The 72,089-nt window shown below is 38.3% G+C and overlaps 2 protein-coding genes, 1 long non-coding RNA gene and 1 pseudogene across 3 annotated transcripts in view; 2 read left to right on the top strand and 2 right to left on the bottom strand.

Annotated features, from left to right (window-relative positions):
- TRIM58 (tripartite motif containing 58) overlaps nucleotides 1-3,740 on the bottom strand; it is a 19,263-nt gene extending 15,523 nt beyond the window's left edge. The window contains exons 1-2 of the mRNA XM_077857423.1: nucleotides 3,097-3,740; nucleotides 7-102 (exon numbers count right to left, since the gene is read on the bottom strand). Of these exons, the coding sequence (XP_077713549.1) occupies nucleotides 7-102; nucleotides 3,097-3,519 (519 nt within the window). The 5' untranslated portion in view covers nucleotides 3,520-3,740. The remainder of the gene's footprint in view (nucleotides 1-6; nucleotides 103-3,096) is intronic.
- A 21,008-nt stretch (nucleotides 3,741-24,748) lies between these two features.
- LOC144288422 (olfactory receptor 11L1-like) lies at nucleotides 24,749-25,720 on the top strand. Its single transcript, XM_077855925.1, has one exon. It carries the CDS (start codon nucleotides 24,749-24,751, stop codon nucleotides 25,718-25,720), a length of 972 nt encoding a protein of 323 aa, XP_077712051.1.
- Nucleotides 25,721-46,354: 20,634 nt separating this feature from the next.
- On the top strand, nucleotides 46,355-51,307 carry LOC144289152 (uncharacterized). Its single transcript, XR_013357181.1, has 3 exons — nucleotides 46,355-46,601; nucleotides 48,613-48,782; nucleotides 50,345-51,307. It is a non-coding gene; the product is annotated as an uncharacterized LOC144289152 (long non-coding RNA).
- LOC144289150 (heterogeneous nuclear ribonucleoproteins C1/C2 pseudogene) lies at nucleotides 47,147-48,506 on the bottom strand (annotated as a pseudogene).
- Nucleotides 51,308-72,089: the final 20,782 nt, after the last annotated feature.

Below are 72,089 nucleotides of genomic sequence, written 5' to 3'. Positions count from 1 at the left end.
TTTTACCTTCCAAACGACAGTTTTCTTCCCCATGTTGGCCTCCTGAGTCAAGGTCTCCTCCATCTCCTTCCTTATTAGTTCCAGGGCCATCTGAAGCTTTGTCTGTTTGGAAAGATATAGATATAGATATATTAACCCATTATAGATGCCCCAGATCAGCACCTAATATCAAGCAGGCATGTTGGGAAATAAAAGATCAATTAAAACAGGTCCTACTAAGTACAGAAAAACTTTTAACCTCATTAATGATTAAGTAAAATATAAATATATTTTAAATGTTAATGCCAGTTATAATCAAAGATTTATCTAAAAGTATGTTCATTGCAGCATAATTTAAAATAGTAGAACAGTAACTTACCATATGTCAAAAACAGGAGAGTGAGGAAAATGTATTCTATATTAACATGATGGAATTAAAATAAGATGCTGCAGAATATTGAATGACAGGAAACATTCACAATTATAAAGTCAATTAAAATAAGTATATTTTATACGAATTGACACCAATTTTGAGAAAAAGTGCTTGTAATTAATATATAAAAAACTAAGTAGAGGGGCACCTGGGTGGCTCAGTCACTTGGGTGCCTGCCTTCAGCTCAGGTCATGATCCCAGGGTCCTGGGATTGAGTCCAGCATTGGGCTCCCTGCTAGGCAAGGAGTTTGCTTCTCCCTCTCCCTTCCCATACTCATGTTCTCTCTCTTTCTCGCTCTTTCAAATAAATAAAATCTTTTAAAAGAACAACTAGGTAACAACAAATGTTCAGTAGATGACACTGCATCTACTACTGCTTGGTTGGAAGTGATGTTATTCCTTATATCTATATATTTCAACGTTTAAAAATTATTTATTGCTTTATAATAAGAAAGTTGTTTATCATTATTTGGTCAAATGGAATCTTATAAGTTACTAATTTTCAAGTGAAAAGGAGATACAAAAAAAAGGAGATACAGAATATCATAAACCTTATGAGAAATTTATAAAATAATGAAATGAACTCCTTTCAACCCTACAAATCTGCTGGAGGTAAACATATGTATTTAATCTATAGAGAACCCTCAGAAAGATACATATGTACAGACATTTTTATATTCTTTGCTAAGTCATTCAGTAGATCTTAAGGAAAATTTGAGAAAAGAAAACCTTTTCCCAAAGTCATTTAATATGCCTTATACAGCAACTGGCTTTTATTTTATTTTATTTTATTTTATTTTATTTTATTTTATTTTCTAAATAATTTATTTTTTTCATGAGAGACACAGAGACATAGGCAGAGGCAGAAGCAGGCTCCCTGCTGGGACTCAAACAGGACCTGAGCCAAAGGCAGAGTCTCACCTGCTGAGCCACCTAGGCATCCCCAGCAACTGCCTTTAAAAGAGATTGCTATAATTTTATCTGTGATGCTGCATATAAAGTACCAGAAGGATTCATAGAAGTATTTGACAAGATGAGGGGAGTGACATTTGTTTTAGTGTTTGCAAGAAATAGAACTTTGATATTTATAGAAAAGATCCCTTACACAGAAAGAAAGACTGATCAAAAACAAGTAGGTGAGGGATGCCTGGGTGGCTCAGTGATTGAGCGCCTCCCTTAGGCCCTGGAGGTGATCCTGGAGTCCTGGGATCGAATTCCACATCGGACTCCCTGCATGGAGCCTGCTTCTCTCTCTGCTGTGTCTCTGCTTCTCTCTTTGTGTGTCTCTCATGAATAAATAAAATCTTAAAAGAAGGAGGTGAAAAAGATGTGGCATGTTTGGGGCCAACAGTGATTAGGCTAGTTTTGCCGGATCTCATAGTTGTTGACATAAGAACTGTGGAAACAGAACTTAGGACCCTAGGGAAGTTTGACTTATAGGCTAAAGAGTTTAACAAGTATTTATTTGGTATTTAAATCAGGACTATTAAAATATAAGGAACTTCTTTAGACATATTACATATAGCCAAGTTACAGTGAGTTAACTTCTGGATAAAAAGAAAGGAGGAACAGCATACTTTAAAAGTGTAACTAGAAAGGAGCTGGCACCTGAATTTCATAGATGACAATCAAAATAAAAAAGAAAAGCTAAGAGATATTTCCAGGCATGTCAGGAAGAAAGTTGAGGTGGAAAATACCCCAAAAACCTTTATTTAAAACAATCAAAGGTAAAAATATAATCACTATCATCGTCATCATCATCATCATCATCATTTTAGAAAGTCAATATTCGAAATTTATTTAATTGTGACAGTACTTCTGTTAAACATGTTCATAGACTGAAGACAAGTCCCACTCCCCTTGTGGTAGTAGCTGTTCCTAATGCTGGAAATTTAAATGTAATCAGAATATGTCAAAGAACTTCTGGAGAGCACCAACCAGTAGGGAAAATTCTATTAGAGTTTCACAGATGCCACTTTTGGGGGCTAAGTACCCCAATATTAGCCACCTTCCCCTTGAGGGTGCCCACATTATGTGAGCCCAAAGCTGTGTGGAATAGACCCGCCTGTGTGTGAAGCCACAGATTTTTACCTCAGGGTACACAAGCATCTGCAGGCTTTAAAGATGATGAGAGCCATGTGCCCAGCAGACTCTACTGTCCGAAGCCCAGGGTTGTTTTGGTGACAATATAAAGTAACACAGAGATAAGCACTTATTAAAAAGCAAGGTATCGTACAACTAGGAAGCATTTACAATCAAGACAGATACTTATCATGAAGAGCCCGTTGGATATCACAGCCTTCCACACCAGACCTCTAGCCCTCCCAGAACACCAGCATCAGGAAGAATGATGAAAGTAGGATGAAAGTAAAGGGCTAGGGAAGGCTTCTCAGAGGAGAAGAAAGACTAAAATAACGGAGCACTTGAGCTTTTGAACAGAGGTCTCAGAAGGGGCTTCCATACCACGAGGCAAGAAGACCAGACCAGGGCTGAGCGTGAGCTGTGAGGCAAGAGGGGGTGAGAAGGGCGCGGAGTCCTTCAGAGCAGGACTCTGCCCTTTGGCTTTGCCCCTGGGCACGCCACCAACACCGCGGGCTCAGGCCGCTCCTGTCTGGGCCGTGACCCCAGGCTCGCCCTCGAGCCTCTCCGCCTGCGCTCGCGGTGTCACGCACCCCGGCTCTCACCTGGTAACGCCTGGCTGCGTCCTGCAGCGGCGCTGTATGGTGGCTCCTGTGCTCCGGAGTGGTGTCGCAGACCCAGCAGAGCACGTCCTGGTCCTCCTCGCAGAACAGGCTCAGGTCCTCACCGTGCCGTGCACACTGGCGCACCCCCAGGGGCCCAGCGCCCAGCCCCAGCTGCCGCACGCTGTCCACCAGGCTGGCCAGCTGCCGATTGGGCCGGAAGCTCTCCAGCGCAAAGGGGCCGCGGCACTGCGGGCAAGCATAGAGGCCCCCCTGCGCGCTGGCCGACTTCTCGCAGAACTCGGAGATGCACCTAAGGCAGAAGCTGTGGCCGCAGGCCACGCTGACCGGGTCCTGCAGGAAATCCAGACACACGGGGCACCTGGCCTCCTCACGCAGCCGCTCCCCAGGCGCCCCCGAGGCCATGGCCGTAGGGCCGGAGGTCGCCTGGCCCGGGGTGATAGTTGCACTGTCCTCCCCAGCTGCCCGCACTATCTGCCCTTGAGGTCTGGCACAGGGCGGAACCCCACAGCCTCGGGAGAGGCAGATGCAGCCTGGGTTTTATCCGCTGGCTCTGCTTCAAGAGTCCAAATGAGCCACTCCTGGTGAAAAGTTGCAACGCAGTGACAAGGATAAAATTGACGTTTTAGTAATCATGGCCTCCTAGGAAACTGCGTATTTGTAACAGAATCCCTCACACTGTATCTTCATGGAGCCCCTACTCTCATGTTTCACTCTCAGTGCATTTGGAGAATTGCTGAGCTCTGGCCTTTCATTATTTTTCTCAACTACCCCATGGCTTTCTTATCCTTACATAGTATAACAATTTCTTAAAATCTTTTCCAAACTTTACTTTTTCTACCCACTCCATCCCATTAATTATAAAAGGAATGAGTAGATGAGCTGATCTGGGGATATAGAGGTAGATATACATAGAATAATGACAGGTGTATAGCTCAGCAAATATTTGGAACATACATATCTGGCATAGTTCAATGAGGGTCCTGTAAGGACTGTGTGCCTCTTATTATTGTTGAGAAGCATATCTTGGAGGTGACAAGGCTTTCCTCAGAAGGAATAATTCACGTGTAGCCCCTCAGAGCTGCTGCAACTCTGAAGTCTGAAGATTGAGAAAGATGCATAAGAAGCAAGATAATTTGAAGAGAGGAAGTGATACCTACTCAGGATGAGTGCGGTGAGGTCAGTAGGTCAACTGAAAAGTAACAAATGCAGGGAGTGTCTGTCACTGAACAAAATGTGATTTCCATTTTGAATTTGAAGTTATGGTAGCTATGCATGGACCAAATCATCCAGACCCAAGGGTAAGCAAAAGACAGAATGTTCCAGTTCTCAAAGAGCCTTACAATCCATCAAGAGAACTCAGGCAATTAGAAAGGAATCGTTCAGCAGTGCTACAAGATTATAATAGAGGACTCTGGACTAACCTGTAGGGTTGGGGCCAGGCCCACAGGGAGTCTCTGAGCTAACAACTGAAGGGCCAGTACAAGCAGTAAGCAGGAAGGGAAGCCATCAACAGAGCAGTAAGAGGCCACAGGGTACACAAGCCTGAACTGTGCTAGGAGGGAGCAGGACACAGCCTGGGACCAGAGCCCTCCAGGCAGGCTGTGTGTGGGGCCAGATGAGGGTGAGTGGCAGCAGATAAGGTCCCCATGACAGGCAAGGACAGATGACTCAGGTCTTTGGGGTTCCTGTGAAGTTTGCAGTCCTTTTTTTTTTAAAGATGTATTTATGTATTTGAGAGAGAGAGCATGAATGAGGAGAGGGGTAGAGGGAGAGGGAATCTCCAGCAGAATCCCCACTGAGCACAGGGCCCAAGAAGGGGTGGGGGTTTCAATCTAGTGACCCTGAGATCCTGACCTGAGCGCAAACCAAGAGTCTGATGCTTAACTTCCTGAGCCACTCAGGCACCCCGTGGGTCATTCATTATTCTAAGTATGAGGGCTTGCCTGAAGTTTTGGTGGTGGGCAGGTTTGAAAGGTTTGGACTCATCTGCCCAAAGGCTAGGGTGGAGAAATAAAATAGATTCTTTGAGAGCAAACAGATGCATGTATGATCCAAACAACAATATTAGAAAAGAAAGCAAGAGGGCACAGGCCTCCCCAGTGGAAAAGCAGACCCCGGCCGAGGAGGAAGACTGTGCCACTTCCTAGCTACATGGATTCAGATAAAGCCACGTCCATCTTCCTGTGCCAAACTTCCTCTGAATATGAGGACCTTGCTGGTGCCACTCCTACAGTGCTCTTCAGATGATGAGAAGAACTCATAGATCCCACACATTTGAAACAGGCTCTGGCATGTAGTAAGTATATTTAATTAAAGAAAAGTATCAAGACAAATGGAAGGACTGTGAGACAGAACTTAAGCTACATTAGGACAGGGGGATTTTTCTGTTTTGTTCAATGCTGCATCTCCCCCAATACCTTGAAGAATGACTGGACCCTCAGTAAATACTAGTTGAATGCATGATAAATGAATGAACAGAATCAGTACAGTTTATCCTAGAAGCTAATGGATGAGGGAATTTCAAAGATGACAATATCATGTCAAAGTGAGATCCATGTTTTTCTACATATATAGTTGGGTTTTTGTTTACATCCCTGAGGCTCTCAATGATGCTAATTCCTGGGAAGCTGAGGAGCTTGCTGGCTTCAGTGTGGGGGGCACAGTGGTCTTCAGGGGGGTGAGCTCAGTGTCTGAATGGACATCCGATGGCATTTCTTCCCAGCTGATTGTAATGTAGCTGAGTTTTGTTTTGTCTCCAGACTTGTTAGCCTGGGAATGAGGTCGATGACATCCTTGTTCTTAGAGAAACACAATTCCCTCCAGTCTGTCTGTGCAGGTAGGCACTGGGCCTGATTATAATTTGATTTCATTGTATTACAAATGCTGTGAAGTGACTGCCTGGGTACTTTTTTGTTTAATAGGGTTGGTCTCACATTTGTATTTTCTCATGCAGCTTCTTCTAAGGTGAAGAGAAAACCTCCGTAAGCCAATACACACATATTTCAGTGCACTCCCTCCCAGATTCCTCTGTCTGATTCAGGTTGCATCATTCCAAATCCACCCCAACCCTCACTAATGCTCCTTTTCTAGGTCTTTTCATCTGTGTCTTATCTTCTCTGACAACACAGGATCCTCCATCCTTGGACTATGCCTCCCTGCTCACCTTCCCTAACTTCTTGGGCATGGTGGCTTTGGGTCCTAAACTGCTGCCTTCAGGGCATCCATAGTTTTCTCCCTTTCAGCCTCTCGCTCTCCCTGGCACACTTTTGCCTCAGCCCTGGGGATTCACAATCTCCTAGACTCAAGCTCCTCCTCCTCCACAGGAAGAAAAAAAAAAGCAACAGTTACTGACACAGCACTTTCCTTCCTATTTGTGGTTTTCAAAAGGATCTTGGTTGGTTTTCATTCAGAAGTTACAGCCTGCATTATTGTTGTTCCTTTTTTTTATTCCCCAGAAGCTGCTTTTGTGACTCATTGAGCTAAACTTTTCAAACGTGCTCTGTGGACACAGCACTAGGGGACACAGTCTCCCTAGTTATAATAAAGGGCGGCTGCATCCAGGGCAGCTCTGTGTTTCTGAGGAAGGAATCTGGGAAGAGGAGTTGAAGCAGAGAAGGTCTTTCTGACTCTGAGGGAGAACTGAGGGTCTCTGAGACATTGGAAGGTGCAGGGGGATAAATGCCAGCCTTTGGCTGGCTTTGCACACGCATGAGCTCCATTCCTCACATATGCATGTTAGCAAATGTAGATTTATGTAGTAATGCTATATTTAAACAGTGATTTACATTAGAATTTTCTTTTAAGTAATTTGAGTGTTTTAAGGACAACACTCATATTTTTATTCCAAAATCCCTCACTCAGAGTCTGCACAGAGTAAGGGCCCAGTATAGTTTCTGGGGTAAATTAATAAATACAATGTCTCATGTGAGATTTGCAATAATTCTCTGAAAAAAAAAAACATGTTGCAAGCCCCGTACATATATTAGATATGAGACATGAGATAATGCAGGGAATAGAAAGAGACCCTGTCTTTATTGTATGTTTAGTGTTTGATGATGGTGTACTCTGCAAAGCAGGGCAGGAATGGCATTCCTCCTTCAGCAGATGGTTTTAGGAACAAGGCAGTGGATATGGGCATCAAATGCAGAGTTAATCAAGGTGAAGACCTCAGAGCTTATATGCAGCTGCAGGAGGGAGCTGGGACACGGGGAAAATAGTAAGGCAGTGGCACATATTACCAGGTGTACCCACTGGTGAACAACCAGTGGGCACATGGATGGCAAGACTGAATACAGTATACTTAAGCATGTGGAGAAATGGTTCACAATGGAACTACCGAGTGTCCAGGGAGATCTGGAACTGCCAGCCTGCCTCAGTAGTGTGAGTAGAATCTGGTCAGAATAAACACAAGCACAAAATCCAGTGAAGTATGCAAAGGATGTCCTGAGATGTCCAGTAGTTTGATGAGGTTCTTAGTCCAGCTGTGGATGGGGAAAGACCAACTGATGACCAGTTTTGCATGCTCTGCAAATGTGCTTAGATTTTTATTTGTGAGTAATGGGTACTGATGACCTATTTTCAGTGATCAACACTGAATGTGATACCCATTCCCTGTTGTCATCTTTTCTAGGGTTTTGGCCCTATGGCTCACTATGAATTAGAGGCTTTGCCTATCCTCAGGGATGTTCCAGTGTGGCTGCGAGCATGCAGTAAAATGGGTCATAGGTGTTTCTCCCAGCTTGTAGAGGCAGCCTGAACTCAACTGTATTTACATAGATTCTGTTACCATAAATTCAATAAATGTAAAAATAGACCTTATAGGCCTCCTGGGCCATACCTCCAGGAAAGACGTGTGAAAGACTTCAATGAAGGCAATTCCTCAACAACGTTTTCTATTTCCATTCTATTAAAGTACATAAGAAAAAACAAAGTCATTTCCCTATATAGAAAGACTTTGGGGATGCCTGGGTGACTCAGTGGTTGAGCACCTGCCCCTGGCTCAGGGCGTGATCCGCAGTCTCAGGATGGAGTCCCACATCAGGCTCTCTGCCTGGAGCCTTCTTCTCCCTCTGCCTATGTCTCTGCCTTTCTCTCTCTGTGACTTTCATGAATAAATAAATAAAATCTTAAGAAAAGAAAGACTTTCACAATTAATGGCCTAGTATGGAATCCAGTGTTTCATATAGAGCTATTGTAAACCGGTTTGACACAAAAATATGTATTGACACTTAGTACTTATAGGACATGCCCCATGCCAAGAATGTCTGTGAATTCAAGAGGCTGTACAAACACACTATCGCATTAGAAGGAAAAGCATGACTCATAAAGGAGAAGTTTTCCTGGTCTCTATAAAATTTAAAGAAACATAAGAGGGTATACACAATTGTTTTAAATGATGGGAGAGCTGGGAGAGAAATCAGGAAGAAATCACTGCGATATTTGGAAAGGATTTCCCAAGATTGGAATAACAGGATGCAAAACATTTAATTAAAATGAAAAAAAAGGGGGAGTAGATGATGAAGTCTAGCCTCATTTTTTTTACATAAATGAACACTTTATCAAAGTATAAAGAATTTACACATTCATCCCAGAAGTGGAGCATTCATATGAAATGTTTTGTGAACCAAAATAGCATAAAAAAGCAATCACCATTAACTTACCCAGAAAGATTTTTGAGCATTTCCAGACCCCCAAACAACCTCTCTTAGGCTTTTCCGTTACCTAGGAATGCATCTTGCTGACAAATGCAGAAACGAAATCAAGATAAAGCACATTATATCTCGTTGCTTGCTACATTCTCTACATAGTTATATGATGTGGTAGAGCCATTACCACCACTTTTTCAATAGTTATTGATAATATCGTGTTTTTTTTTTTAGAAATCCTTAATGTTCAAGGACAAAACTGGGCGATGTGTTATTTTATTTAATAACTTAAGACTATTTTCTAGTCTTAAGATTTTCTTTCCTTGGTCAAAAGGTGCAAAGGTATGGTGGCTTGCTTCTGAGTGTAATTCCTGGGGAGGAGCTTGATGGGGCTCCCCTTCCTGCTGAGAGAGCACACCACCTCTGTCACTACTCCCTGCAGAACAAACACTGAATGCTAATCTTGCTTTTCACTTCTTTTGTTAAAGCAAAAATCCTCTTGAAATTTCTTTTTTCTTTCATCCTTTCTTTCAGTAATACACTTCCTTTTTTTAACATAAATTTATTTTTTATTGGTGTTCAATTTGCGAACATACAGAATAACATCCAGTGCTCATCCCGTCAAGTGCCTCCCTCAGGGCCCATCAACCATTCACCCCCACCACCCACCCTCCTCCCCTTCCACCACCCCTAGTTCGTTTCCCAGAATTAGGAGTCTCTCATGTTCTGTCTCCCATTCTGATATATCCTACCCATTTCTTCTCCCATCCCTTCTATTCCTTTTCACTATTATTTATATTTCCCAAATGAATGAGAACATATGTTTGTCCTACTCCAATTGACTCATTTCACTCAGCATAATACCCTCCAGTTCCATCCACCTTGAGGCAAATGGTGGGTATTTGTATTTTCTAATAGCTGAGTAATATTCCATTGTATACATAAACCACATTTCTTTATCCATTCATCTTTCCATGGACACCGAGGCTCCTTCCACAGTTTGGCTATTGTGGACATTGCTGCTATAACACCAGGGTGCAGGTGTCCTGGCGTTTCACTGCATCTGTATCGTTGGGGTAAATGCCCAACAGTGCAATTGCTGGGTCGTAGGGCAGATCTATTTTTAACTCTTTGGGGAACCTCCACACAGTTTTCCAGAGTGGCTGCACCAGTTCACATTCCCACCAACAGTGTAAGAGGGTTCCCTTTTCTCTGCATCCTCTCCAACATTTGTAGTTTCCTGCCTTGTTAATTTTCCCCATTCTCACTGGTGTGAGGTGGTATCTCATTGTGGTTTTGATTTGTATTTCCCTGATGGCAAGTGATGCAGAGCATTTTCTCATGTGCATGTTGGCCATGTCTATGTCTTCCTCTGTGAGATTTCTGTTCATGTCTTTTGCCCATTTTATGATTGGATTGTTTGTTTCTTTGCTCTTGAGTTTGATAAGTTCTTTATAGATCTTGGAAACTAGCCCTTTATCTGATATGTCATTTGCAAATATCTTCTCCCATTCTGTAGGTTGTCTTTGAGTTTTGTTGACTGTATCCTTTGCTGTGCAGAAGCTTCTTATCTTGATGAAGTCCCAATAGTTCATTTTTGCTTTTGTTTCTTTTGCCTTCGGGGATGTATCTTGCAAGAAGTTACTGTGGCCAAGTTCAAAAAGGGTGTTGCCTGTGTTCTCCTCTAGGATTTTGATGGAATCTTGTCTCACATTTAGATCTTTCATCCATTTTGAGTTTATCTTTGTGTATGGTGAAAGAGAGTGGTCTAGTTTCATTCTTCTGCATGTGGATGTCCAATTTGCCCAGCATCATTTATTGAAGAGACTGTCTTTCTTCCAGTGGATAGTCTTTCCTCCTTTATCAAATATTAGTTGACCATAAAGTTAAGGGTCCACTTCTGGATTCTCTATTCTGCTCCATTGATCTATGTGTCTGTTTTTGTGCCAATACCACACTGTCTTGATGACCACAGCTTTGTAGTACAACCTGAAATCTGGCATTGTGATGCCCCGAGCTATGGTTTTCTTTTTTAAAATTCCCCTGGCTATTCGTGGTCTTTTCTAATTCCATACAAATTTTAAAATAATTTGAGGCCAGCATCACCTTAATTCCAAAACCAGACAAAGACCCCACCAAAAAGGAGAATTATAGACCAATATCCCTGATGAACATGGATGCAAAAATTCTCAACAAGATACTAGCCAATAGGATCCAACAGTACATTAAGAAAATTATTCACCATGACCAAGTAGGATTTATCCCTGGGACACAAGGCTGGTTCAACACTCATAAAACAATCCATGTGATTCATCATATCAGCAAGAGAAAAACCAAGAACCATATGATCCTCTCAATAGATGCAGATAAAGCATTTGACAAAATACAGCATCCATTCCTGATCAAATCTCTTCAGAGTGTAGGGATAGAGGGAACATTCCTCAACATCTTAAAAGCCATCTATGAAAAGCCCACAGCAAATATCATTCTCAATGGGGAAGCACTGGGAGCCTTTCCCCTAAGATCAGGAACAAGACAGGGATGTCCACTCTCACCCCTGCTATTCAACATAGTACTGGAAGTCATCACCTCATCAATCAGAAAACATAAAGAGTAAAGTTCTAAAAATAAAAAAAATTATTTTAGGGTAAAATTTCTCTGAAAAGCTGATTGTCTTAGGCAAATGCTTTGGTGTCAGCCCCAGGTGCTACATCTGAACCCTCTTCCTTGTCCCCTGAGGAGGGTTTTCCTAACCATGAATCCTCCTCAGACCCAAACTCACCATTCCTATGTTGGAAATTCTCTTTGATGCAGGTATAGTACATCTCTTCTCATTTTTCTCTCATGCTAGCTCCTGAACTACTCAGCAGAATAAAAAACCTTCAATCTTAATACAACTAAAATTTCCTCATTTCCTTTGGTGCCCTTTGAGCTTGATTCCACTGATATAACATGTACAATTCTCAGAATTCCCATAAAAGTAGAGCATTATAGTGAAAGATAGTGCATTTGAAGCTGAAATAGACCTGCATCCAAACACTGCTGTTCTGACCCTGGTGAGTGATATTATGTTACTCAAAAACCCCTCAGAACCCAGGTGAGTTATGTAAGCCTCTCTGTGTCTTTGTGGATGAAATGGGTCCTTTTATAAGACTTATATGGGTTTTTGTGCATTGAGAACATAGCATCTAATACATACTCAACAAACACTTGTCCAAGCCCCTCACTGTCCAGTCATATAATGTACCTGAGAAAAAGAAAGGAAAATGCAAATCTTAGGGGACACAATCAGTTCAATTGTATACAGTGGCTAATTGTTCTGAATTTCCTTATCTTCATAGTATATTCGACATGGAGATGTTCAAAAGGGAATATTGTCTTCATAATTATACTCCAAGAGGTTTAACAAGACAATAACAAATTATCTCCTAATTTTAAAACATGGCAGTCTTGAAAATAATAATTATTGACTACTACATTGGATATTTTCTTCTGCTGGTTGTTTCACTTATTTCATCAGCTCTTTTAGCTACTTGATTCTAGAAAATAGTCTTAAGTTATTAAATAAAATAATGCATTGCCCAATTTTGTCCTTGGACATTAAGGATTTCTAAAAAATACATTATTATCAATAACTCTATTGAAAAAGTAGCGGTAATGGCTCTACCACATCATATAAGTATGTAGAGAATGCAGCAAGCAATGAGATATAATGTTTGGATAATCCTCATCCTTACTTTACAAAAAAGTTAAGTAGTATTTGAATATAGCTCTGCAAATAATTTAAATTGATGGACTTATAATTCTGTCTCCGCCCATCTATATCAAGTCCCTAGAAGAGGTCAGCAATGTTAAGGTATTAGAATGGGATTTGAGGAAGGAGACTACTTTGAAAAAAAAGATCTGTGATGACTGCATTCCAGAAAATCCCCCTCATTTCTATAGTTATACAAAGGCAATATGATACTGACAAAGTTGAATTTACATGTCAGCAAACAGTGCCCTTAATTTAATTCAAAATATATTTTCAACGAGATCAAAGATTACAATTCTCAAAACACTTGAATGTCTATCCTATTTATTCAAATATTTATTTACAAAAACAGGGACTGAATAGGTATCATGATGACACTAAATTCATATCTTTCAATAGTAACTCTGAACATAAATGGGCTTAATGACCCATCAAAAGGCGCAGGGTTTCAGACTGGATGAAAAAGCAAGATCCATCTATTTGCTGTATACAAGAGACTATTTTAGATGTAAGGACACCTACAACCTGAAAATAAAAGCTTGGATAACCATGTACCATTCAAATGGTCTGCAAAAGAAAGCAGGGGTAGCCATCCTTATATCAGATAAATTAAAGTTTATCCTGAAGACTGTAGTAAGAGATGAAGAGGGACACTATATCCTAGTTAAAGGATCTATCCAACAAGAGGACCTAAAAATCATCAATATTTATGCCCCAAATGTGGGAGGTGCCAAGTATATCAATCAATTAATAACCAAAATTAAGACACACTTAGATAACAATACACTTATACTTGGTGACTTCAATCTAGCACTTTCTACAAATGACATATGTTCTAAGGACAATATCTCCAAAGAAATGAGATCTTTAAATGATACACTGGACCAGATGGATTTCACAGATATTTATAGAACTTTACATCCAAACTCAACTGAATACACATTCTTCTCAAGTGCACATGGAACTTTCTCCAGAATAGACCACATACTGTGTCACAAATCAGGTCTTTATTTTTATTTATTTTTTAGTTTTTATTTATTTTTTTTACAAATCAGGTCTTAACTGATACCAAAAGATTGGGATCGTCCCCTGCATATTCTCAGACCATAATGCCTTGAAATTAGAACTAAATCACAAGAAGTTTGGAAGGACTTCAAACACGTGGAGTTAAGGACCATCCTGCTAAAAGATGAAAGGGTCAACCAGGAAATTAAGGAAGAATTAAAAAGATTCATGGAAACTAATGAAAATGAAGATATAACCGTTCAAAATCCTTGGGATACAGCAAAAGCAGTCCTGAGGGGGAAATACATCGTATTACAAGGATCCATCCAAAACCTGAAAAGAACTCAAATACAAAAGCTTACCTTGCACCCAAAGGAGCTGGAGAAAAAACAGCAAATAGATCCTACACTCTGTAGAAGAAGAGAGTTAATAAAGATTCAAGAAGAACTCAATGAAATAGAGACCAGAAGAACTGTGGAACAGATCAACAAAACCAGGAGTTCGTTCTTTGAACGAATTAATAAGATCAATAAACCATTAGCCAGCCTTATTAAAAAGAAGAGAGAAAAAGATTCAAATTAATAAAATCATGAATGAGAAAGGAAAGATCACCTCAAATACCAAGGAACTACAAACGATTTGAAAAACTTATTATGAACAGCTATATGCCAATAAGTTAGGCAAACTAGAAGAAATGGATGCATTTCTTGGAAAACCACCAACTACAAAACCGGAACTGGAAGAAATAGAAAACCTGACCAGGCTAATAATCAGGGAGGAAATTGAAGCAGTCATCAAAAACCTCGCAAGACACAAAAGTCCAGGGACAGTTGGCTTCCCAGGGCAATTCTTTCAAACGTTTGAAGAAGAAACTATACCTATTCTACTAAAGCTGTTCCAAAACATAGAAAGAGATGGAATACTTCCAAACTCATTCTTTGAGGCCAGCATCACCTTAATTCCAGAACCAGACAAAGACCTCACCAAAAGAAGAATTATAGACCAATACCCCTGATGAACATGGGTTCAAAAATTCTACACGAGGTACTAGTCAATAGGATGCAACAATACATTAAGATTATTCATCATGACCAAGTGGGATTTCTCCCTGGGATGCCAGGCTCGTTCAACACTCATAAAGCAATCAATGTGATTCATCATATCAGCAAGAGAAAAACCAAGAACCATATGATCCTCTCAATAGATGAAGAGAAAGCATTTGACAAAATACAGTATCCATTCCTGATGAAAACTCTTCAGAGTGTAGGGATAGAGGGAACATTCCTTAGCATCTTAAAAGCCATCTACAAAAGGCCACAGCAAATATCGTTCTCACTGGGAAAACACCGGGAGCCTTTCCCCTAAGGTCAGGAACAAGACAGGAATGGCCACTCTCACCACTGCTATTCAACATAGTACTAGAAGTCCTAGCCTCCGCAATCAGGCAACAAAAAGAAATAAAAGGCCTTCAAATTGGCAAAGAAGAAGTCAAACTCTCCCTCTTCGCTGATGACATGATACTCTACATAGAAAACCCAAAACACTCCACCCCAAGATTGCTAGAACTCATATAGCCCTTCGGCAGTGTTGCAAGATACAAAATCAATGGCCAGAAGTCAGTGGCATTTCTATACACTAACAATGAGACTGAAGAAAGAGAAATTAAGGAGTCAATCCCATTTATAATTGCACCCAAAAGTATAAGATACCTAGGAATTAACCTAACCAGAGAGGTAAAAGATGTATACCCTAAAAACTAGAACACTCCTGAAAGAAATTGAGGAAGACACAAAGAGATGGAAAATTATTCCATGCTCATGGATTGGCAGAATTAATATTGTGAAAATGTCAGTGCTACCCAGGAAAATTTACACATTTATTGCAATCCCGATCAAAATACCATGGACTTTCTTCAGAGAGTTGGAACAAATCATCTTAAGATTTGCGTGGAATCAGAAAAGATCCTGAATAGCCAGGGGAATTTTAAAAAAGAAAACCATAGCCGGGAGCATCACAATGCTAGATTTCAGGTTGTACTACAAAGCTGTGGTCATCAAGACAGTGTGATACTGGCACAAAAAGAGACACATAGATCAGTGGAACAGAATAGAGAATCCAGAAGTGGACCCTGAACTTTATGGTCAACTAATATTCGACAAAGCAGGAAAGACTATCCACTGGAAAGACGACAGTGTTTTCAATAAATGGTGCTGGGAAAATTGGACATCCACATTCAGAAAAATGAAACTAGACCACTCTCTTGCACCATACACAAAGATAAACTCAAAATGGATGAAAGATCTAAATGTGAGACAAGATTCCATCAAAATCCTAGAGGAGGACACAGGCAACACCCTTTTGGAACTTGGCCACAGTAACTTCTTGCAAGATACATCCGTGAAGGCAAGAGAAACAAAAGCAAAAATGAACTATTGGGACTTCATCAAGATAAGAAGATTTTGCACAACAAAAGATAGAGTCAACAAAACTAAAAGAGAACCTACATATTAGGAGAAGATATTTGCAAATGACGTATGAGATCAAGGTTAGTTTCCAAGATCTATAAAGAACTTACTAAACTCAACAGCAAAGAAACAATCCAATCCTGAAGTGGGCAAAAGACATGAACAGAAATCTCACAGTGGAAGACATAGATATGGCCAACAAGCACATGAGGAAATGCTGGGCATCACTGGCCATCAGGGAAATACAAATCAATACCACAATGAGATACCACTCACACCATTGGGAATGGGGAAAATTAACAAAGCAGGAAACCACAAATGTTGTAGAGGATGTGGAGAAAGGGAAACCCTCTTGCACTGTTGGTGGGAATGTAAACTGGTGCATCCACTCTGGAAAACTGTGTGGAGGTTCCTCAAAGAGTTAAAAATAGATCTGCCCTATGTCCCATCAATTGCACTGTTGGGGATTTACCCCAAAGATACAGATGCAGTGAATCGCCGGGACACCTCACCCAATGTTTATAGCAGGAATGTCCAAAGGAAGGAGCCTCGTTGTCCATGGAAAGATGAACGGATAGAGAAGATGTGGTTTATGTATACAATGGAATATTACTCAGCCATTAGAAATGACAAATACCCACCATTTGCTTTGACGTGGATGGAATTGGAGGGTATTATGCTGAGCGAAATAAGTCAATTGGAGAAGGACAAACCTTATATGGTCTCATTCATTGGGGGAATATAAAAAAATAGTGAAAGGGAATAAAGGGGAAAGGAGAGAAAATGAGTGGGAAATATCAGGGAGGGAGACAGAACATGAGAGACTCCTAACTCTGGGAAACAAACAAGGGGTGGTGGAAAGGGAGGTGGGTGGGGGATGGGAACAACTGGGTGATGGGCTCTGAGTGGGGGCACTTGATGGGATGTGCACTGGGTGTTATGTTATATGTTGGCAAATTGAACTCCAATTAAAAAAAAGAGGGATCCCTGGGTGGCGCAGCGGTTTGGCGCCTGCCTTTGGCCCAGGGCGCGATCCTGGAGACCCGGGATCGAGTCCTACATCAGGCTCCCGGTGCATGGAGTCTGCTTCTCTGCCTATGTCTCTGCCTCTCTCTCTCTCTCTCTCTCTCTCTGGGACTATCATAAATAAATAAAAATTAAAAAAAAATTAAAAAAAAAGAAAGAAAAAAAGAACAGATAGTTATTTGCTCATATAATACCTAAGCGTGTGTTATTTCCTGTTTGAACAATTATCAAAGCTGAATGGCTTTCTTTTTATTAGAACAAAATATATTTCCTTAAAGGCACCATCTGTTAAAGATATCTGTACTTTTAGGATGCCTGGATGGCTCAGTGGTTGAGCTTCTGCTTTCAGCTTAGGGCGTGATCCCAGGGTCCTGCTGTCAACTTCTTCATCTGGTTCTCTGCAAGGGGCCTGCTTCCCCCTCTGCCTATGTCTTTGCCTCTCTCTCTACATCTCTCATTAATAAATAAATAAAATCTTCAAAAACAAAAGACATTTCTAGGATGAATTAGAAAAAAGATGAGATAGAGCAATTTTAATTTATCTTGTAAAACCATTTAATCTATAAAATCATCCATTTATGTTCTTCGAATCAGATGAGATACCTCCACTTCTTTTTCATTCCTTTCTTCTTGGCATAATTCTAAAGCAGCAGGACATCCTCCACTGAGCACATACCCTTTTAGCTAGAAAACTCTCAAGCACTGCCCTCAGAAGCAAAGACAGTGAAATCCAGGAAGAATGCAGATGAAGTTGTCTGTCTCCTTGCTCACTGTGTGAAACCTCTGTTGATTTCCATGCACTTACTTCCCCTCCATTATTTTGAGAACTAGTATATTTGGTAAGACAAGGCTGTACCACTTTTACCTAGAGAAGCAGGAAGGAAATCTGTGCCAACATGGCCTCCATATCCGGACAGTACTGGGGAACTAACGGCTCCATAGTGACCTTGAGCTCAGTGACCTTGAGTAAATCACTTACTTTCTAGGCCTTAGCTTTCTTACTTGCAGATCAGTACCCAGCATGTAAACCTATTGCCAATGTGATATGAAGAACTACATTTAATCACTGTGGCTCGAATTAAATAAATGCTCAAGAAATATTGGCTATATTATTATGAGTCTCATTATTTTACCTTTTATAATGAAAATAGGTTGTTATTGCAATGAAATATTATCAATTCTTTTAATTTAAAGTGACTTTCAGAAACATTTGATTAGGTTTAAGTTTACTATTAAATATCTATAATTTTTATATAATCGTTCATATCATAGTGATAAATAATTACCAAATTTCAAATTTCTCTGTGCAATTATAAATGAACTTATCATACAACAATGAAGAATACTTTAAAATATCAACTTTACTGTGAAATAAAAAAGAGGAATTTAAAAATATTATTTTTGGATGAAAATTTGAATATTTAAAATTATCTGTAAATTTGTTTTGATGTGATGAATTTATTTTTTTAATTTTTAAAAAGATTTTATTTATTTATTCATGAGAGACACACAGAGAGAGAAGCAGAGACATAGGCAGAATGAGAAGCAGGCTCTATGCAGGGAGCTGGATGCAGGACTTGATCCGGATCCCAGGATCACACCCTGAGCCAAAGGCAGACTTAGACCTGGCTGAACCACCCAGGGATTCTCGATGTGATGAATTTAAATGTATATTTATTTTAATGCAATAATAATTCTTCATTAATATGCAATAAGCTTTAGTAAAAATACGTTTATAATGTTTGAATTAGGAAATCAATAACAGGATTCTTGCTCCACTATGAAATAAAATGGCCATTATGTACATTCCTTATGATAGATTACATATTGCATCAGAAACCATGATTTTCATGGGATATAAAAATATATTGGAAAGAATACTCAAGCTAATTGATAGCCAGGAATAGTGAGGAAAAGATGACGCAGTGAAGGAGAGACACAGAAAGAAACCTTCAAAAATTATGTTCTATATATAGTACATATTTGTAGGTTTATGTCATTAATATCCTTTGAAACCTAGAAATGTGCACCATAACTTGCAATTTATATTTCATGATATGTTTTTATTTTATTTTTATTTATTTTTTAAAGATTTTATTTATTTATTCATGAGAGACACAAAGCACGAAAAAGAGAGAGACAGAGACACAGACAGAAGGAGAGCAGGCTCCATGCAGGGAGCCAGATGTAGGTAGGACTCTATCCTGGGTCTTCAGGACCACAACCTGGGCTGAAGGCAGCACTAAACCGCTGAGCCACCCGGGCTTCCCATATTTTTCATGATATGTTTTTAATCCGCATTATCCAGCTTAGTCTTAGATGTGATGTTTATCCACCTAGCTCTAATATCTTCTTTCCAGAGAAGAGACATCCACCCTTGTCACCACGTCCTTGAATATTAGAGGAAAGCTCCATGGCGCCCCCTACCTTCCATTGTTTGCTGTCTCACCAGGCAGCCAGGTTGATTTGTGAAGCTTGATTTCAGAGCATTGCTCATGTTCCATGTGCTCTCCAGCTGGCTGCCCCTCATGTGTAGACAGTGATGATCTTTGTAGGCATGGACACCCTCTCATCTCCATAAATAGAGCTGTGGCTAATGTGTACAAATGAAAGTGCCAGAGAAAATTGTCAAAGTACGTAGTCTGCTGTGAAGACCTTATCATGCCTTTCATTTTTTTTTTTTTCTGCAATGGAGGAATTACACGTCTAGATTTGAGATTAGATAGGAAAAGCACACCGCACACGAGAGTAATGTGCAGTCTATCCATGACACTTGATTTTGTTCCCCTAAATTTAATAGCCTGAGAAAAGACCTAAGGAGGAAAGTTAGTTATAAAAGTAGTTGCAACAAATGCCGAGATGATCCAGGTTACATAAAATTGGCTAAAAACAACCAAGATACAGGCTATATAGTAGCAGCCTAATTGCATTACCATATATGTAGAACTCACAAAAAAAGTTTGGAAGGTAAGACATCAGGTGCCTACCTCTGGGAGATAGTAATATGGATCCCACCCTCAAGTAACTTGGACCTTCTTCCCAACAGCCTTTATTACCTGTAAGCACCATGGCTTCTGATGGTGCAGTATATGACATATCCACAGTTGTGGCCATTTGCTGTATATTTTATTTCATCACAGTTTACTAACTTAAAAATTATTTTTACTAGAGTTTATTGCATATTAATTAAGAATTATGTTGTTGAGTTAAAAATAGACATCCATTTATGTATATCACATCAAAACAAATTTAGTGATATTTTTATCTACTTCTTTCCATGTTTTCTGAAAAGTATATACATGAATCATAGTATTTCAAAGAATTGTTATTAGTTAAAGCAAACATCAATGCATCAGATGATAATGACCTTTCATACACTTGGATTTGTTGTTTTTATTTTTTTTCTGTGTTTTTGTTTTGTTTTGTCTTTAATCTTGCTATACTACAAATGGTTTGAGGACCTTTTCTTTTCCAAATCATCTTCCAAAACTCAAACTAAAATAGCCTTGCAGACAAACTCAGATATTGCATTTCCTTTGATAAATTGACAGATTCACATTTAGAATGAGCTTGGATACAGATCACTTTCATTGCATACATTAATTTTTGGTCATAAATTGTTTTTTTCATTCAGTTATACTTGCAATTAAAATATGATGGCAGAATGCCATTCAACAAAAAGCTGCCATCATATATCCAGTTCTCAGGACAGGTGGTTCTTGTTGTATTTTAGAGAAACACTCATTTTGATTCGATTTTTATCTCAGCATTTTTAAGACTAATCCTAATTTTAAAAAAAAACACCACTCCAAAAGAATGTAAAAATTTGTCTATCTTGAATGTGTTATAGACATCTAAGCCCCAGTGGGCAGAAGTGAATCTCAGAAGATTGGTTCCATTGTTTACTAACTCAATTGACAAATTACAGAAAAATATCTGGGGACCAGGATTCTCAGAAGGGCTTTGTCCCCAAGAAACCCAGTTATTGAAAGGAGAGGCCTATTTCACCCAGGGTCAAACCCCAGCAGAGGAGATGGCAAATTTCTGCTTGCATGAGGAAAGCACAGCCCACATTTGGGTTCCAGGAAAGCAAGGCAGATCCTGGAGCAGGGACACTTTAGGGATCTCCATGCTCGGAAGAAAGACAGGTAGGAGAGGCTTATGTAGACAGGCAGAGAGGTTTTCAGAAAGAAATCAACATGGTGTATGTTTTAGTGTCAAGTGACATAAATTTTGTTGTATTGTTTGCTTTGGCTGTTGACATTGAATTCTAAAATTACATAGACTCCAATAAATTATTCCTCATTATCTAGGCAATTTGGCCTCTGCTGATGATGCTCTGTTTATGTGGAAACTAAGTAAATTTTCTTGCCTAGATTGTCTAGCACATAAATCTGTAGTAACTGAAAAGTAACCAAGAAGGAATTCTTAAGGAGCCAAGGTCCATTGGTTGACTCTAGGCAAGATTGCTACAACAACGTTTTTAATGTTTATTTTCATATAATTTCAAAGGAAGCTAAAACAAAAATAGAGCTGAGGTTATACTGGTGGCTCTAGTACTAAAATGAACTCAGCATTTTGGAAGGCAGATCTTCTCATTTTGATTTGATTTGTTTCCTGTTGTTTTTTTTAAGCTCAATATAATTAAGGCATTTCTAGCATTTGACTCTTGAATTGAGGTCCTAAGCTCCCAGAATGGCAGCAGAGTAGCCCATGAAGATATCATGAAGAAGCTTGTATCTGAGCAGACTAGGATATGAGCCACTTAGAAATATACAGAGATAATATCCCAGGTAACTGAATGTTTTGAATCAAAAAGAGTCAAGACCTATGTTTGAACAATACTAAGGGGGCTGGAGTGCTGGGAGCAGAATGGAATAGAAGAAAAGTGGATAAAGAAATTGTAGAGGAAGTGAAAAGAGAAGTAGAGCCTGCTATACCATGAAGGCTTTGGCTTTTCTTACTTAAGCTTTAAGAAATCACATACCATATAGTTCAATATGTATAAGACACATCCAATACTGTATCCTTGATAACAAGTGCATATATTTTGCTAAAATGTTGTTTTCATTTTATATGAATTTTTTGCAGTCGAATGAAGATAATATTCCCAATGATTTTGCTCAAATATGAGAGGAAGAAAAGAACACAGCAAAAATAGTGAACTAAAACAACAACAAATTAACAGGACAGTTGATTTCTAATGTGTCCATAAGCTGATCTGCCACATTGATTTACTCACTTATCAGGAATGATTCACAGTACCCTGTGCTGCCAGTAAACCCAGTAAGCTATGCACCATTGTGGACTTTGAGCAGAGGAGTGACACATGCTGTCCTCTGTTTGTTTGTTTATGTATTTATTTATTCTGTCCTCTGTTTTAAAAGTTTCATTCTGGCTGCTTTGTTGAGTATTTACTGAATACTCAGGGCACTGTCAAGGGCAGGTGGATGTGGATAGGGTACAAGGAGACTATTGAACAATCCAGGTGAGAGGAAGTGGCATTTCTGCAAATGTTTTCAGATGGAGCCAGATTATTTTGGTAAGAAATTAGATCCTAGGTATGAGAAAAACAAAAGTCAAGTTTTCTGGCCTGAACAAGTGGGAGGATGGAGTAGTCACTAATGAGATGGGAGAGAAATACAGGGGGAGACTCTTGGGTGAGAAAGAAATGCAGGTTAGTTAGTGCTAAGTTCCAGATTATTTAAAGCTTTTATTTATTTATTAATGAGAGACTCTGATAGAGAGAGGCAGAGACACAGGCAGAGGCAGAAGTAAGCTCCCTGCAAAGAGCCCAATGTGGGACTAGATCCTGGACCCCAGGATCATGCTCTGAGCTGAAGGCAGGAGTTCAACTGCTGAGCCACTCAGGCATCCCGAGTTCCATATTCTATTTTGACATGTCAATGTGCATTTCAAATAGGGAAATTATTTACATGAGACATATTCAAGCTTAATACACAAATTTTGCTGTGAGGACCAGGTGATAGAATTTACAGTCAAGAGCCTGCATCAAACCTCAAGGACAATGAGGATATATTGAGAGGTATTCAACCCTGATGTCCTACACTAACATGTTGGAAGATGAGGAAAGATACTAAACAAAAAAATAGATATGATGTGAGATACAGGTCTGTAGTTGAATTCAGATGGTGCATAGCTGGGCTTGTTCGAGGCAAGAGTAGATCCAGGAAGACAGTGGAATCATCTAGCCATTCTGACAACAGATTAAGACATTTGGAATGCTTGAAGAGCCACTGAAATGTGACATTACTACTTTGGTGGAGTGATGAGGGGAAAACCCTAATTGTAGTGGATTCAAGGCGGAGGGATGCAGGCAGTCCACAGAGACAACACCCTCAGGAAGTGGAGCAGTCTATGTGAGTAGACAGCTGCAGGCAGTAGGTTCTGGAGAACAGAATGACATCAAGACCTCATCTTTCCTGTTCTTTCTTTTTCAAGGGAGAAAAAAACCCAGCTTGCTTATATGCTAAGGAAATGATCTGGCAGACAGGGACCATTGTTAACTCAGGAGAGTAAGGAAGTGTCATGCCTGCTATGCCTCCCACCATGTAGGAGGGTGTAAGAACTAAAGCATGTGTGGAGGGAATTGCCCTAACCCAGGAATAGACCTTTAATTTGGAGAATTATTAGGAAGCAGATGCAGAGGACCTGAAGGTGTACTTGGGGAATTCAAGTGCCTGAGCATCTGGATATTCCCACTGGAGGATTTCAGTTTTCTTCAGAACAATAGGTCTTTTGTTGAAGGTATGTATAGACAGACAAGGAAATGTTGGAGATGTCCAAAAGAGAAAAACATATGAACTAGTCACTGGGGAAAATGGAAGAGTACGTGGATGAAGAAAAGGTGGAGTCATTGTTCCACAGGACTACAGACACACAGAATTACTGGTTATGAATTTTAAAATGACAACATTATGTTTTGCCCCTCATCTCCTTCATTTCAGGAAAGCTTAGGTACGGCAGGTGGATGTTGCCTTTACCCAGGACTAGCTTTGACAATGAAGGAAAGGAAAGCAAAGGAAAGGTGACATATTGAGTTTATACAGGATACATGCTCAGTGGCTCAGTATGGTATCCAACTGGGCAAGAAAAGGCACCAATGGACGTATGCATTAGCCCAGCACAAAGCTTCCCACCTCCCCCCACCATGTACACACACACACACACACACACACACACACACACACAGAGCAAGGTATCCATAAATACAGTTTGAAAGGAGAATAAGTAAACTTCCCCAAGGTGTCATAGGAGATATGCTCTGTCTGATTTCTATATCAGACAAAGTCTATCTGTGAGAAAACAAACTCATTGCTTCCGTATGTGCCTGTTTTAAAAATGCCATTATGTTTAGTTTCCATGTTGGCATTATATTAGAGATTTTTTGTTTTGTTCTGATTGTTTGTTTTGTTGTTTTTGTTTTTATTTTTAATTTTGGATCTGAGACTTCTAAATTTCAGAGAACACAAGAAATGGAATTTGCTGAGGTTCTTTCCAAGATCTAACATCCACATTCCACTTGTGATGTCAAAGTAATTTCTTATAAAAGCAAGATGAAATTTTTGCTATAAAGTGCTTGTCCTTGTAAAGTGTTATACATAGAGATTTAAGCTATTAAAAAATGGTCTCTCATCTACAAAACATCAATAAATACAGATATTTGTATGGCTTGTGTACAGTGCTTTTCCAAAATATTTTTCCTTCCACAGGCAATGAAGCCCCCAAATGTGTCCAGTGTCACTGAGTTTCAGCTCCTGGGGTTCCAGAACCTTCTTGAATGGCAGACGCTGCTCTTTCCCATTTTCTTGTTCATCTACTTTCTCACAGTCACAGGGAATGTTGTCATTATTGCAGTGGTGAGCGAGGACCAGCAACTACACTCACCCATGTACGTATTTCTCAAACATCTCTCCTTTCTGGAGATCTGGTATACATCCACCATTGTGCCCCTTCTCCTAGCCAACCTACTCTGCCATGGCCAAGCCATCTCCTTCCCTGCGTGTATAATGCAGCTTTACTTCTTTGTGTTCTTTGGGGCTACCGAATGCTTTCTTCTGGCTATGATGGCCTATGACCGATATCTGGCCATCTGCAACCCACTCTACTACTCTTTCCTGATGAGTCCTGAAATCTGCACCAAGTTGGTGGCAATCTCCTGGTTGACAGGTGTTGGAACAGGATTTCTGCCCTCGCTAATGATTTCCAAGTTGGATTTCTGTGGTCCTAACGAGATCAATCATTTCTTCTGTGACCTCCCACCCCTCATGCAGCTCTCATGTTCCAGTGTGTTTATCACCAGGATGGTCATCTTTATCCTGTCAATTGCAGTGCTGTGCATTTGCTTTTTTCTTACTCTCATATCCTATGTTTTCATTGTATCTACCATATTGAGAATTCCTTCAGCCTCTGGCCAGATGAAGACCTTTTCCACATGTGGCTCCCATTTGGCTGTTGTCACTATCTACTATGGGACCATGATCTCCATGTATGTTCGCCCCAATGACCACTTATCACCTGAAATTAGTAAGATCATTTCTGTCTTCTACACTGTGGTCACCCCATTGCTGAACCCTGTCATCTACAGCTTGAGGAACCAAGAATTCAAAGACGCTGTTAGAAGAGTCATAAGAAAAAAGTGTGGTATCTATGGAGTAAGATTGAAGGGGAGTTTCTGTGTTAGGTAAGAAAAATTAACAATAGATTAAGTTTGGGAATATGTGAGTGGCAGGTTTGGAGCCTTCAACCTGTAATGCCATCCTTGGCACTATGTTGAATTCCACAAGCCATAATAAAATAATTTCTTCATGACCCCTTACCAACAATCATTCAGAAGACAAGTCATCCTTATCAAATCATTTTCAGGGCAATTTTGTCCTTTGAAATTTTCTTTCACCTTCTGATGAGAATCTAACTGTGTGATTTCAGGGCATGATGATTTCACACATTACTTTCAGATTTTACAATAGGATTTATCCTGAGTTCATAAAGCATAGTGTAGAAAGTTATACATCTTTTAAGTACTGGTAGAAGACTAGCCTTATAGATTCAAATCCTGGTGCTTTTGGTGCCTATGAAATGTCTATGGAGTGAATGAAGATAGAGAAATTATTATTGACTTAATGACAAGAAAAAGAAGGTTTTTTTTAAATGCCAAAAATCTATCTATAGGAACTTAGAAATGTTAATGTTTTTAATAAAATCACAGGAAAGAAAAGAAGAGAAGGAAGATGACAGAGGGAAGGAGGCATAAGTGGAGGGAGAGGGATAGGTGGAGAGAGAGAAGAAGGAAGAAGAGGAGAGAAAGACAAAAGACACAGAGAGAAAGTAAAAAAGAAAAGAAAAGAAAGGAAAGGAAGCAGATGTGAGGGGAGGAAGTTGGGAAGAAAGGAGTCAAAGTTTCTTTTATCAGCAAATATCTAGAAGACCTCTATTAATCCTGCCTACTATCTCATTCATTAATTCCACAAATATTTTCAAGCGCTTTATATATGCCAGTCCTCTTGCTTCATTCTGGATTGCCCAGGGACATAATGGCAAAGCAATGCCCAAGGAAGGTTTTGGCTGAATGGAGCCTCTAGCCTTGAAGGAGAGAGAGAAATGTAATGACTTATGAATGGAATAATGGATTTATGTCTATTTGTGATGTTTGCTGTGAAACAATAAAGTATACTATGGTGCATTACATGGAAGGAGGGTCTGAATCAACATAGAGGGTTAGGAAAAACTTTCCATGTTAATGTTGTAGGTTAGCCAACCCTATACAGATGAGGAGAACGAGATTGAAAGCAGTAGTCTATTTAACTCAGCATAATACCCTCCAGTTCCATCCACATTGAAGCAAATGGTGGGTATTTGTCATTTCTAATGGCTGCTGGGGGTGGGGGTGAATGGGTGACAGGCACTTAGGGGGGCACTTGACGGGATGAGCACTGGGGGTTATTCTGTATGTTGGCAAATAGAACACCAATAAAAAATAAATTTATTATTAAAAAAAAGAAAGGAGTAGTCTAGGTAAAGGGCAGGAGATGAATGTTGGGGGAAGCCCGGGGAACCTGGAATGGAGGAAAGAGATGAGTTTGGAGAGAAAGGCAGGAGCTGGTCCCTGAAAGTGATTCAAAGCCCTATAAGCGGTTTTGGAATTTACACTAAGACAAATGATGGGGTTATTGAAGGGTATCAAATGGTAACTGACATGATATATTTTGCATTTGCAATTCTTCCTAGTGTTTAGAGAAAAGAGTGAAAGAAAGAAACAGTTGGAAAAAAGAAAGAAAGAAAAAGAAAGAAGAAAGAAAGAAAGAAAGAAAGAAAGAAAGAAAGAAAGAAAGAAAGAAAGAAAGAAAGAAAGAGTAGGTGGAATCATAGCAGTAACCCACATGAGAGAGGAGCTTGGCTTGATTTTAGTTTTTCTTTATAAATTTATTTTTATGCCATTGCCATTGTATACATAGACCACATCTTCTTTATCCATTCATCTTTGATGGACATCGAGGCTCCGGCCTAGGTTTGGCTATTGTGGACATTGCTGCTATAAACATCATGGTGCAGGTGTTCCTGCGTTTCATTGCATCTGTATCTTTGGGGTAAATCCCCAGCAGTTGCACTGCTGTCATAGGGCAGATCTATTTTTAACACTTTGAGGAACCTCCATACAGTTTTCCAGAGTGGCTGCACCAGTTCACATTCACACCAACAGTGCAGGAGGGTTCCCCTTTCTCCACATCCTCTCCAAAATTTGTGGTTTCCTGATTTGTTAATTTTCCCCATTCTCACTGGTGTGAGGTGGAATCTCATTGTGGTTTTGATTTGTATTTCCCTGATGGCACGTGATGTGGAGCATTTCCTCATGGGCTTGTTGGCCATGTCTATGTCTTCCTCTGTGAGATTTATGTTCATGTCTTTTGCCCATTTCATGATTGGATTCTTTGTTACTTTGCTGTTGAGTTTATTTTTATTTATTTTTATTTTTTAGAAGAGTTTTTTTTTTATTTTTATTTATTTATGATAGTCACAGAGAGAGAGAGAGAGAGGCAGAGACATAGGCAGAGGGAGAAGCAGGCTCCATGCACTGGGAGCCCCATGTGGGATTCGATCCCGGGTCTCCAGGATCGCGCCCTGGGCCAAAGGCAGGCGCCAAACTGCTGCGCCACCCAGGGATCCCTGCTGTTGAGTTTAATAAGTTCTTTATAGATCTTGGAAACTAGCTCTTTATATGATACGTCATTTGCAAATATCTTCTCCCATTCTGTAGGTTGTCTTTGAGTTTTGTTGCTTTGCAAAAGCTTCTTATCTTGATGAAGTGCAATAGTTCATTTTTGCTTTTGTTTCTCTTGCTTTCATGGTTAAATCTTGCAAGAAGTTACTGTGGCTGAGTTTAAAAAGGGTGTTGCCTGTGTCCTCCCCTAGGATTTTGATGGAATCTTGTCTCAATAAATATCTTTCAACCATTTTGAGTTTATCTTGTGTATGGTGCAAGAGAGTGGTCTACGTTCATTCTTTTGCACGTGGATGTCCAATTTTCTCAGCACCATTTATGAAAGAGACTGTCTTTTTTCCAGTGGATAGTCTTTCCTCCTTTGTCAAATATTAGTTCACCATAAAGTTGAGGGTCCACTTCTGGATTCTCTACTCTGTTCCATTGATCTATGTGTCTGTTTTTGTGCCAGTACCACACTGTCTTGATGACCACAGCTTTGTAGTACAACCTGAAACCTGGCATTGTGATGCCCCCAGATATGGTTTTCGTTTTTAAAATTCCCCTGGCTATTCGGGGTCTTTTCTGATTCCACACAAATCTTAAAATAATTTGTTCTAACTCACTGAAGAAAGGCCATGGTATTTTGATAGGGATTGCATTAAACATGTAAATTGCCCTGGGTAACATTGACATTTTCACTATATTAATTCTTCCAATCAATGAGCATGGAATATTTTTCCATCTCTTTGTGTCTTCCTCAATTTCTTTCAGAAGTGTTCTGTAGTTTTTAGGGTATAGATCCTTTCCCTCTTTGGTTAGGTTTATTCCGAGGTATCTTATGCTTTTGGGTGCAATTGTAAATGGGATTGACTCCTTAATTTCTCTTTCTTCAGTCTCATTGTTAGTGTATAGAAATGCCATGGATTTCTGGGCATTGATTTTGTATCCTGCCACGCTGCCAAATAGCTGTACGAGTTCTAGCAATCTGGGGGGGGGGAAGTGTTTTGGGTTTTCTATGTAGAGTATCATGTCATCAGCAAAGAGGGAGAGTTTGACTTCTTTGCCAATTTGAATGCCTTTTATTTCTCTTTTTATTCTTCAGTGCATTATTATTTTTTTAAAAAATTTATTTTTTATTGGTGTTCAATTTGCCAACATATAGAATAACACACAGTGCTCATCCCGTCAAATGCCCACCTCAGTGCCCGCCACCCAGTCACCCTCACCCCCCGCCCACCTCCACTTCCACCACCCCTCGTTTGTTTCCCAGAGTTAGGAGGCTTTCAAGTTCTGTCTCCATTTCTGATACTTCCTACTTATTTTTTCTCCTTTCCCCTTTATTCCTTTCATATTTCTTATATTCCCCAAACTAATGAGACCATATACTCTTCGGCCTTCTCCGATTGACTAATTTCACTCAGCATGACGCCCTCGAATTCCATCCATGTGGAAGCAAATGGTGGGTATTTGTCATTTCTAATGGCTGAGTAATATTCCATTGTATACATAAACCACATCTTCTTTATCCATTCATCTTTCGATGGACACCAATGCTCCTTCCATAGTTTGGCTATTGTGGACATTGCTGATATAAACATTGGGGTGCAGTTGCCCTGGCGTTTCATTGCATCTGTATTTGGGGTAAATCTCCAGCAGTGCAATTGCTGGGTCATAGGGCAGATCAGTTTTTAACTTTTGAGGAACCTCCACACAGTTTTCCAGAGTGGCTGCACCAGTTCACATTCCCACCAACAGTGTAAGAGGGTTCCGTTTTCTCCCCATCCTCTCCAACATTTGTGGTTTCCTGCCTTGTTAATTTTCCCCATTCTCACTGGTGTGAGGTGGTATCTCATTGTGGATTTGATTTGTATTTCCCTGATGGCAAGTGATGCCCAGCATTTTCTCATGTGCTTTTTGGCCATGTCTATGTCTTCCTCTGTGAGATTTCTGTTCATGTCTTTTGCCCAGTTCATGATTGGATTGTTTGTTTCTTTGATGCTGAGTTTAAGAAGTTCTTTATAGATCTTGGAAACAAGCCCTTTATCTGATACCTCATTTGCAAATATCTTCTCCCATTCTGTAGGTTGTCTTTGAGTTTTGTTGACGTTATTCTTTCCTGTGCAAAAGCTTCTTATCTTGATGAAGTCCCAATAGTTCATTTTTGCTTTTGTTTCTTTTGCCGTCATGGATGTATCTTGCAAGAAGTTACTGTGGCTGAGTTCAAGGGTGTTGCCTGTGTTCACCTCTAGGATTTTGATGGAATCTTGTCTCACATTTAGATCTTTCATCCATTTTGAGTTTATCTTTGTGTATGGTGAAACAGAGTGGTCTAGTTTCATTCTTCTGCATGTGGATGTCCAATTTTCCCAGCACCATTTATTTAAGACACTGTCTTTCTTCCAGTGGATAGTTTTTCCTCCTTTATCGAATATTAGTTCACCATAAACTTTAGGGTCTGTTTCTGGATTCTCCATTCTGTTCCATTGATCTATGTGCCTGTTTTTGTGCCAGTATCACACTGTCTTGATGACCACAGCTTTGTAGTACAACCTGAAATCTGGCATTGTGATGCCCCCAGCAATGGTTTTCTTTTTTAAAATTCCCCTGGCTATTTGTGGTCTTTTCTGATTCCACACAAACCTTAAAATAATTTGTCTTACGCTTTGAAGAAAGACCATGGTATTTTGATAGGGATTGCATTAAACGTGTAAATTGCCCTGGGTAACATTCACTTTTCACAATATTAATTCTGCCAATCCATGTGGAATATTTTTCCATCTCTTTGTGTCTTCCTCCATTTCTTTCAGAAGTCTTCTATAGTTTTTAGGGTATAGACCCTTTTTGTCTTTGGTTAGGTTTATTCCCAGGTATCTCGTGCTTTTGGGTGCACATGTAAATGGGATTGACTCCTTAATTTCTCTTTCTACAGTCTCATTGTTAGTGTCTAGAAATGCCACTGACTTCTGGGCATTGATTTTGTATCCTGCCACACTGCCAAATTGCTGTATGAGTTCTAGAAATCTTGGGGTGGAGTGTTTTGGGTTTTCTATGTATAGTATCATGTCATCGGTGAAGAGGGAGAGTTTGACTTCTTCTTTGCCAATTTGAATGCTTGTATTTCTTTTTGTTGTCTCATTGCTGAGGGTAGGACTTCCAGTACTATGTTGAATGGCAGTAGTGTGAGTGGACATCCCTGTCTTGTTCCTGATCTTAGGGGAAAGGCTCCCAGTGCTTCCCTATTGAGAATGATATTTGCTGTGGGCTTTTCATAGATGGCTTTTAAAATTTGAGGAATGTTCCCTCTATCCCTACACTCTGAAGAGTTTTTATCTCTTGAGGAATAGGTGCTGTATATTGACTAATGCTTTGTCTGCATCTATTGAGAGGATCATATGGTTCTTGGTTTTTGTCTTGCTGATATGATGAATCACATTGATCATTTTACGAGAGTTGAACCAGCCTTGCATCCCGGGGATAACTCCTACTTGGTCAGGGTGAATAATCTTAACGTACTGTTGTATCCTATTGGCTAGTATCTTGTTGAGAATTTTTGGATCCATGTTCATCAGGGATATTGGTCTCTAATTCTCCTTTTTGATGGGGTCTTTGTCTGGTTTTGGAATTAAGATGATGCTGGCCACATAGAACGAATTTGGAAGTACTCCATCTCTTTCTATCTTTCCAAACAGCTTTAGTAGAATAGGTATGGTTTCCTCTTTAAACGTTTGATAGAATTCCCCAGGGAAGCCATCTGGCCCTGGACTCTTGTGTCTTGGGAGGTTTTTGATGACTGCTTCAATTTCCTCCCTGGTTATTGGCCTGTTCAGGTTTTCTATTTCTTCCTGTTCCAGTTTTGGTAGTTTGTGGTTTTCCAGAAATGTATCCAATTCTTCTCATTTCCTAATTTATTGGCGTATAGCTGTTTATAATATGTTTTTAAAATTGTTTGTATTTTTGGTGTTGGTAGTGATCTCTCCTTTCTCATTCATGATTTTATTAATTTGAGGCTGTTCTCTCTTCTTTTTAATAAGTCTGGGTAATGGTTTTCCTATCTTATTAATTCTTTCAAAGAACCAACTTCTGGTTTTGTTGATCTGTTCCACAGTTCTTCTGGTCTCGATTTCATTGAGTTCTGCTCTAATCTTTATTAACTCCCTTCTTCTGCTGGGTGTTCAATCTATTTGCTGTTTTTTCTCTAGCTCCTTTAGGTGTAAGGTTAGCTTTTGTATTTGAGTTCTCTGCAGTTTTTGGATGGATGCTTGTATTGTGATGTATTTCCTCCTCAGGACCGCTTTTGCTGTTTCCCAAAGATTTTGAACGGTTGAATCTTCATTCTCACTAGTTTACATGAATCTTTTTAATTCTTCTTTAATTTCTTGGTTGACCCTTTCATCTTTTAGCAAGATGTTCCTTAACCTCCACGTGTTTGAAGTCCTTCCAAACTTCTTGTTGTAATTTAGTTCTAATTCAAGGCATTCTGGTCTGAGAATATGCAGGGGACAATCCCAATCTTTTGGTGTCACTTCAGACCTGATTTGTGACCCAGTATGTGGTCTATTCTGGAGAAAGTTCCATGTGCACTTGAGAAGAATGTGTATTCAGTTGAGTTTGGATGTAAAGTTCTGTAGATATCTGTGAAAACCAACTGGTCCAGTGTATCATTTAAAGCTCTTGTTTCTTTGGAGATGTTGTGCTTAGCATAACTATCGAGTGTATAAAGCGCTAGATTATAGTCATCAAGTTTCAGTGTATTATTATTGAAGTATGTCTTAACCTTGGTTATTAATTGATTGATATTAATATCAATTGATATCAATTGACGTGGGTGGCTCCCACATTCGGGGCATATATTAAGGATTGTTAAGTCCTCTTGTTGGATAGATCCTTTAATTATGATATAGTGTCCCTCTTCATTTCTCACCAGTCTTTGGGATAAATTTTATTTTATTTGATATAAGGATGGCTACCCCTGCTTTCTTTTGAGTACAATTTGAATGGTACTTTGTTCTCCAACCTTTTATTTTCAGGCTGTATGTGTCCTTACGTCTAAAATGAGTCTCTTGTAGACAACAAATAGTTGGGTCCTGCTTTTTTATCCAGTCTGAAACCCTGTGCCTTTTGATGGGGTCATTAAGCCCATTCCAGTTCAGAGTTACTATTGAAAGATATGAGTTTAGTGTCAGCATGATACCTATTCAGTCACCATTTTTGTGGATTGTTCCATTGGAGTTCCTCTTTAATACGAATTTTAAGAGTCCCCCTTAAAATTTATTGCAAGCCGATTTGGTGGTCACGTATTCTTTCAGTTCCTGCCTATCTTGGAAGCTCTTTATCTCTCCTTCTATTCTGAAAGAGAGCCTTGCTGGATAAAGTATTCTTGTCTGCATGTTCTTCTCACTTAGGACCCTGAATATATCCTTCCAGCCCTTTCTGGCCTGCCAGGTCTCTGTGGAGAGGTCTGCTGTTACCCTAATATTCCTCCCCATAAAAGTCAGGGATTTCTTGTTTCTTTGCTGCTTTAAGGATCTTCTCTTTATCTTTGGAATTTGCAATTTTCACTTTTAAATGTCAAGGTGTTCAACGGTTTCTATTAATTTTCTGGGGGTGGAGGATCTCTCTATCTCCTGAATCTGAATGCCTGTTTCCTTTCCCATGTTATGAAAGTTTTCAGCTATGATTTGTTCAAATACACTTTCTGGTCCTCTGTCCCTCTCAGTGTCCTCAGGAACCCAATTAAACGAAGATTTTTCCTTCTGAGGTTGTCATTTATTTCCCTTAACCTTTTTTCATTATCTTTTAATTGTTTTTCTCTGTTTTCCTCAGCTTCCTTCCTTGCCATCAACTTGCCTTCTATGTCACTCACTCATTCTTCTACCTCGTTAAACTTCGTCATTAAGACTGCCAATTTGGATTGCATCTCATTTAATTGATTTTTGATTTCCGCCTGATGAGATTAAATTCTCCAGTCATGAAGTCTCTTGAATCCTTTATGCTTTTTTTCTAGAGCTGCCAGTAGCTTTATACTTGCGCTTCTGAATTGGCTTTCTGGCATCAAATTGTAATCTAAATTCTGTAAATCTGTGGGATATAGGACTGTTTCTGATTCTTTCTTTTGTGGTGAGTTTTTCCTTCTAGTTGTTTTCCTCAGTGCAGAGGGGCTAAAAACAAGTTGTACTGGAAAACGGAAGGAAAAAGAGAAAAAAAAAGGGGTGGGGGAACAAACGAGAAACAAGGAGTGGTATCTTCTGATTCTATATTCTGTAAGTCCCTAGACTTCCCCTGGAACTTTCCTTCGCTGCTGGTCAAGAACTTGCTCTACCCCTGTCCTTCCAGCTGGTCTTCTGGAGTTGGGGCCTCTTGTGCTGATTCTCAGGTGTGTGTACCTGGGGGGAGTTGCCCTGCCCCCTGCCTGGTGCACGGTTCAGTGGGAGCTGTTTATCCTGCGAGGCCACTGCTCCCTGGTGTCTCTGCTCAGTCCCAGGCACAAGGTGACACTAGAGGAGAAACAACAGTGGTGGTGGCCAGCCATCCAGCTCTGGAGTCAGCTCCAACAACAACCACCACAGTCTCCCAGTCAGCAGGGGCCTGATGCTCTGGGGGCAGGAGGGGGGTGCACTGCTCTGCACAGCTTGGGGCTGCCAAGCAGCAAGAGATCCTCTGTCCTGTGTCCGCCTGGCCTCTGCCTGTCTTGGGGGGAGGGGAGCACTGGATCCTGGGCTGTGTCCACCTACTCCCTGGGCTCCTGGGCCTGCACCCCTGGAATCATGCTCTCGGGCCGTGTAGCCCCCTCCATGCAGAGCCACCACCTGAGCAGCCGTCTGAGCTGCTCCCGGCCTGCATGGCATGGGCTCAAGCCTTTTAGGGAGCTCAGCCAGTGGGTGTATGGCGTGCTCTCCCCCAGGGCACATATCCTCCATTAGTGACCCTGGGAGCCTGGGGGCATCCCTGCCCCTCCTGGGATCCTGCCTGAGTTCCCTGGGAGCACCTTTCCATCCAGGAAGGTTGGTAAAGTTCCTGCTTCTCCGGGCCTGGGCTTCCTGTCCTGGAGGCTCTTGCTGACCGTCCTTAGCCCGGCTCCTCGAGCGGGGGGGTGGTGGCGGGTGGGGGGGCCCACCCCCGTGGATGCTTATTTATGTTTTATTTGTTTGTTTGTTTATTTATTTTATTTATTTATGTCTTCCTACTTTTTAATATTTTTTTTTAATTTTTTTATTGGAGTTCCATTTGCCAACATATAGCATAATACCCAGTGCTCATCCTGCCAAGTGCCCCCCTGGGTTGCCATCACCCAGTCACCCCAACCCCACGCCCACCTCCCCTTCCACTACCCCTTGTTCATTCCCGAGAGTTAGGTGTGTCTCATGTTTTGTCACCCTCAATGATATTTTCACTCATTTTCTCTCCTTTCCCTTTATTTCCTTTTACTAATTTTTATATTCCCTAAATCAATGAGACCATATAATGTTTGTCCTTTTCCAATTGACTTATTTCAGTCAGCATAAGACCCTCCAGTTCCAACCACGTCGAAGCAAATGGTGGGTATTTCTCTTTTCTAATGGCTGAGTAATATTCCATTGTATACATCTACCACATCTTTTTTTTTTTAAATAATAAATTTATTTTTTATTGGTGTTCAATTTGCCAACATACAGAATAACACCCAGGGGATCCCTGGGTGACGCAGCAGTTTGGCGCCTGCCTTTGGCCCAGGGCGCGATCCTGGAGACCTGGGATCGAATCCCACATCGGGCTCCCGGTGCATGGAGCCTGCTTCTCCCTCTGCCTGTGTCTCTGCCTCTCTCTCTCTCACTGTGTGTCTATCATAAATAAATAAAAAAAATTTAAAAAAAAGAATAACACCCAGTGCTCATCCCGACAAGTACCCCCCTCAGTGCCCGTCACCCTTTCACCCCCACCCCCTGCCTCCCTCCCCTTCCACCACCCCTCATTCATTTCCCAGAGTTAGGATTCTTTATGTTCTGTCTCCCTTTCTGATATTTCCTACCCATTTCTTCTCCCTTCCCTTATATTCCCTTTCACTATTATTTATATTCCCCAAATGAATGAGAACATATATCTGTCCTTCTCCGATTGACTTATTTCACTCAGCATAATACCCTCCAGTTCCATCCACATTGAAGCAAATGGTGGGTATTTGTCGTTTCTAATGGCTGAGTAATATTCCATTGTATGCATAAACCACATCTTCTTTATCCATTCATCTTTCGATGGACACCGAAGCTCCTTCCACAGTTTGGCTATTGTGGACATTACTGCTAGAAACATTGGGGTGCAGATGTCCTGGTGTTTCATTGCATCTGTATCTTTGGGGTAAATCCCCAGCAGTGCAAATGCTGGGTCATAGGGCAGATCCATTTTTAACTCTTTGAGGAACCTCCACATGGTTTTATCCCTGGGTGGTTCAACACTCATAAAATAATCAATGCAATAGATCATATCAACAAGAGAAAAAACAAGAAACATATGATCGTCTTAGTAGATGCATACAATGCACTTGACAAAATACAGAATCCATTCCTGATTAAAACTCTTCAAAGTATAGGGTTAGAGGGAACATTCCTCAACATCTTAAAAGCCATCTATGAAAAGCCCACAGCAAATATCATTCTCAATGGGAATACACTCAGAATCTCCCCCTAAGATCAGGAACACCACAAGGATGTCCACTTTCACCACTGCTATTCAACATAGTACAAGAAGTCCTGGCCTCAGCAGTCAGACAACAAAAAGAAATCAAAGGCATTCAAATTGTCAAAGAAGTCATACTTTCCCTCTTCGCCAATGACATGATACTCTATATAGAAAACCCAAAACACTCCACCCCAAGATTGCTAGAACTCATACAGCAATTCGGCAGTGTGGCAGGATACAAAATCAATGCCCAGAAATCGGTGGCATTTCTCTACACTAACAATGAGACTAAGGAAAGAGAAATTAAGGAGTCAATCCCATTTACAGTTGCACCCAAAAGCATAAGATACCTAGGAATAAACCTAACCAAAGAGGTAAAGGATCTATACCCTAAAAACTATAGAACACTTCTGAAAGAAATTTAGGAATATGTAGAGATGAAAAACATTCTATACTCCTGCATTAGAAGAATTAATATTCTGAAAATGTCAATGCTACCCAGGGAAATTCACACATTCAAGGCAATCCCTATCAAAATACCATGGACTTTTCAGAGAGTTGGAACAAATCATCTTAAGATTTGTGTGGAGCCTCTGTTGGTGGGAATGTGAACTGGTACAGCCACTCTGTCTTCCTACCTTGGTAGAAGTGCGGACTCTTCTCACTGTTGCATTCCAGCTCTTGTGTCTTTAAATCTCAGGCTGAATTTGTGGGTTTTCAAGATGATTTGAAAGTTATCTAGGTAAGTTGGTGGGGACAGGTGACTTGGGGATCCTACTCTTCCGCCATCTTGCCCTCTTTTTATACAGGTTCTGTACAGGTTCCCAATTCAAGACATTACACCACTCTACTGATGATGAGTCACACCTGCATCCCCCTGTGGGATGCACATGGGCTGCTCAGTTTGACTTATGCCCCTCCCAGAGGCATTGTGTATCCACTGACCTGATAAAAATACCTACCCTTTCCCCCTGTTTTCCACAGAATGCCCCAGGCCTCAGGTTCAGCTGCATCATGGGGAAGTTTCATCCTTGGGCTATGCCTGTCTCCCTCACTTGCTATCAGTGTGTCTCCAAACAGATATCCCAATAGTCCTTAACTCTCTAGTTCCTGGCTCAATATCTGCCCTCCAGAGAGCCACTTTTTAAGCAGAACAAAATGATGCACACATTGATTCCAGTTGGTGTGAAGCAAGGAGGGTATGGGAGACAGAGGCTAGGACATGTAAGACCTCACACAGTGTGGGAAGATAGTTTTGCTATCATAATACAAAATGCATGCAACCACATTTATATTGTAACTCAAAAGTGGGTTTACCTCTTGGTAGTCATCAAGTCAAAACACATAAGACAAAGACTAGAAAAGGAAAGATTTTACATTCAAAATATAAGGAGAAGAGTGGAGTGGGTGCTTGGATGGGTTAGTCAGTTAAGCACCTGACTCTTGATTTTGGCTCAGATTGTGATCTTGGGGTCATGAAATCAAGCTCCCTGTCAGGCTTCTTCCTCAGAAGGGACTCTGCTTGAGATGATCTCTCTCTCTCTCTCTCTCTTTCTCTCTCTCTCTCTGTGTGTGAGTCTCATGAATAAAAAAATAAAATATTTTTTAAAAACTACATTCAAGTAAAATCCTGCACATGAACTATTTTGGCAGTTTTATTTATAATTGCCCAAAGTTGGACATGATAAAGATATCTTTCAGTAGGTGAATGGATAGATAAAATATGGTACATCTAGAGAATGGAATACTTCTCAGTGCTGAAAAGAAATGAGCTATCAAGCAAAGAGGACATTCAAGGAATTTAAATGTATATTATTAAGTGAAATAAGCTAATCTGAAGAGGCTACATACTATAGGATTCCAACTATATGACATTCTGGAAAAGGCCAAATCATGGAGACAATATACTATCAGTGGTTTCCAGGTATTGAGAGGTGGGAAGAGTGAACAAAATGAAGACAGAGGATTTTGAGAGAAAGGAAGTTATTTCCTATAACAATTTAAATGTATATTCATGTCATTATAAATTTGTCCAAAACCACAGAATATAAAACATGAGGAGTAAACTCTAATGTCAATTCTGGACATTGGGGATCCCTGGGTGGCGCAGCGGTTTGGTGCCTGCCTTTGGCCCAGGGCCTGATCCTGGAGATCCGGGATCGAATCCCATGTTGGGCTCCTGGAGCATGGAGCCTGCTTCTCCCTCTGCCTGTGTCTCTGCCTCTCTCTCTCTCTCTCTGTGACTATCATAAATAAATAAAAAATTTAAAAAAAAATTCTGGACATTGGATGATGATGCTTTGTCAATGTAGGACCATGATTTTTAAGAAATATACCACTCTGGTGGGGTTAATAATCAGCAAGGCTGTGAATGTATGGAGTTAAATATTTATAAGCATATGCTATAGTTACTGCTCAAGTTTGCTCTGAATACATATCTCCTTGGGAAAAAGAAAAAATAAGTATACTGGGACATCTGAATGGCTCAGTTGGTTAAGTGTCTGCCTTCAGCTTAGTTCATAATCCCAGGGTTCTGGGATTGAGCCCCTCATAACAATCAATAACAAACATAAACTCATTAATAATAAAGCAATAATAATAGGGGACTTTAACACTCCACTTACATTAATGTACAGATCATCTAAGCAGAAAATCAACAAGGAAACTATAACTTTGAAAGACACACAGGAACAGATGGACTTCACAGATATATTCAGAACATTTCATCCTAAAGCAACAGAAAACACATTCTTCTCTAGTTAGCGCACATGGAATATTCTCCATAATAGACCACATATTGTGTCACGAATAAGCCCTGAGGGCAGCCTTGGTGGTTCAGCGGTTTGGCGCCGCCTTAGGCCCAGGCTGTGATCCTGGAGATCTGAGATCGAGTCCCACATTGGGCTCCCTGCATGGAGCCTGCTTCTCCCTCTGCCTGTGTCTCAGCCTCTCTCTCTCTCTCTCTCTTTCTCCATGTTTCTTATGAATAAATAAATAAAATCTTAAAAAAGACAAATAAGCCCTGAACAAGTACAAAAAGATTGAAATCATACCATGCATATATTTTCAGACCATGCCACTATCAACCAGAATAAACAATTTGGAAAGACCATAAATACATGGAGATTAAAAACATCCTACCCAGATTAAAGAGCAATCTATCCTGGGTTAATCAGGAAATTAAAGAAGAAATAAAAAATTAAATGGAAGTTTTAATGAAAATGAAAAAAAAATAGCAGTCCAAAACCTTTGGGATGCATGAAGACAGTCCTAAGAGGGAAGTATATTGCTATACAGGCCTCCCTTAAGAAAGAGGAAAAACAATAAATACACAACTCAAACTTGGACCTACAGGAGCTAGAAATGGAACAGCAAAAAAAGCCTAAAGCCAACAGAAGTAGGAAAATAATGAATATTAGATAAGTCAAAAATTTAACATCTGGAGTAGCAGAAAAGTTCACCCATCAGAGGAGATATCAGAAGAAGCTGACCGAGAACAAGCCTGTGACAAGAGACAGACTACAACGATGGAAATAACTGATGTGCTTATGTATGTCAATGAATCACCGAATTAATCATTTGTGAAAGTATACAACTGCTCAATTTCTCATGATATACAGTAAACCTTTTTTAAGAGCTTAAAAAAATGTCCCCTCAACTCTATGGTTAACTATTCTTTTTAAAAAATTATTCTTTTTTTGCTTTTATTTAATTTCAATTTAGTTAGCATATAGTGTATTATTAGTTTCAGAGGTAGAGTTTAGTGATTCATCAGTTACATATAACACCTAGTGCTCATTAAATCAAGTGCTGTCCGTAATGCCAATCAGCCAGTTATGTCATTCCCCACCTTCACCTCCCTTTGGGCAACCTTCAGTTTGTTTCCTACACTTGAGAGTGTCCCATGGTTGGTCTACTTCTGATTTCTTCCCAATCACTTTTCCCTCACTTCCCGTATGATCTTTTGCACTGTATCTTACATTCCACATATGATAATTATCTTTCTCTGATTGATTTATTTTGTTCAGTATAATATCCTCCAGTTCCATCCATGTTGATGTAAGTGATAAGATTTCATCCTTTTGTTAAGTGACTAATATTTCATTATGTAAAATGGAATATTTTATAATATATATGTATATAGTATGTTATATACCACTTCTTTATCCATCCATCTGCCAATGAACATCCCAGCTCTTTCCATAGTTTGTTTATTGTGGACATAGTTGTTATAAACATTGGGATTCAAGGGTCCCTTTGGATCACTACATCTGTATCTTTGGGGTAAATCCCTAGCAGTGCAATTGCTGGGTCATAGGGTAGCTCTATTTTTAACTTCTTGAGGAACCTCCACACTGTTTGTCAGAGTGACTGTAAAGCTTTCATTCCCACCAAAGGTGTAAAAGGATTCACCTTTCTCCACATCTTAACCAACATCTATTGTCTCCTGACTTGTTCATTTTAGCCATTCTCACTGGTGTGAGGTGGTATCTCATTGTGGTTTTGACTTATATTTCCCTGATGCCAACTGAGGTGGAGCATTTTTTCATGTGTTTGTTGGCCATTTGTATGTGTACTTTGGAGAAAACACTGTTCTTGTTTTCTGCCCATTTCTGGACTGGATTCTTTGTTTTTTGGGTGTTGAGTTTGATAAGTTCTTTACAGATCTTGGATAGGAGCCCTTTATCTATTATGTCATTTGCAGATATATTGTCCCATTCCATAGGTTACTTTTCAGTTATGGTGATTGTTCCTTTTGCTTTGCAGAAGTTTTTATGCTGGTGAATTCTCTGTAGTTCATTTTTGCTTTTGTTTCCCTTGTCTTTGGAGATGCATCTAACAAGAAGTTGCTGTAGCCAAGGTCATAGATGTTGCTGTTTGTATTCTTCTCTAAGATTTTGATGGATTATTGTCTCACATTTAGATATTTCATCCATTTTGAGTTTATCTTTGTGTATGGTGTAAGAGAATGGTCCAGTTTCATTCTTCTACATGTGGCTGCTGAATATTTCCAACACCATTTGTTGAAGAGACTGTTTTTTTTTCCATTGGATATTTGTTCCTGCTTAGTGGAAGATTAGTTGATCATATTATTGAGGGTCCAATTCTGGGTTCTCTACTCAGTTCCATTGATCCATGTGTCTGTTTTTGTGCTGGTACCACAGGGTCTTGATAATCACAGCTTTGCAATAGAGTTGAAGTCTGGCAGTGTGATGTCAACAGCTTTGGTTTTCTTTTTCAACATTCCTCTAGCTATTCACAGCCTTTTATGGTTCCTTAAAAACACTCGGATTATTTGTTCCAACTCTATGAAAAATCTCGATGGTATTTGGATTAGGGATTACAGTGTATGTGTCGATTCCTCTGGGTAAATAGACATTTTTAAGAATATTTGTTCCTCCAATTCATGAGCATGGCATGATTTTCTTTTTCTTAGTGTCTTCTTCAATTTGTTTCTTATGTATTCTGTAGTTTTTAGATTACAGATCCTTTACCTCTTTGTTTAGGTTTATTCCTAGGCATCTTACGGTTTTTGGTGCCATTGTATTTGAGATGAATTCCTTAATTTCTCTTTATTCTGTCTCATTGTTTGTGTATAGAAATGCAACTGATTTCTGTGCATTGACTTTATAACCTGTCATGTTGCCAAATTCCTGTATGAGTTCTAGCAATTTTGGGGTGAGGGAATATTTTGGGTTTTCCACATAAGATATCACGTCATCTACAAGGAGCAAGAATTTAATCTCTTTCTTTACCAACTTGAATGCCTTTTATTTCTTTCAGGCTAGGACTTCTATTACTACATTGAACAACAGTGTTGAGAGTGGACATCCCTGTTGTGTTCCTGATCCTAGGGGAAAAGCTCTCATTTTTTCCTCTTGAGAATGATGTTCACTGTGAGCTTCTCATAGATGGTTTTTATGATATTGAGGTATGTTCCCTCTATCCCTACAGTATGGAGCATTAAAAATCAAGAAAGAATACTATATTTTGTCAAATAATTTTTTTCTGCATCAATTGAGAGGATCATATGGTTCTTCTCTTTTGTTAATGTGATGTATCACTTTGAATGATTCGTGGATGTTGAACCATGCTTGCAGCCCAGGAATAAATCCTACTTGGTTGTGGTGAATAATTCTCTTAATGTACTGTTGGGTCCTATTGGCTAGTATCTTGGTGAGGATTTTTCCATCCATGTTTATCAGGGATATTGGTCTCTAATTAACCTTTTCGGTTGAGTCTTTGTCTGTTTTTGGGATCAAGATCATTCTGGCCTCAATAATTGAGTTTAGAAGTTTTCCTTCCATTTCTATCTTTTGCAGTAATTTCAGAAGAATAGATAATTATTATTTAAATATTTGATATAATTCTCCTCAGAAGCCATCTGGCCCTGGACCCTTGCTTGTTGGTATACTTTTAATTACTGATTCAATTTCTTTGCTTGTTATGGGTCTGTTCAGGTTTCTTATTTCTTCCTGTTTTAGTTTTGGTAGTTTACATTGAAATAAAATATACTATTACATAATCTTGTTGACAGTTATCTGTTTTAATGGAAGAGAAACACAAGTCAAAACATTTGATAACCTCCCTTCTACTGACCCTGATCTGGGAAAACTTCCATTTATGAGACTTCTTCTCTTAAATGAATATAATGTTAAGTATTTTTTTTAAAATCTCTGCCTTTCATTCTCATTAGTTTCCATGAATCTTTTTAATTCTTCCTTAATTTCCTGGTTGACCCTTTCATCTTTTAGCAAGATGGTCCTTAACCTCCACATGTTTGAAGTCCTTCCAAACTTCTTGTTGTGATTTAGTTCTAATTTCAAGGCATTATGGTCTGAGAATATGCAGGTGACGATCCCAATCTTTTGGTATTGGTTCAGACCTGATTTGTGACCCAGTATATGGTGTATTCTGGAGAAAGTTCCATGTGCACTTGAGAAGAATGTGTATTCAGTTGAGTTTGGATGTAAAGTGCTATAGATATCTGTGAAATCCATCTAGTCCAGTGTATCATTTAAAGATCTCATTTCTTTGGAGATGTGCTTAGAAGACCTATCGAGTGTAGAAAGCGTTAGATTGAAGTCACCAAGTATAAGTGTATTGTTATCTAAGTATGTCTTAATTTTGGTTATTAACTGATTGATATATCTGGCAGCTCCCACATTCGGGGCATATATATTGAGGATTGTTAAATCTTCTTGTTGGATAGATCCTTTAAGTATGATATGGAAGGAGCCTCGGTGTCCATGGAAAGATGAATGGATAAAGAAGATATGGTTTATGTATACAATGGAATATTACTCAGCCATTAGAAATGACAAATACCCACCATTTGCTTCGACATGGCTGGAACTGGAGGGTATTATGCTGAGTGAAATAAGTCAATCAGAGAAGGACAAACATTATATGGTCTCATTCATTTGTGGAAAATAAATAATAGTGAAAGGGAATGGAGGGGAAGGGAGCAGAAATGGGTAGGAAATATCAGAAAGGGAGACAGAACATGGAAGACTCCTAACTCTGGGAAACAAACTAGGGGTGCTGGAAGGGGAGGAGGGTGGGGGGTGGGGGTGACTGGGTGGAGGGTACTGAGAGGGGCACTTGACGGGATGAGCGCTGGGTGTTATTCTGTATGTTGCCAAATTGAACACCAAAAAAAATAAATTTATTATTAAAAAAAATAAATCTCCACCTTGAGTTTTTTCTTTTGTTGAGATAATGAAGTTAACAGATTTCACCAAAAATAACAGATTATAGCTCTCATGTATGAGCAGACTTTCTTTACTATGAGAAAAATATATTTATTTTAGCCTTATTAATCTGAAGATAACTAGCTCCTCTAAGTTTCCTTTTAGAAACTCTTTACATGTTAATACATTGTACTATGTAAATGTTGTTCTCACTTGGAATTTATCATCCCTGGCTAGAACAAACAAACAAATAAACAGTCGAAAAAACTTGTACTGGTATTTCCTTCTATTTCTCAGTTTTCTTCATGCAATACTATATTAAGTGTTAGTGTTTCTGATATGATATAGTTTTGTGTTTTTTATGATTAAAGAACGAAAAAAAGGCCTTAATTTTTGGCAACTCTCATTTTTCTGAATTTCATCACGCTCTTTTAAAATTTATGACAATGAATGTTGAAATTCTTTTTTTATAATAAATTTATTTTTTATTGGTGTTCAATTTGCCAACATACAGAGTAACACCCAGTGTTCATCCGGTCAAGTGCCCTCCTCAGTGCCATAATGTACAGTAGAATTGTGAAGTTTGAGAATGACATAAATGAGGTCATGAATAAAAATTACATGATGAAAGGATAATTGCTATGTAATTATTAAGAATTAGGAGATTAATGCTAGATGGTGAGAGATGGCAACCATGATTGTGAGTATTGTGTAATGTATAAATGTAACAAATCCTGAACCTGAAAAGTAGCAAAACCTGAACCTAATATAATATTACATTGTATGTCACCTATACTTCAATAACATAACTTCAACAAATAATTCAAAGGAGCTTTACATAAAATTGGGAAGTCTCTGGCTATTGTTTTATGATATCTTATAGAACAAATGTGTCCAATAATCATACCATATAGCCTCTACTCAAAGTTTTAGGTGTAAGTCAATTCCTTCAACAAGAGGTGGGAGAAATTAATTATCTGCTGTTTCTGTAAGTCACACACACTTAAGGACTTGATTATCTTTTTCCTCTAAACTGTGTTAGTGGTTGGATCATAGCTGAATAGTTAGAAGAATCTTGGTATTGTCCAGTGAAATTCCAGAAAAAAATCATCATTCTAATTTGAGCTATATTTATAATTAGGGTTGCATTTTGGGGTGTGAGAAGTTCGATACATTTTATTATTTTCACATGACATCATTTTTATATTTTTGCTTTTCATCAAAATATATTATTACAATGGCAAAATGGAACATGATGATTCCAGTATCATCACCAAGCTGGTTGTTGGGAGATTTTCAGGTTGCTCCAAGATGAGATCCTCCTCTTCTACTTCTCTCTGCTTTACCTGATGAGTCTCCTTGAAAATACAACCATTATCACCTTAGTCATTCCGAACTCCATTCTGCAGACACCCAGGTATTTATTCATCTTTATTTGGCTTTTCTCAACACGTATTTAGTATACTTGTGGTCCCCAAGGTGTTCAATTTTGTTGCAAGCAGGAAGGTCATATAATATTTCTGCTTTGCCCAGAAGGAGGCAACTGAGTGTTTTCTTCTTGCATGGATGACTCTGATTGCTAGGTAGTCATTTGTTACCTATGGAGATATCTGCTCATAATGAATGGGTCTGTGTTTGTGCCACTGGCTCTGGGGGCCTAGACCATCAGTGTTTTTGCCTCAGTGATGTTTCTCTACATCACAATCCTCCATTGTGATTTATATATTCTCAACTAGATTTTCTGTGAACTGCTATTCTCCTTCACACAGGCTCTGTGCTATTGCATCCCTGCAGGAGACCATAATGGTTATAGACAATCTGGAACAGTGTTATTCCCCTTCCTCCTCATTATACTCTATCTTTGCTTCCTGTAGGCTACAATGAACATAGATTTAGCTAGGGAAGCCAGCAGCAACAGCAACAAAGTCCTCCATATGCACTATCCCACAATATTGTGGTGATGATCTATTATGGAAGAGGATTGATCGGGAACATAAAGACCAAATCTTTGTATTCAGCAGAGTGAGACAAACTAATCTGGTTCTCTTTGGTCATAAACCCTATGTTGAATCCTTTTATCTATAGCTGGACAAACAAGGAAGTGAATGTAGTTTTGTCTTGAGGAGAAACAAAAATGATAAATAACTTTAATAAATGAAACAAAGTAAAATACATTTTCTTTTTTTTTTCTCCAAATTCCTGGTTTAATAAGGACTTGTTTATTTGAGAAAAAAGGGTCCCAAACATCAGGCTGTTCACAAAAATAACCCACAGTATCAACTTTAGAAAACAAATCTTAAGACTATTACACTAATTATTTTTCTAGAGGATGCATTTGACATGCCAACTCTCATTCACAAAAATACATTGTTACATTTGTGTTGAACAGCCCCACATAGCATTCTTATGTGGGGTATAACACACATACCTCTAACTCAAAGCTGCTCTCAGGTGCTACTCAACTAATGCGATTGCCTTTGCAGTTAGGGAAGCAACTACTGAGCTCATGTATGAATGGAAAAAACTGTACTCCCTGCATAACAAGAGATTATTTTGGAGACAGTTGGTAAAAACCACACATCCTTTTTATTGTTAAGTCATAAAGAGGTATCAAAATTAAAAGCAAAAATTACAGGGTAAGACTTAACATAACTACTAGGAGCGTCAAAGGAAGTGAAAATGGGACTAGGCGCAGGGCAATATGAATTAATGAACATGGGAAGGATAAGGATGGGGAGAACAGTGAGCATGTGCTGAAGAAGATACTAGGGGAGAGGATCTGGTGAAAATTTTGATCTTAGACAAGCGCCTAGGTAAAGAAATAATGGGACAAGATTTCTAAACCCCACTATGTGCTTAAGAGTCATCCTCGCCATTGGCGCTGTCTCTGTCATCCTCTCCTTCCTCAGCCTCTTTTTCATCATCCTTGATCAACTCCAGCTGGTCATCCCTCCGATCTTCATTATCATCATCATCCAGTAGGTCCCCCTCCTCAGCAGAGTCATCTGCACCCCCCTCAGACTCCATCTTCACATTAGTCTCATCTTTCTTCAGGGAGCTGCTGCTCTGCTCCTCTTCTGACTTATCATTCTTCATCTCTACTCCTTGTTTGCTCTGTTCTTTCTCAATTTTTTCCAGGCTTTCCAGTAGAGAATCCACTTTTTGTTTTATCTGGGTCAACTCCTTCTTAATGGTTTGAAGGTCATCTCCTTTCAACTTTCCAGACTTGGAAGAAGATCCTCGCTGTCCACTCTTAGAATTGAAGCCACTTTTGCCCCTTCGTGAGGTGTTTCCTGATACACGCTGACGTTTCGAGGGAACCACAGCGCGAGCAATTGGAGGAGGAGGGGGTACACGTGCTGGGTAACTGTACATCCTGTCATAATAATCTCCTTGAAAGTCATAGTCCAAATCAAAAGAGGAGCCGTACATCTCCGCTGCAGAACGTTTCACACCTGCTTTTCCTCGGTTCACTTTTGGCTCTGCAGCCAGATTAATATCTAAAACCTGGCCGGCAATCATTCTGCCATCCTCTCCTGCCACAGCAGCCCGGGCATTTCTCTCATTAACATACTGAACGAAGGCAAAGCCTTTATGAACAGAGCAACCCACGATTTTGCCGTATTTTGAGAAGATTGCCTCCACATCAGATTTCTTGACCACAAGAGTATTGAGATTCCCAATGAATACACGGGAGTTCATGGAGCGAGGATCTGTCTTGTTGGTAACATTGCTGGCCATTGTCTTTGATGGTAAGGTTCCTCTCAAAGCCGAAAATGTAGCTGAAGATCAAAAAAATCTCACAGGAGGGGGGAGGGAGAAGGGATTCGATTCTGAATCTCCCACTCCCGGGTTCTACGTGGAGAAGCCAAGTGCTGCTCGAGGGCGACGACGCGGCCGCGACCGCTCAGCCTTCGTCTCTTCACCTAAAATACATTTTCATATGGATTACCTAACTTTTAGAACCAAAGAAGCAGAATATTTTTTCAGAAAATGATTTTATTAGTTTTTAAAGTTTTTGTTTAAATTCCAGTCAGTCAGAGATGGGGCAAGATGGTGAAAGAGAAGCGTCCCCAAGGCATCTGTCACCACCAACTTACCAAGATAACTTTCAAATCATCCTGAAAACCTACAAATCAGCCTGAGATTTAAAGAGAGAAAAGCTGGAACGCTACTGTGATAAAAATTCGTGCTTCTATCAAGGTAGGAAGATGGGAAAAAATAAATAAAAAGGGATCCAAGGGGGAGGAGCCCCCATGAGGAGCCCTGCTAAGGCCATGCGGCTAGTGCCTCCAGGACAGGAAAGCCCTGTCCCAGAGAAACAGGAACTTTACCAATATTCCCAGAAGGAAAGGCGCTCATAGGGAACTTAGGGAGGATCCCAGAAGGGGCAGTGTTGGCCTCAGGTTCCCGGGATCACTAACGGAGAAATTGCACCCTGGGGGAGAGTGCCACACACCACAGGCAGAGCTCCCTAAAGGGCTGGAGCGCATGCCCTGCGGGGCCCAGGGAGCAGCCTGGGCAGTGGCTCTGCACAGAGGGGTGAGATAAGATGGATTATTGTGAGACACAAATCCATCAAAATCCTAGAGGAGAACACAGGCAACACCCTTTTTGAACTTGGCCACAGCAATTTTTAAAAATTTTTTAATGTATTGAATAGCAGTGGTGAGAGTGGACATCCGTCTTGTTCCTGATCTTAGGGGAAAGGCTCCCAGTGCTTCCCCATTGAGAAGGATATTTGCTGTGGGCTTTTCGTAGATGGCTTTTAAGATGTCGAGGAATATTCCCTCTATCCCTATACTCTGAAGAGTTTTGATCTGGAATGGATGCTGTATTTTGTCAAATGCTTTCTCTGCATCTAATGAGAGGATCATATGGTTCTTGGTTTTTCTCTTGCTGATATGGTGAATCACATTGATTGTTTTACGAGTGTTGAACCAGCCTTGTGTCCCGGGGATAAATCCTACTTGGTCATGGTGAATAATTTTCTTAATGTACTGTTGGATCTTATTGGCTAGTATCTTGTTGAGAATTTTTTCATCCATGTTCATCAGGGATATCGGTCTGCAATTCTCCTTTTTGGTGGGGTCTTTGTCTGGTTTTGGAATTAAGGTGATGCTGGCCTCATAGAATGAATTTGGAAGTACTCCATCTCTTTCTATCTTTCCAAACAGCTTTAGTAGAATAGGTATGGTTTCTTATTTAAACGTTTGATAGAATTCCTCTGGGAAGCCATCTGGCCCTGGACTCTTATGTCTTGGGAAGTTTTTGATGAGTGCTTCAATTTCTTCTCTGGTTATTGGCCTGTTCAGGTTTTCTGTTTCTTCCTGTTCCAGTTTTGGTAGTTTGTGGCTTTCCAGGAATGCGTCCATTTCTTCTAGATTGCCTAATTTATTGGCGTATAGCTGTTCATAATATGTTTTTAAAATAGTTGTATTTCCTTGGTGTTAGTAGTGATCTCTCCTTTCTCATTCATGATTTTATTAATTTGAGTCTTCTCTATCTTCTTTTTAATAAGGCTGGCTAATGGTTTATCTATCTTATTAATTCTTTCAAAGAACCAACTCCTGGTTTTGTTGATCTGTTCCACAGTTCTGGTCTCGATTTCGTTGAGTTCTGCTCAACTCTTTATTAATTCTATTCTTCTGCTGGGTGTAGGATCTATTTGCTGTTTTTTTCTCTAGCTCCTTTAGGTGTAAGGTTAGCTTTTGTATTTGAGTTCTCTCCAGTTTTTTTAATGGATGCTTGTTATTTCCCCTTAGGACTGCTTTTGCTGCATCCCAAAGATTTTTAACGGTTGTATCTTCATAGAAAACCCAAAAGCCTCCACCTCAAGATTGCTAGAACTCATACAGCTATTTGGCAGCGTGGCAGGATACAAAATCAATGCCCAGAAATCCATGGCATTTCTATACACTAACAATGAGACTGAAGAAAGAGAAATTAAGGAGTCAATCCCATTTACAATTGCACCCAAAAGCATAAGATACCTAGGAATAAACCTAACCAAAGAGATAAAGGATCTATACCCTAAAAACTACGGAACACTTCTGAAAGAAATTGAGGAAGACACAAAGAGATGGAAAAATATTACATGCTCATGGATTGGAAGAATTAACATTGTGAAAATGTCAATGTTACCCAGGGAAATTTACACGTTTAATGCAATCCCTATCAAAATACCATGGACTTTCTTCAGAGAGTTAGAACAAATTATTTTAAGGTTTGTGTGGAATCAGAAAAGACCCTGAATAGCCAGGGGAATTTTAAAAAAGAACCATATCTGGGGCATCACAATGCCAGATTTCAGGTTGTACTACAAAGCTATTCATCAAGACAGCATGGTACTGGCACAAAAACAGACACATAATCAATGGAACAGAATAGAGAATCCAGAAGTGGATTAATGGCCAATTAATATTCCACAAAGGAGGAAAAACTATCCACTGGAAAAAAAGACAGTCTCTTCAATAAATGGTACTGGGAGAATTGGACATCCACATACAGAAGAATGAAACTGGAGCATTCTCTTACACCATACACAAAGATAAACTCAAAATGGATGAAAGATCTAAATGTGAGACAAGAATCCATCAAAATCCTAGAGGAGAACACAGGCAACACCCTTTTGGAACTTGGCCACAGTAACTTCATGCAAGATACATCCATGAAGGCAGGAGAAACAAATGGAAAAATTAATTTTTGGGACTTCATCAAGATAAGAAACTTCTTTTTTTTTTTTTTTTTTTTAAAGATTTTATTTATTTATTCATGATAGTCACAGAGAGAGAGAGAGAGGCAGAGACACAGGCAGAGGGAGAAGCAGGCTCCATGCACTGGGAGCCCGATGTGGGATTCGATCCCGGGTCTCCAGGATCGCGCCCCGGGCCAAAGGCAGGCGCCAAACCGCTGCGCCACCCAGGGATCCCCAAGATAAGAAACTTCTGCAAAGCAAAAGAAACAGTCAACAAAACTAAAAGACAACCTACAGAATGGGAGAAGATATTTGCAAATGACATATCAGATAAAGGGCTAGTATCCAAGATCTATAAAGAACTTATTAAACTCAACAGCAAAGAAACAAAGAATCTGATCATGAATTGGGCAAAAGAGATGAACAGAAATCTCACAGAGGAAGACATAGACATGGCCAACAATCACATGAGAAAATGCTCCACATCCCTTGCCATCAGGGAAATACAAATCAAAACCACAATGAGATACCACCTCACACCAGTGAGAATGGGGAAAATTAACAAGATAGGAAACAACAAGTGTTGGAAAGGATGTGGAGAAAGGGAAACGTTCTTACACTGTTGGTGGGAATGTGAACTGGTTCAGCCCCTCTGGAAAAGTGTGTGGAGGTGCCTCAAAGAGTTAAAAATAGATCTGCCCTAGGATCCAGCAATTGCACTGCTGGGATTACCCCAAGGATACAGATGCAATGAAACGCTGGGACACCTGCACCCTGATGTTATAGCAACAATGTCTACAGTAGCCAAACTGTGGAAGGAGCCTCGGTGACCATTGAAAGATGAATGAATAAGGAAGATGTGGTCTATGTATACCATGGAATATTACTCAGCCATTAGAAACGACAAATACCCACCATTTGCTTCGACGTGGATGGAACTGGAGGGTATTATGCTGAGTGAAATAAGTCAATCGGAGAAGGACAAACATTATATGGTATCATTCATTTAAGGAATATAAAAATTAGTGAAAGGGAATTTAGGGGAAAGGAGAAAAAATGAGTGGAAATATCAGACAAGGAGATAGAACATGAGAGACTCCTATTTCTGGGAAACGAACATGGGTGGTGGAATGGGAGGTGGGCGTGGGGTTGGGGTGACTGGGTGATGGGCCCTGAGGGTGGCACTTGATGTGATGAGCACTGAGTGTCATGCTATATGTTGACTAATTGAATTCTAATAAAAATAAATAAATAAATAAATAAATAAATAAATAATAAACCAACAAATACCCACCATTTGCTTCAGCACGGTTGGAACTGGAGAGTATTGTGCTGAGTTAAATAAATCGGAATTTAAAAAGTAATGAAAGGGAATAATGGAGAATGGATAGAAAATATCAGTGAGGGTGATAAAGCATGAGAGACCCCTAACTCTGGGGAATGATCAAGGGGTGGTGGAACGGTTGGTGGAAGGCGGGTTGGCATGACCGTGTGATAGGCACAGGGGGGCACTTTGTGATGTGCAGTGGGTGTTAAGCTATGTGTTGGCAAATTGAACCCCAATAAAGAAATAAAAAATAAAAAATAAAATAAATTCCTGTCAGTTAATGTACAGTACATTATTTTTAGGTGTACAATTTAGTTACTTACACACATACAAGTAATTACATACATACATACATACATACATACATACAACACTTACATTCAAACCCTTGTGCTAATTAGAAGAGCACTCTTTAATCCCCATCAACTATTATCCATCCCCTCCCAGCACCCCTTTGGTAAACATCAGTTTGTTTTCTGTAGTGAAGAGTCTGTTTCTTGGTTTGCTTCTATCTTTTTTCTACCTTACGATTTTTCACCCCTTAAATTCCAAGTATGAATGAAATAATATGGTATTTCTTTTTCTAGGACTTACTTTGATTAGCACAAAACTCTAGTTCCATTCACATTGCTGCAAATAGCAAGATATTCATATCTATCTATCTATCTATCTATCTATCTATCTATCATCTATCTATCATCTATCATCTATCTATGTATCACCAGTGTGTGTGTGTGTGTGTGTGTGTGTGTATCACTTCTTTAGCCATTTGGACTTTTTTTCTATAGTTTGGCTATTGTTGATAATTCTGCTATAAACATGCCTTCAAGTTGAGTATTTCGATTCTTTGGGTAAACACCTAGTGTGTGCAATTTCTGGATCTAAGGATAGTTCTATTTTTAACTTTTATTAAGGAAACTTCATGAAGGTTTTGAGAGTGGCTTCACCAGTTTGCATTTTCACCAACAATATAAAAATGTCCCCCTTACTCCACATCCTTGCATAAAGCTGTAGTTCCTTCTTCTTAATTTTAGCCATTCTGACAGTTTTGAGGTGATATCTCATTATTGTTCTGATTATAAGTGATATTGTGCTTCTTTTCATGTTTGTTGGCCATCTGTATGACTTTGAAAAAAACATCTATTTATTTCCTCTGCCCATTGTCTATTTGGATTATTTGGGGGCTTTTGTGTGTTGAGTTTTATAAGTTTTTTATATATTTACATATAAAAATATATATTTATATATATTTTATATATTTTGGATACTAATCCTTTATCAGATATGTCATTTGCAAATACCTTCTCCTGTTCCATATTTTGCCTTTTAGTTTTGATTATTATTTCCTTCACTGTGCAGATTTTTTCCATTTTGATGAAATTCCAATGTTTTCTTTTGTTTTCCTTGCCCCAAGTGACATATCTAGAAAGTAGTTGCTACAGGCAATATCAAAGAGGTTACTGCCTGTGTTCTTCCCTAGGATTTAATGATTTACCATCTAATATGTAGATTTTTAATCCATTTTTAATTTGGTTTTGAGTATGGTGTAAGAAAGTGGTCTTATTTCATTCTTTTGCATTTTGATGTCTAGTTTTCCAACAACATTTGTTGAAGACATTGTCTTTTGTACATCAGCCATTCTTTCCTGCTTTGTCAAGATTAATTGATCAAAGAGTTGTGGTTCCTCTCTGGGTTTTCTAGGTGTCTAGGTCTATGTGTCTATTTTTGTGCCAATACCATACCATCCTGGTCATTACAAATTTAAAATGTAATTCAAAGTCTGCAAGTTTAATGCCTCCAGCATTGCTTATCTTTCTCAAGATCACTGGTTATTTGGGGGTCTTTGAAGGCTCCATTCAAATTTTAGGTTTATTTGTTCTAACTCTGTGCAAAATGCTGTTGGCATTTTGATAGGGATTGCATTAAATGTGCTTTGGGTAATATAGACATTTTGAAATATTTCTTCTTCAAATCAATAAGCATGGAATGTCTTTTTGTTTCTTTGTCTTTTTCAGTTTCTTTCATTAGTGTTTTATAGTTTTCAGAGTACATATCTTTTACATCTTTGGTGAGGTAAATTCCTGGGTAACTCATGGCTTTTGGTACAATTGTAAATGGGACTGATTGCTATTTCTCTTTTTTCTGCTTCACTATTAGTATATAGAAATGTAACAAATTTCTGTACATTGGTTTTGTATCTTACAGCTTTGATGAATTCTTGTATCAGTTCTAGCAATTTTTTGGTGGTCTTTCAGGTTTTCCACATAGAGTACCATGTCACTTGCAAATAGCAAAAATTCTACTTCTTACTTGCCATTTTGATGCTTTTTATTTCTTTTTGTTGTCTGAATGCTGTGGCTAGGAATTCCGACACTATGTTAAATAACAGTAGTGAGAGCAGATATCCCTAACTTATTCCTGACCATAGAAGAAAAGCTCTGTTTATCCCCATTGACAAAGATAATAATTGTGGATTTTTCATATATATCCTTTATTATGTTGAAATATGTTCCCGCTAACCCTTCTTTATTGAATTTTTTTTATCATGAATGGATATTGTAAATTGTCATATGCTTTTTCTGCATGCACTAAAATGACCATAGTGGTCTTAGCTTTCCTTTTATTAATGTTGTATATCACATGATTGATTCTAAAATATTGAACCACTGTTGCAGCCAAGGACTAAATTCTACTTGATCATGGTGAGTGATTCTTTTAATGCTTTGTTTGATTTGGTTTGCTACTATTTCATTGAGATATTGAGCATCCATGTTCATTGGGAGATTGGCCTATAGTTTTTTGTTTTTGTTTTTGTTTTTGTTTTGTTTTGTTTTGTTTTAGTGGAGTCATTATCTGACTTGGTACCAGGGTAATGTTGGCCTCATAGAATGAATTTGGAAGTTCTCCTTCATTTTCTATTTTTTTGGAATATTTTGAGGGAATAGGTATTAACTCTTCTTAAATGTTTGGTAAAATTTGTCTGTGAAACTGTTTGGCCCTGGACTTTTCTTCCTGTGATATTTTTTGATCACTTACTCAATTTCTTTGTTAGATATTGGTCTGTTCAAGTTTTCAATTGTTTCAGTTTTGATATTACTTCCACATTAACCTAACTTGGGACACATAGATGGAGAATATTTGCTCTTTTGGCAGTGGCTCCCTAAGAAGCTACTTTCTTGGAGATGCCTCTATGGTCAAAGAACCTGATTGGCACCATTTACTTTCCCTACCCTCAATATAAACACAGAGCCACTTTCTAGAAGCAATGGAGTGTCCACACTGGCTAACTGCTTACATCATACCCCACATCTTTGCACTCTGGTGGAGTTGTCTTTCTCATTCAAGCTTGCCTTAGTCCTAGTGCAGTGGGCCCTTTTATCGAAACCAACACGAATTCCTGCCTACACCATGTCTCCCCACCACAGAGTACTGCAGGTCTTCAGTTCTAGTAGAAATAGTATCAGGTCTCATTTGACAATCTCCATAAACAATGACAAATCAAGTAATGAAATTATACTAAGTGCATATCTATCAGTAGTGACTCTGAATGTAAATGGACTAAATGCTCTAATCAAAAGATATTTTTTTTTAAAAAGACCCATTTATATGCTGCCTACAAGAGACTCACTTTCGACCTACAGATATCTACAGACTGAAAGTGAGGGGATGCACAAACATTTTTCATTCAAATGAATGTCAAAAGAAAGCTGAATAGCAATATTGAGGAAGTACACTATATCAAAATGAAGGAGATTATCCAACAAGATCTAAGAATTGTAAACATTTGTGCAACCAACACGGGAGGACCCAAATATATACAACATAATGAAAACACAACAGAACTAATAAATAATACCACAGTAATAGTAGAGGATGTTAACACCCTCATATATCAGTGGACACATCGTCTGAGCAGAAAATCCATAAGAAAATAATGGCTTTTAATGGCATACTGGGCCAGATGGACTTAACAGATATATTCAGAACGTTTTACCCCGAAACAGCAAAATACACATTCATTTCAAGTGGAAATGGGATATTCTCCAGGATAAATCACAAACTAAGTCACAAATTAGGCCCCCAACAAGTGTAAAATGATTGAGATCATACTATGCATATTTTCTGCATATTTTCATATGCTATGAAAATTGAAGTCAATCACAAGAAAAAATTTGGAAATGCCCAAATACATGGAGGTTAGCCAACATACTACAGAACAATGAGTGAGTCAACCAGGAAATCAAAGAAGAAATAAAATAAATACATTGAAACAAATGGAAATGAAAACACAAGTGTCTAAAACCTTTGGAATTAAGAAAAAATAATCCTGAGAGGGAAGCATATAACAATAGCTTTGACTTTAAGAAGCAAGAAAGATAGCAAATGAACCTAACCTAACAACTAAAGAAGCTAGAAAAATAACAATAAAGATTGCAGAAGGAATGAAATAATAAAAATTTGAGCAAAAAATTAATGATATAGAAACAAACAAACAAAAAAACAAAAGCAAAACAAAGCAAAAGCAGTAGAAGAGATCAAGAAAACCAGGAGATGGTTTTTGTGTGTGTGTGTGTGTGTATGTGTGTGTGTGTGAAAATTAATAAAATTGATAAATTCCTAGCCAGACTTATCAAAAAGAAAAGAGAAAGGACTTAAATAAATACAATTACAAATAAAAGAGGAGTAATAACACCAATACCACAAAGTGCAAACAAATATGAGACACTAATGAGCAACTACATATAAACAAATTAGACAATCTGGAAGAAATGGATAAATTCCTAGAAGCATATAAACTACTAAAACTGAAAAAGGTTGGCAGCCCAGGTGGCTCAGCGATTTAGCACTGCCTTCAGCCCAGGGTGCGGTCCTGGAGACTGGGATCGAGTCCCATGTTGTGCTCCATGCATGGAGCCTGCTTCTTCCTCTGTCTCTCTGCCTCTCGTTCGCACTGTGTCTCTCATTAATAAATAAATTTTAAAAATATTTTTTAAAAAATTAAAAAATATAACTGAAAAAGGAAGAAATATAAGATTCAAACAGACCAGTAACCAGCAAAGAAACTGAATCAGTAATCAAAAATCTTCCCAAAAAACAAATTCCCAGGCTAGGTGGCTTCACAGGTGAATTCTACCAAACATTTAAAGAGTTAATACTTGTTCTTTTCAAACTGTTCCAAAGATTGAAAAAGATGGAAAACTTTCTAATTCATTCTGTGAGGCCACCATTATCCTGATACCAAAAGCAGAAAAAGACTCACTGTAAAAGAGAACTACAGACCAATCTCCCTGATGAACACGGAAACCACAAAAATTCTCAACAAAATACAAGCAAACTGAAAACAGCAGTGCATTAAAAGAATCATTTGCCACGATCTACTGGGATTTATACCTGGATTACAATGTTGGTTCAATATTTGAATCAGTGTGATATGCCACATTAGTTAAAGAAAGTATAAGAACCATATGATCCTCTCAATAGATTCAGAAAAAGCATTTGACAAATATGACATCCATTCATGATTAAAGCTCTCAACAAAGTAGGGCTAGATGACACATATCTCAACATAATAAAGACCATATATGACAAATCCGCAGCTCATGTCATTGTTAGTGGAAAAAAAAGAGAACTTTTCCTCTATAGTCAGGAAAAAGACAGGGATGTACACTTTCACCACTGTTATTTAACATAGTACTGGAAGTCCTAACCACAGCAATCAGGAAACACAAAGAAATAAAAGGCATCCAAATTGCCAAATGGAAAGTCAAATATTCACTACTTGAAGGTGGTACCATACTCTATAGAAAACCCAAAACACTGCACTAAAAAATTGCTAGACCTGATATATGAATTCAGTAAAGTCGCAGGATACAATCAACATACAGAAATCAGTCACATTTCTAAACACCTGTAATGAGCAGCCTAAAGAGTAAGGTATCAGTTCCATTTACAGTTGTAGGAGAAAGAGGAAGATAACTAGGAACAAGCCTAACCAGAAAGCTAAAAACCTGTAATCTGAAAACTAAAAAAAAAAACTAGTGAAAGAAATTGAAGAAGATACAAAGAAATGGAATGACATCCCATGCTCTTGGATTGGAAGAACAAATATTCTCAAAATAGCTACACTACCCAAAGAAATCAACACATTTAATGCAATCCCTATAAAAATGCCAACAGCATTTCACAGAACAGACATTCCTAACATTTGTATGGAACCACAAAAGATCCTAAATAGCCAAAGCAAACTTGGAAAAGGAAAGCAAACCCAGGCATCACAAATCCAGAATTCACATTATATGCAAAGCTATAGTGTTCAAGACAGCGTGCTGGTACAAAAAGAGACCATAGAGCTGTAGAACAGAATATAAAACCAGAAATGAACCACAAACTCTATGATAAATTAATCTTTGATAAAGCATGAAAGAATATGTCATGGAAAAAAGTCTCTTCAACAAATGGCGTTGGGAAACATGAACAGCAACATGCAAAAGAATGAAACTGGACACTTTCTCACAACATACACAAAAATATATTTCAAAAGATGTAAAGAGCTAAATGTGATATAGAAAACCATCAAAATCCCAGAGAACACAGGCGGTAACCTCTTTGACATTTACCAAAGGAGACCCTTACATAGGTATGTCTCCTGAGACAAGGAAAACAAAAGTAAAATGAAAATTTTCTTCACAGCCAGAGAAACAATCAACAAAACTAAAAACCAGCCTATGGAATGGGAGAAGGTATTTGCAAATGTCTTATCTGAAAAAGGGTTAGTTTCCAAAATATATAAAGAACTTATCGAACTCAACACTCAAAAAACAACACAGTTAAAAATGGGCAGAAGACATGAATAGACATTTTTCTAAAGAAGACCTATGAATGGCCAACAGACACTTGAAAAGATGCTCCTCATTACTCATCAGGGAAATACAAATCAAAACATGATGAGATACCATCTTACTTTTCAGAATGGCTAAAAGCAATATTTTTAAAAAATGATTTTCATGCTAGTATTTTATATCCTTAGCTCATTCCCTTATTTGCTTTTCTGGTTCATAGTATGCCAGCTTTAGATATATTTGTTGTTCCACCTTTCCTCTGTACACTATTCAATAAGATAACTTATTTTTCCATTTCTTTCATCCCTTTGCCATTTTACTGCATTATTTCTTTTTTTAATAATAAATTTATTTTTTATTGGTGTTCAATTTGCCAACAGACAGAATAACACCCAGTGCTCATCCCGTCAAGTGCCCTCCTCAGTGCCTGTCACCAATTTACCCCCACCCCCCGCCCTCCTCCCCTTCCATCACCCCTAGTTCGTTTCCCAGAGTTAGGAGTCTTTATGTTCTGTCTCCCTTTCTGATATTTCCTACCCATTTCTTCTCCCTTCCCTTATATTCCCTTTCACTATTATTTACATTCCCCAAATGAATGACACCATATAATGTTTGTCCTTCTCCAGTTGACTTACTTCACTCAGCATAATACCCTCCAGTTCCATCCATGTCGAAGCAAATGGTGGGTATTTGTCATTTCTAATGGCTGAGGAATATTCCATTGTATACATAAACCACATCTTCTTTATCCATCATCTTTCGATGGACACCGAGGCTCCTTCCACAGTTTGGCTATTGTGGACATTGCTGCTAGAAACATCGGGTGCAGGTGTCCCGGCGTTTCATTGCATCTGTATCTTTGCGGTAAATCCCCAGCAGTGCAATTGCTGGGTCGTAGGGCAGGTCTATTTTTAACTCTTTGAGGAACCTCCACACAGTTTTCCAGAGGGGCTGCACCATTTCACATTCCCACCAACAGTGTAAGAGAGTTCCCTTTTCTCTGCATCCTCTCCAACATTTGTGGTTTCCTGCTTTATTCTCAGACCATAATGCCTTGAAATTAGAACTAAATCACAACAAGAAGTTTGGAAGGACTTCACACATGTGGAGGTTAAGGACCATCCTGCTAAAAGATGAAAGGGTCAACCAGGAAATTAAGGAAGAATTAAAAAGATTCATGGAAACTAAAATATGGCTTAATATTGATTCATCCATGTTAGTGTCACAAGTACACCCTTTATATTATGTATGCTGAGATCTTCATTAACTTCTGAAAAAAATTCTTAGGTTTTAATTTTATTATATCATTTATACAAGTTCCTACTTAGCAAACTGAAATTATACTTTAGTAATTTTTTTTGTTCTGATTCAATCACTTACATGGTAATTATTTTAACATCTTTATTTCTTTATCACTTTTGCTATTTTCTTGCTTTTCTTTATCAACATGTTGACTTAGTTACATAAATTATTTCAGCCAAATCTACTCTCTGTGGGAAATATTGTAGTTTTATCTTTTTTTAATGAGATAGGTTTTGTATTTTTCTTCAAATTATCTCTTATATTTGGTAAATTTTCCTCCACATCTTTCTTTTTGTGTGTTGTTCAAAGGAAATGATTTATTTTGTTTTTTAATTTCATTTTTTCATGTTCACAGATTTTTAAAAATATCATTTTAACTTATGTGTTGTTGTTACTTCAGTGTTCCATTTCAGATTTGCCAGAAAATTTCAACAGCTTTCTTTTTTCCCATTTCCCATTTAAAATGGATTTTTAAATATTTTACAGCAGTTTTACATTCACAGCAATATTAAGCAGAAAATACAGTGTTCTCATATACCTCTTACCCTATATATGCAGTTTTCTCCACTCTAAAATCTTCCACCAGATTAGTAGATTTTTATTTTTTTATTGTTTTTTAAATATTTTATTTATTTATTCATAGAGACAGAGAGAGAGGCAGAGACACAGGCAGAGGGAGAAGCAGGCATCACACAGAGAGCCTGACGTGGGACTCCATCCAGGGTCTCCAGGATCATGCCCTGGGCTGCAGGCGGCGCTAAACTGCTGCACCACGGGGGCTGCCCCAGATTAGTAGATTTTTAAAAATGTATGCACTTACAATGACACATCAATATCACCTAAACATTAGGTGATAAACATTACCGTTTACTCTTGGTGTTGTACATTCTATGGTTTGGAGAACTGTGTAATATGTATTGTATTGAGTAAAACCCATTAGTTAGTATTGAGTAAGATTCCTCCATATATTTTCACCATTTGATAGTCCTTTTTAACACTGAATAATACTCTATTGTCTGGTGCACTCCAGTCTGTTTATCCATTTACCTACTGAAGGACATCCTAGTTCCTACCAAGCTTTGGTAATAATGAATAAAGCTGCTATAATCATCTCTCTGAAGGTTTCTATGTTGACATAAGTTTCAACTAATTTGAGTAAATATTGAGAATAATAATAGCTGGATTGTATAGTAAGATGGTGTTTAACTTTATACAAAAGCACCAAAGTGGCTTTGCCATTTTGCGTTTCAACCAGGAGTAAGACTTCCTATTGATCCACAACATCACCATCATTTAATATTGTCAGTGTTTTGGATTTTGGCAATTCTGATATGTGTGTCATGGTATATCATTGTTGTTTTAATTTTCATTCCCCCAATGATATATGATATGGAGCATCTTTTCATATGCTTATTTAGCATCTGTATATATTTTTTTTGGTGAGATATCTGTTCGTTTTTGCCCATTTTTAATAGAATTGTTCATTTTTATCAAGTTTTATGAGATCATTGTATATTTTAGTTAGCACTTTATTATCAGATATGTCCTTTGTAAATATTTTCTACTTGTGTCATATGCAAAAAATCAATGCAAACAAACAGTTCCAAAAGCATGTACAATTTTATGGGTAGTATTATATATCAAGTAAAGATTTATCTATACTCTTAGGAAACTCTTCACCTTGACAACTGTCTGCCTTAGGGACTGTATTACTATCTTATTTCTTAAAGTATAGATAAATGGATTTAACAAGGGGGTCACTATTGTACTCAAAATAGTGCCCAATTTGTTGAAAGATAAGACATTTATCTTATTTTTTTAAAGATTTTATTTATTCATAGACACAGAGAGAGAGAGAGAGAGAGAGAGAGAGAGAGGCAGAGACACAGGCAGAGGGAGAAGCAGGCACCATGCAGGGAGCCCGACGAGGGACTTGATCCTGGGTCTCCAGGATCACACCTCAGGCTGCAGCAGCGCTAAACCGCTGGGCCATGGGGGCTGCCCAAGACGTTTATCTTAGAAGGTCTAGCATAGAGGGAAATGGAAACACCATAATAGTGACAACAATAATGTGAGAAGCACAAGTGGAGAAAGCTTTCCACTGTCCCTGGGTAGAGGGCATTCTGACGATGGTAAACACAATGAAGATATGAGGAGTCAGAATAAAGAAAAAAGAGGTCAGAAGGGGAACTGCAGAACAGATAAAATGAATCATCTCCACCATGCAGAGATCGCCAAACACCAGTTTCAACATGGGAGAAGTGTCACAGAAAAAGTGGTCTGTGACATTGGGACCACAGAATGGAAATTTTAGGGTTACAGCAGAAGGCGATAATATATAGATTAACCCTCTCACCCAAGAGGCCATTATCATCTTTAGGCAGACCTGAGTTCTCATGATGATGGGGTATCTCAGAGGAATACAGATGGCAACATAGCCATCATATGACATAATTGCCAGAATGAAGAACTCTACAGTCCTAAAGAGAAAATAAAAGAAATATTGGGTGATACAGATGATATGGTATTCATTTGTGAAATTGTAGCGGCCAACATTTTAGGTGTCACAGAAGTGACCATGATTTTTAGAAAGGAGAGGTGTGCAAGGAACAAATACGTGGATGAGTGAAGGTGATTACAATTCCACACCAGTAGGATGATTGTAGAATTACTTAAAACTGTCAGCACATACATAATCAGGAATGTCAATAAGATCAAGATTTTCATGTGAAAACCAAGAAGGATGAATTCTGTCATGATTGTACTTTCACTGTTAAAGGCCATCACCTCAAAAAAGCATAATCTGCAGAAACAGAAATCTAAATTGCCTCCTGGCCATATCCTTCCAGATTTAGTTATTTTTATCATCAAAAATTGGCATTAACACAAGTTTATCATATATTAGAAAACAGTGTGCTAATTATATTCCTTTTATATACATCACATGCATGGCTTAAAACACTTTTCAAAACAGCAAATTATACATTTTCTTCCAACATGGTTGTCATTGAGGTCCAGTTTTAGGATTTGTTTATGGTTTCTATGAATGACTCCATCTCCTTGTCAAGGCTTCAAGTTCTAGCTAACTATCTCCACTGAACTCTTCTCCTATTTTCATCTCTGGAAGTTTAAATTTATGGTCCAATATCTCTTTCAATAATCTGATTTAGTATTTATAAGATTTTATTTATTTGACAGAGAGAGCAAGCAGGGGAGTAGCAGAGAGATGCAGGGCTGGATCCCAGGACCCTGAGATCATGACCTGAAATGAAGGCAGATGCCTAAAGAACTTAGCCAACCAGATGCCCCTGGTTTAATATATTTAAATGAACAGTGTGTTTTGGGTAGCCTGTCTGGTTTTTCTGATTTCAAGAAATAATCTCTTCCTTTCCTTCCTTCCTTCCTTCCTTCCTTCCTTCCTTCCTTCCTTCCTTCCTTCCTTCCTTCCTTCCTTCCTTCTTTCCTTCTTTTTTTTCTTTTCTTTGAGAGAGAGAGAGAGAGAGAGAACATATGCAACATGAGACAGGCAAAAGGAGAGGGAAAGAGAATTGTAGACTCCATGCCCACTGCAAAGCCCAATGTGGGGCTTGATCTCATGATGCCTAGATCATGACCTGAGCTGGAATCAAGAGTAGGATGCTTAACCAACTAAATCACCCAGGTGCCCCCTCAAGCAATAATCAATTCTTGTTAAATCTACTCAAAAATGGTTACAAACCTTAATATATTCGCTCCATATTTATTGAATACTCTTTAGAAAACACCCCAATAAACTTTTAAAAATCTTAATGTCTTACAAATTATCTTCAAAAACCAGATTCTCCACACATCATTTACTGAAATATAACTGCCAAAGTTATTATTTAGTAGTTACAAGCAGGGAATCCTTAGATAGAAATGACTCTCTTGCACCCTGTTTGTGGTTGATGATTCTACTTCCTGTATGTCCACAAGAAAATCTCAGTAATAGCAGTTTTATGCAGGAATAGGGAGATCTGACTCAATGAAGGGTCATATTAATTGGATCACTAAAGCCAAGGAATGAACCCAACTTCAGTCATGCTGGCCAAGAGTAACCACATCTGTATCCTACTACTGGGGTCTCCATAGCATTCTAGTCTTGCTGACAGCCTTCCTTTTGACTATTCAGGGTGTAATATTTAAATAATTATGTTTATTATTATTTTATTAATTAGCCATTTTACCATCGTACATTGTTCTAATCTATTACTTTAAGAAAAAACCCTGGCCAATTATTACATACTTCAGGGGATTAAGAAAAGTGTTCTCAATATCTGGTTCTGCCTTTTTTTATCCATGTAAAAATTCTCTCAGGAAAATGATCACATGTTCTTTTTCAAAGACTGGAGGGTCTTCTAGAAACTGCTCTTTAATATATGCTTTGTCTGCTGTTTCATTTTTTTTTATTTCTATCAAACAAGACAATGCAATCCTTAAAATCTGAGGTAAACAATTTATGCATGTTTGGGTACTTTTCTCACAACCCCATTCAAAGTTATTCACTGATCTTTTGTGGATTCCAAATGTTCTTATATATCTGTACTAATAGAATGAACACATGGCTTTATTTATTTATTTTTTACTATAACGTCTTTAATTTGTGCATTATCGTATCTGCTACCTTTCTGCATCTGCTAGAATTAAAAAAAAAACATTGATATTAGTAGTGCTCATACAATTTATGCTATAATTAAACAACATTCGTGTCACATTGACATTTCCAAGAATAAAATTTTTCCCCAATAATTTTTTTAAAGATTTTATTAATTTTTTCATGAAAGACAGAGAGAGAGAGAGAGAGAGAGAGAGAGAGAGGCAGACACAGGCAGAGGGAGAAGCAGGCTCCCTTGATGCGGGCCTTGATCCCACACCCCAGGATCATGCCCTGAGCCAAAGGCAGACACTCAACCCCTGATCCACCCAGGCATCCCACTCAATAATTTTTTTTGAGGAATTATTGCTGACAGAAAAAATAAATAAATTACAAAATCGTTCAAAGTGACAAAGCTTCACTTACCATGGAAAATTTCAGATCATATTTGAAAATAAAATTACAGCATCACTGAACGAAGTATTATTTTGAAAGATTATGTTAACTTAAAAAATATTGCCTCAAATAATATCTTTGTGTAATATTACTTCTGAGGTGAATTATTTCTTCTTTGATAGATTCCTGAATTTCTCCAGTATCATTAGTAATTGAGATGCAAATGGAGTCTGTAGAGTTGATCATTTTATTTTAAGCACTGCAAATTCCTTCACTTTCTCTTATTTTCTTAACAATGGAGAGAAGCAATTAAATTTTAAAATATCTTTTAATAGATGACCAGACCTAGGATATAAATAGAGACACGAGGTAAGTGTTATCTAAATACGTACCTAAAATTGTATCTTCTATTATATAGCATTTCTTGCAAAAAATGCACAATAGATATTTCAGAGTTTAGGAATTATTAAGAGGAATACACAAAAACTTCTTTTCATAATTCTAAGTTTTAATACTTTACAAATTCAATACCAATGAATTTTTAAAAATCTCATTAAGTAAATTATGATGTTTATGGAATCAACTTACATTGTCTGCTTCATTCAGGAAATACTGTGTGCTGTATTCCTCAGAGTTTAAAATATACTGTATTTTTTTCTAAATAATTATTCTATTTATTCCAGAAGCTTGGAAACTATGGTTATCTAACTCTGAGACAGAATGAAACACTAAAATTAATATTCAAAACATTATAAAGCCTTATAATAAAAGTGATTTAATTAGCTAAGCACTTTATGAAATACATAAAAATAATAATAATAATTAGCTAAGCTTCATTTGTTGAGGTCAGTTTGTTAAGTTTTAATATAAAAATTTATGTTTTGTTTTGTTTCATTTTTACAAATAGCCTACATTTAAACCTTTGTATACAGTTTACACTTACCCCTTTTTTCAGAAGATACACACATCTGAGTGAAGAACATACATGATTCAATTTGCCTGTGTCCAAGAAACCACAAATGTTGGAGAGGATGCAGAGAAAAGGGAACCCTCTTACACTGTTGGTTGGAATGTGAACTGGTGCAGCCACTCTGGAAAACTGTGTGGAGTTTCCTCAAAGAGTTAAAAATAGACCTGCCCTACGACCCAGCAATTGCACTGTTGGGGATTTACCCCAAAGATACAGATGCCTTTAACATGTTCACAAGTTTGAGGAGAATTATTTCTATTCCTTCTTTATAATGGATTTATTATGAACAGGTATTATTTTTTGAAATATTTTTCTGCATTTATTTAATTGATTGATGCATGTTGTTTTCCTTTGTTGAAAATACTGGGCGTATAATACTATATTGGTTTCAAGTGTACAGCATGATAATTCAACAGTCATTTACATTGTGAATGATAACCACAGTTAAGTCTACTCACTATCCATTACCAAAGTTATAATTTTTTTCTTGTGATGGAAACATTTAAGATTTGCTTTGTTAGAATCTTTAAAATTTGCAATACAATATTTTTTACTATAGTCACCATGTTGTACACAACATGTTGTACATGACTTATTTATTTTATAACTATAAGTTTGTACCTCTTGATTCTCTTCACACATTTTGCCCACTCCAACTCTCCTCCCCTCTGGCAACTGCCAATATCATACATCATATATGTCATTGTTTATACATACCCTATATACACATACATATGTTACATCGTTTTTATCCTTTCATCTATCAATAAATCCTTAAGTTATTCCCATATCCTGGGTATTGTAAATAATGTTGCAATGAACATAAAAGTGAGTTTATCTTTCTGAATTAGTGTATTTGTTTTCTTCAAATAAATACCCAGAAGTGGGATTGGTGGATCATGTTAGTCCTATTTTTAACATTCTAAGGAATCTCTACCGTTTTCCATAATGGCTACACAATTAATTGGTTGATTTTCGATTTTTGAAGATGTAAGCAACATTGCATTCTTGAAATAAAAATGAATAATTCATGATATGTCACCTTATTAATAAAGAGGTTAATAACAATTGCTAATATTTTAAATAACATTTTTGTTTTTACAAAAACAGAATTTAATTTTGTCTTTATGAAGTCTTCATGGATAATATTAGTCTTAGAAATTTTAACTGTAATGTCCTTGTCTATTATTATTATTATTATTATTATTATTATTATTATTATTTATTATCATTTGAATTGTGGGGATTGTAAAATGAATTGGAAGGGGTCCTTTCTTCTACTTTTTGAAAATAGGTTGTGTAATTTTAATATTATTCCTTCTAAATATTCATAAGAGTCTATGTGGGAAACCATAAAAATGTGAATTTTTCTCTTGAACATTTTTTAAATATATGAAATAAATATTTTAATGAACCAGTTGTTAATGAATTATATTTTGCAAGGAAATTATTCATTTCAAATTAATTGATGATTTTATTGACAAAAATATCTTCATTTTGTTCCATATTATCTTATATCTCTAGGATATTTAGTAATATCACATTTTTAAGAATATTTGATGTTGGTAACTTGTGTTTTACTTTTTTAATGCTTCATTAATCCTTTTTGAAAATTTAATATACTCCATATGTCATAACTAGAAGAATTAAGAATAATGGAATTTGGAATAAAAAGATCATAAACCAATTTTCAGAGATTGTTGAATGCTAAAACATAATGGCCTAATAGTGATTAGATGTGATCATTTATGATTAAAAAAAAACAAATTGGAGGATCCAGAAGAATACTGGGTAATTTTAATCTATAAATTACCATTATTGATTTGGTGCACTCTGGAAGAAAGATTAGCATTGAGTATCCGAAGGGGGGAGGGAGTAAATAAAAATTGCAACAGGCAATTTTATTTTTTTTGTTTGTTTGTTTGTTCTTTTGTTTTATTTTATTTTATTTTATTTTTTTAATTAAATTTATTTTTTATTGGTGTTCAATTTGCCAACATACAGAATAACACCCAGTGCTCATCCCGTCAAGTGCCCCCTGCAGTGCCCATCACCCATTCACCCCCACCCCCCGCCCTCCTCCCCTTCCACCACCCTTAGTTCGTTTCCCAGAGTTAGGAGTCTTTATGTTCTGTCTCCCTTTCTGATATTTCTTACCTATTTCTTCTCCCTTCCCTTCTATTCCCTTTCACTATTATTTATATTCCCCAAGTGAATGAGACCATATAATGTTTGTCCTTCTCCGATTGACTTACTTCACTCAGCATAATACCCTCCAGTTCCATCCACATCGAAGAAACCAGTGGGTATTTGTCATTTCTAATGGCTGAGTAATGTTCCATTGTATGCATAAACCACATCTTCTTTATCCATTCATCTTTCGATGGACACCGAGGCTCCTTCCAAAGTTTGGCTATTGTGGACATTGCTGCTAGAAACATCGGGGTGCAGGTGTCCCAGCCTTTCATTGCATCTGTATCTTTGGGGTAAATCTCCAGCAGAGCAACTGCTGGGTCGTAGGGCAGGTCTATTTTAAACTCTTTGAGGAACCTCCACACAGTTTTCCAGAGTGGCTGCACCAGTTCACATTCCCAAAACAGTGCAAGAGGGTTCCCCTTTCCCCACATCCTCTCCAACATTTGTGGTTTCCTGCCTTGTTAATTTTCCCCATTCTCACTGGTGTGAGGTGGTATCTCATTGTGGTTTGGATTTGTATTTCCCTGATGGCAGGTGATGCAGAGCATTTTCTCATGTGCCTGTTGGCCATGTCTATGTCTTCCTCTGTGAGAATTCTCTTCATGTCTTTTGCTCATTTCATGATTGGATTGTTTGTTTCTTTTCTGTTGAGTTTAATAAGTTCTTTTTCTTTTCTTTTCATAGTTTGCCAAACTTTATTGTAAAGTGTGAAAAAAATGCCCTGATACTTCTGTGTCATAAATACTGCATTTAGATATGCCAGCAGCTATGCCAAATTTGTACCTGATGGATTTTTTTTGTCATCATTCTCTTTGCCCTATTCCAAGTAACTATATATACACACACATACACACTATGTACTACATACTACATATAAGATTAAATGATCGATTCAAAGAACTAGATTTTGTGTCTTATGAAGGAATATGACATTTTTTAAAAATAAATACAGCACTCTTAATAAGTGAATTAATTAGCTCCAAATGTGAACAACCTACCTTTATCTTTCTCTTTTTATTGTATGTGATTCTACTCTACCTATCAAGACAGTTATTTTTCATATATTTTGTTCCAGATATTGCAGTTTTAGGATAATTTTTTTAAGTAATGTGTATATATGGATTTAAAATCACAGCTTCAGTAGGAGTATTCATGGAACATCAAGAGTACGTCATACCCTCAGCCTACACAATTTTTCTTTCATATAAATAATTATTGTGCCTCCCTCTACCTACCTTCATGGTAAAAAAAAAATTAAGCCGAATAATGATGCAGAAAGCTATGACATAACTGAGAAAATAATTTTACCTCATTAAAGAGCAATGCCACATCAATGATTCAAGGAACATAAAGCTGCAGTAGCATAATTGCCAACTTCTGCTTGACTATGTGAGAATATTGCAGCAAATTCAGTAATTGAAAATCCCATAACACAACGGTTTTGGATTTGTTTCTGATCAGCCATGGATTATAATATTTTCCAATAGTAATATCTTATTGAAATATTAACTAAATATTTTTTTTCACTGAGTGAGATTATTGATTTAATAAAATTTAACACATTAACCTATATCCACTAAAAATCCATGCTTTGAAATTATACTGCTATTTCCAAAAACTTATACAGGTATAATTTTATTTTTCTTCAAAGAGATTTTATGCCTTTTAGTGATTGATGACTATGGATTTGGATGCTACTCTGTCACACTGCTAAATGTTATCTTTGACACTGACATGTATATCTTTTATTTACACATAATAAATATGGTTTTATTTTCTGAAATCAAAGAATATGTGATTTGATTCTGTATAGTATTTACATTTGAATAAGGAAATATTCTCTAGGTTCTTTATAGATCTGGAAACCAGCCCTTTATCTGATATGTCATTTGCAAATAACTTCTCCCATTCTGTAGGTTGTCTTTTAGTTTTGTTGACTGTATCCTTTGCTGTGCAAAAGCTTCTTATCTTGATGAAGTCCCAATAGTTCACTTTTGCTTTTGTTTCTTTGCTTTCCTGGATGTATCTTGCAAGAAGTTACTGTGGCCGAGTTCAAAAAGGGTGTTGCCTGTGTTCTCCTCTAGAATTTTGATGGAATCTTGTCTCACATTTAGATCTTACATCCATTTTGAGTTTATCTTTGTGTATGGTGCAAGAGAGTGGTCTAGTTTCATTCTTCTGCATGTGGATGTCCAATTTTCCCAGCACCATTTCTTGAAGAGACTGTCTTTTTTCCAGTGGATAGTCCTTCCTGCTTTGTTGAGTAGTAATTGACCACAAAGTTGAGGACACTTCTGGATTCTCCATTCTGTTCCATTGATCTATGTGTCTGTTTCTTGTGCCAGTAACACAGTCTTGATGACCACAGCTTTGTAGTACAACCTAAAATCTGGCATTGTGATGCCCCCAGCTCTGCTTTTATTTTTAAAAATTCCCCTGGCTATTCGGGGTCTTTTCTGATTCCACACAAACCTTAAAATAATTTGTTCTAACTCTCTGAAGAAAGTCCATGGTATTTTGATAGGGATTGCATTAAACGTGTAAATTGCCCTGGGTAACATTGACATTTTCACAATATTAATTCTTCCAACCCATGAGCATGGAATATTTTTCCATCTCTTTGTGTCTCCCTCAATTTCTTTCAGAAGGGTTCTATAGTTTTGAGGGTATAGATCCTTTACATCTTTGGTGAGGTTTATTCCTAGGTATCTTATGCTTTTGGGTGCAATTGTAAATGGGATTGACTCCTTAATTTCTCTTTCTTCAGTCTTCTTGTTAGTGTCTAGAAATGCCACTGACTTCTGGGAATTGATTGTGTATCCTGCCACACTGCCAAATTGCTGTATGAGTTCTAGCAATCTTGGGGTGGAGGCTTTTGGGTTTTCTATGTAGAGTATCATGTCATCGGCGAAGAGGGAGAGTTTGACTTCTTCTTTACCAATTTGAATGCCTTTACTGTCTTTTTGTTGTCTGATTGCTGAGGCTAGGACTTCCAGAACTATGTTGAATAGCAGTGGTGAGAGTGGACATCCCTGTCTTGTTCCTGATCTTAAGGGAAAGGCTCCCAGTGCTTCCCCATTGAGAATGATATTTGCGGTGGCTTTTTCGTAGATGGCTTTTAAGATGTTGAGGAATGTTCCCTCTATCCCTACACTCTGATCAGGAATGGAT

The sequence above is a fragment of the Canis aureus genome, chromosome 18, assembly GCF_053574225.1.
Source record: "Canis aureus isolate CA01 chromosome 18, VMU_Caureus_v.1.0, whole genome shotgun sequence".
Classification (NCBI taxonomy): Eukaryota; Metazoa; Chordata; class Mammalia; order Carnivora; family Canidae; genus Canis; species Canis aureus.
This window is presented reverse-complemented; position numbering and strand designations above follow the sequence as displayed.

Coding starts and splice junctions, on each gene's coding strand:
- LOC144288422 (XM_077855925.1), top strand. CDS start 24,749: ATGAAGCCCCCAAATGTGTCCAGTGTCACTGAGTTTCAGCTCCTGGGG.